The sequence below is a fragment of the Phaseolus vulgaris genome, chromosome 3, assembly GCF_051622355.1.
Source record: "Phaseolus vulgaris cultivar YP4 chromosome 3, ASM5162235v1, whole genome shotgun sequence".
NCBI lineage: Eukaryota > Viridiplantae > Streptophyta > Magnoliopsida > Fabales > Fabaceae > Phaseolus > Phaseolus vulgaris.
Genome location: NC_143500.1, coordinates 43,614,806 through 43,686,894, shown reverse-complemented (window position 1 = coordinate 43,686,894; position 72,089 = coordinate 43,614,806). Strand labels below are relative to the sequence as shown.

General features: G+C 33.1%; 7 protein-coding genes across 16 annotated transcripts in view; 4 read left to right on the top strand and 3 right to left on the bottom strand.

The window, feature by feature from the left end:
- The window catches only part of LOC137807848 (ubiquitin-conjugating enzyme E2 4), a 6,940-nt gene extending 6,269 nt beyond the window's left edge, over nt 1-671 (bottom strand). For 3 of the 6 annotated variants that reach the window (XM_068608672.2, XM_068608676.2, XM_090299550.1), the window contains exon 1: nt 535-671. The gene's annotated coding sequence lies outside the window, so the exon portion shown is untranslated. The remainder of the gene's footprint in view (nt 1-534) is intronic. The other 3 variants (XM_068608673.2, XM_068608675.2, XM_090299549.1) reach the window with 2 other exon arrangements.
- Nucleotides 672-2,589: 1,918 nt separating this feature from the next.
- Nucleotides 2,590-5,715, top strand: LOC137805647 (uncharacterized). Its single transcript, XM_068605588.2, has one exon. It carries the CDS (start codon nt 2,590-2,592, stop codon nt 5,713-5,715), a length of 3,126 nt encoding a protein of 1,041 aa, XP_068461689.2.
- A 7,570-nt stretch (nt 5,716-13,285) lies between these two features.
- On the bottom strand, nt 13,286-14,969 carry LOC137807849 (RING-H2 finger protein ATL48). The gene is made up of 2 exons (XM_068608677.2): nt 14,773-14,969; nt 13,286-13,685 (listed from the first exon to the last, which is right to left on the bottom strand). Exons 1-2 carry the CDS (start codon nt 14,831-14,833, stop codon nt 13,513-13,515), a joined length of 234 nt encoding a protein of 77 aa, XP_068464778.1. The 5' UTR covers nt 14,834-14,969; the 3' UTR covers nt 13,286-13,512.
- Nucleotides 14,970-19,194: 4,225 nt separating this feature from the next.
- On the top strand, nt 19,195-22,175 carry LOC137807846 (WAT1-related protein At4g15540). Of its 2 annotated transcripts, XR_011080606.2 has the most exons (8): nt 19,206-19,501; nt 19,654-19,716; nt 19,832-19,948; nt 20,475-20,715; nt 20,825-20,983; nt 21,100-21,251; nt 21,430-21,563; nt 21,836-21,974. XR_011080606.2 is itself a non-coding variant. In XM_068608670.1 (7 exons), exons 1-7 carry the CDS (start codon nt 19,302-19,304, stop codon nt 21,996-21,998), a joined length of 1,095 nt encoding a protein of 364 aa, XP_068464771.1. In that variant the 5' UTR covers nt 19,195-19,301; the 3' UTR covers nt 21,999-22,175. The 2 variants fall into 2 exon arrangements, 1 of the variants encoding a protein (XP_068464771.1); XM_068608670.1 differs by lacking the exon at nt 21,430-21,563 and having other exon boundaries at nt 19,195-19,501; nt 21,836-22,175.
- A 16,626-nt stretch (nt 22,176-38,801) lies between these two features.
- On the bottom strand, nt 38,802-43,527 carry LOC137807845 (protease Do-like 9). 2 transcript variants are annotated; one of them, XM_068608669.2, is made up of 9 exons: nt 42,701-43,527; nt 42,124-42,323; nt 41,825-42,005; nt 41,509-41,700; nt 40,587-40,819; nt 39,799-39,900; nt 39,664-39,714; nt 39,457-39,561; nt 38,802-39,373 (listed from the first exon to the last, which is right to left on the bottom strand). In XM_068608669.2, the coding sequence occupies exons 1-9, from the start codon at nt 43,302-43,304 to the stop codon at nt 39,275-39,277; spliced, it is 1,767 nt and encodes a 588-aa protein (XP_068464770.1). In that variant the 5' UTR covers nt 43,305-43,527; the 3' UTR covers nt 38,802-39,274. The 2 variants fall into 2 exon arrangements, with proteins under 2 accessions (XP_068464770.1, XP_090155673.1); XM_090299547.1 differs by having other exon boundaries at nt 41,825-42,019; nt 42,701-43,487.
- Nucleotides 43,528-48,526: 4,999 nt separating this feature from the next.
- On the top strand, nt 48,527-52,435 carry LOC137807843 (rac-like GTP-binding protein ARAC8). The gene is made up of 8 exons (XM_068608668.2): nt 48,527-48,822; nt 49,094-49,181; nt 49,387-49,496; nt 49,979-50,042; nt 50,917-50,981; nt 51,060-51,125; nt 51,746-51,840; nt 52,242-52,435. Exons 1-8 carry the CDS (start codon nt 48,718-48,720, stop codon nt 52,279-52,281), a joined length of 633 nt encoding a protein of 210 aa, XP_068464769.1. The 5' UTR covers nt 48,527-48,717; the 3' UTR covers nt 52,282-52,435.
- Nucleotides 52,436-64,796: 12,361 nt separating this feature from the next.
- Nucleotides 64,797-71,197, top strand: LOC137807840 (nucleobase-ascorbate transporter 6). 3 transcript variants are annotated; one of them, XM_068608663.1, is made up of 16 exons: nt 64,825-65,258; nt 65,371-65,406; nt 65,498-65,639; nt 66,494-66,591; nt 66,757-66,933; nt 67,315-67,415; nt 67,719-67,794; nt 67,862-67,921; nt 68,055-68,239; nt 68,788-68,884; nt 69,634-69,720; nt 70,039-70,097; nt 70,188-70,279; nt 70,376-70,453; nt 70,558-70,718; nt 70,801-71,197. In XM_068608663.1, the coding sequence occupies exons 3-16, from the start codon at nt 65,528-65,530 to the stop codon at nt 71,017-71,019; spliced, it is 1,602 nt and encodes a 533-aa protein (XP_068464764.1). In that variant the 5' UTR covers nt 64,825-65,258; nt 65,371-65,406; nt 65,498-65,527; the 3' UTR covers nt 71,020-71,197. The 3 variants fall into 3 exon arrangements, with proteins under 3 accessions (XP_068464762.1, XP_068464764.1, XP_068464763.1); XM_068608661.1 differs by having other exon boundaries at nt 64,797-65,406; XM_068608662.1 differs by lacking the exon at nt 65,371-65,406 and having other exon boundaries at nt 64,828-65,258.
- The last annotated feature ends 892 nt before the right edge of the window (nt 71,198-72,089 follow it).

Below are 72,089 nucleotides of genomic sequence, written 5' to 3'. Positions count from 1 at the left end.
CTTCCGAGTATTGAAGCACAAAGCTAACAGGTCCAAAGGAGAACACCAAGCAACAGTGACTAATGAAAGGGTCTTACGAATGCACAGAAAAAAGCTATACAAAGTGCGTGATACACAACGTGGCACAAGTGCACGCTTCATTGGCACGAAGTGCAAATACATGAAAGTCAAAATCTTTTGCAAACGACTGCGTCCATTTGAAACAAAGGAAAATACCCAAAATTCCTTGTCTTACTTGGATAAACTTCCTAGCCAGCAATTCGGAAACGGAAGGCAAAATGAGAAAAGGCATATTTGCGTTAATTGAATAAAACCGATACCGACAAGCAAGGTTACAAAAGAGCTATTATAGATTCCGGTAGAAAGATCTATGGCTGACCCATTTAACCAAAGATAGAGGGAAAACAATGCGTGCACTGCTATTGCTAAGCATGCTTGAATTAGTGCAAAATCAAAAGGAAGAGAGGATAAGAGAGAAAAAGTGCATTGGCATAAAAGAAGTGAAACTATAATTTGGGGGAAATGATGGCTTGCCTGAAACCCTTGTAGCGTTTTGGTGATGGCGTTGTGATCAGAGAGTAATTGAAAAGAAGAGAATTGAGAAAGGAAATGAGGAGGAACACATATATAGGGAGTGGGTGGGTGTAAGGGAGATAGAATGTCGACGTGGGACATAACACGTGTTCTAGAAAGGTTCGGCAACGTGGCAATTATGTTTCACCATTTTTCTAGTAAGTACAATTCCTATTAATTACCGAGCTAATTCCAATTTATTACTCTAGGAGGTACAATTTCCACTTCACGTGCATATATTATTTCTTCAATCAGTTAATGCTAAAATAACATGCTATGCTCAATTTTTCTAACTATATTCACTTCATTTGATTTATATATAACCCTCATATTGTTCGAAAGCACAATTTTTCATAAAACTAAAATTTATTTATGAGTTTTATTCATGACTTTAATTGATAATAACTATGTATTAAGTGTGCCAAGTATGACCATTATTTTTCTATTATAATATATATATATATATGACAAGTAAAAGATATTTATTTTAATAAAAATTTATATAAATGCTTCGTGAATTTATAATTATATTTCAACCATTTTACATATAAAAAAAACGATTTTTTTTCATGATACTGAATTTTTAAAACTTTTATATAGATCTAAACTAAAAGAATAATGTAATGTTTTCATAAAACATATTATAAGATTGGATGGATAAAATGAACTAAATTTAACTCTATGAAAAAATATATTGAATGCAAATGTAGTTTCAAGAAACTAAACTAAATGACAATAATTTGTGTAAACTAAATTGAGTTGTTTTTAAGGTGATTGAACTACTTCAAATGATTTTATAAATAGTAATCTTTTATATAGAAATATCTTATAAAATTAAGTATTTATAATTAGTTAGTTAATAAAACACGCACTTTAAAAATTATTAAAAAAAAATTATTAAATGCCACAGTTTTAGTAAAAAAAAAAAAGTATTTCACATATTTATTTTGAAAACAATATCAGCTTAAATTAAATTTAAACAACAAAAATTGACTGAATAAAATAATATCTAAAAGAAACTATAAAAAAATATCACATATTTAAACTATATGTTATCTAAGACGAATTTAATAAATAAGGTTGTTATCATAAAAATAGATAGGTTACTTAATTGTTACAATCTTCAAGTTTTTTACTCTGATTGAATATTAATTCTCATACTTTAACTTTGACAAATTTAATTATAAATATGTTTGTGTAACAGTATAGTTTAGTTTTAGAAGTTTAATTTTCTAAGAACTTAGTTTTTAAAAATAAAACTTGGAAACATTTCAGTTTATTTTTCTTACAAAATAATTTATATCTTTCAGCTTAAGCTTAATGCAAATCGTTACAAGTTCAATTGAATATTTTTTTTAACAGGAAAAACGTTATATAGCCTATAAAATCTTAATGCATGTTGTACCGGTCGGTACCGGACGACCGCGTTGTCCGAATTAAATTATCTAATTAAGCAAGGAACATGGTTACACGTGGGACAAGTATACCGGTCAGTACCGGACGACCGCGTTGTCCGAATTAAATTATCTAATTAAGCAAGGAACATGGTTACACGTGGGACAAACGGTTACAATTCCCACTGAGTAACAAACACACGTGAGCACTCCTTGGATTTTCGGGAACACCCCCTAGATCCCAGGAAACCATCTAACACGACTCAAGGACCACAAAACACGTCGCGACCACTAATGACCCAGAGGGCCCAAGCCCAAAGGGACATACAAAAGAAGAGAAAGAAAGGGAGAGAGGTATGTTTTTTCAGATTATCAAGGATTCTCACTGAGAGAGATTACTGACTTGAGCGTCGGAGCACAATCGCAGGTACCCCCACCGGCTGACCGAGGCACGCGAGGAAGAAGGAAACTCGAAGGACAAGACAACCAAGACTGAAGCAGACACCTTGTATCGACGTGGACCAACATTACTCAGTCCCCAATATCCATACAGGTACAATTGGCGCCCACCGTGGGGCCGAGTAATCATTATTCCCAGACCCAAAGATCCCAACGCTTGAAGATGGGCTCAACGGCAAACAACAACAACAATGATATCTCTGAAGAGCATAGGACCATACTACAAACCCTCCAGATTCAGATGCAGGAGTTACTCCAAAAAGGGGTCATCGATCAACTTCGCCAGGATGAAGAAAGGAAAAGACGAGAAGAAGAGCGTCAACAACACGCAGAAGAGATAGCACAATTGAAAGAACAGAACAAGAGATTGTTGGATAGACTTGAGCAATCTGAACGCGAAGGGCATTCACGTGCACCTTCTCCATCACCGTTCCAATCAGGAACGAGAACAATAGCCCAGGCTATACCTCACACGTCACTCGTTCAACACACCCATCAGAGTGTAAAGCCAGTAACCCCAAACAAGGTAACAAACCCGAAAGGCCATCCGTTCACTGATGACATCATAGCCACTCCTCTCCCTGACAAGTGGAGGGGCCTAACGATAAACCTTTATGACGGTTCCACAGACCCAGACGAACATCTGAATATATTTAGAACTCAAATGACCCTCTACACAACCGACCGAACGGTATGGTGTAAAGTCTTCCCCACCTCTCTCAGGGAAGGCCCCCTTGGATGGTTTTCGGACCTTCCACCCAATTCCATTACAAGCTTCGACGCTTTGGAATTGAAGTTCACCACGCAATACGCCACAAGTAGACCTCATCGGACATCCTCCATGTCTCTTCTAAATGTCAAACAAGAAAGGGGAGAATCATTGAGAACATTCATGAACAGATTTAGCAAAGTGTGTATGAACATTCGTAATCTTAATCCAGAAATAGCCATGCATCATTTGGTCTCGGCCATACTACCGGGAAGGTTCACTGAAAGCCTTATCAAACGACCTCCGTGCAATATGGATGAATTAAGAACAAGAGCAACAAAGTTCATGCAGATAGAAGAACATATTGACTATCATCGAAAAACTTATGCTGAGAACACGGACAAGAGCAAAGGGATTCGTCCCCCCACAGTACCAACCGACCGAGAACGACATCGCCCCAATAGGGGTCCCCGTTTCCACAACTACACTCCCTTGATTGTACCAAGGGGTAAGGTTCTCGACGAAGCACTGCAGATTGAATTGATTCTGGCATTGAGGCAATCACAAACCCCTCCCAATGCCGACACCAGTAAACGTTGCCAATACCATCGTAACTATGGCCACACGACCGAAGGATGCCAAGCACTGAAAGATAAAATTGAAGAGCTCATCCAGGCCGGTCATCTCCGCAAGTTCGTGAAAACCACCATCACTGCACCCAGGTCACCCCAGCGTGATCATGATCCCCGAGAACGTTCGGGACGAAGAGACGACCGGACCCGTGACAACCACTATCGTTCAAACAGAAGAAAAAGAAGCGAAAGTCCGATCAGACGAACGAGGCCTAAAAGCGAAAGCCCTGAACGTAGAAGTCGAACTAAACAAAAAGTTCGCACAGTCATCAATACAATCGCTGGACCGGTGTCGCTCGGTCAGCCCCCTCAAGAAATTAATTACATTGCAGGTGGCTTTGCGGGTGGAGGATGCTCTAATTCAGCAAGGAAAAAACATTTGAGAGCAATTCAATCCGTTCATTCGACTTCCACACAACGCCGACCGCATATACCACCAATCACTTTCACTGACGAAGACTTCACAGCAATCGATCCATCTCAAGATGACCCCATGGTAATAACTGTGGAGATAGATAAATTTGCAATTGCAAAAGTTTTGGTAGATCAGGGTAGCTCGGTCGACATCCTGTATTGGGAAACGTTTAAGAATATGAAGATTCCAGAAGCAGAGATACAACCCTACAACGAGCAGATAGTTGGTTTCTCAGGGGAAAGAGTGGATACGAAAGGATTTATCGATCTATACACCACGTTCGGAGATGATTACCTCAGCAAGACCATCAACATACGATATCTACTCGTTAATGCCAATACATCGTACAATATTTTGCTCGGTCGACCATCTATCAACAGATTGAAAGCCATTGTCTCAACTCCTCATTTAGCTATGAAGTTCCCCTCGGTCAATGGAGATATAGCAACCGTGCATGTAGACCAGAAGACAGCACGAGAGTGTTATGTAGCTAGCCTGAAGGTGGAGCCAACCCGAAGGCTTTATACCACGTCAGCCGAACGGACCACAGAGCGAAGAGGTCGGTCAACAGAAAGACGCTCTAGAGGAAGAGAATCTAGAAGACACTTGGTCGCTTTAGTCGATCTAGATCCTCGACTGGATGATCCCCGAATGGAAGCAGGGGAAGATCTTCAACCCATATTCCTTCGGGACAAAGACCGGAAAACATACATGGGAACATCCCTCAAACCAGACGACCGAGAAACGATCGGTAAAACATTAACAAAGAACGCTGATCTTTTCGCCTGGACAGCTGCAAACATGCCAGGGGTAAAGTCAGATGTGATTACCCATCGATTGTCTGTTTATACAGAGGCCAGGCCGATCGCTCAAAAGAAAAGGAAACTAGGTGAAGAACGGCGCAAAGCCGCACGAGAAGAAACAGACAAGCTAATTCAAGCTGGTTTTATTCAAAAGGCCCACTATACGACATGGCTAGCCAATGTAGTGATGGTAAAAAAGACGAATGGAAAATGGAGAATGTGCGTAGACTACACAGACCTTAACAAGGCGTGCCCAAAGGACTCGTATCCCCTACCTACTATCGACCGGCTGGTCGACGGTGCAGCCGGTCATCAAATCCTAAGTTTCCTTGATGCTTATTCAGGTTACAATCAAATACAAATGTACCACCGTGATCGAGAAAAAACCGCGTTTAGAACAGATTCTGATAATTTCTTATATGAAGTCATGCCGTTCGGCCTCAAGAATGCAGGAGCCACATACCAGCGACTCATGGATCACGTATTCCACGACATGATCGGTCGGAACGTAGAAGTATACGTTGACGACATCGTCGTCAAATCAGACTCTTGCGAACAACATGTTACTGACTTAAAAGAGGTTTTTCAAGCCTTGCGTCAATACCGCATGCGTTTAAACCCGGAGAAGTGCGCGTTCGGCGTAGAAGGGGGGAAGTTCTTAGGCTTCATGCTCACACATCGGGGTATAGAGGCTAATCCAGAAAAATACAAGGCAATCACCGAAATGTGAAGTCCCAACGGACTCAAAGAGATCCAGAGACTAGTCGGCCGTCTCACTTCGTTGTCTCGATTCGTACCTAAGCTTGCCGAACGAACGAGACCCATCATAAAAATTCTGAAGAAGACAAGTAAATTTGAATGGACAGATGAATGTGAACAAAATTTCCAACAGTTAAAAGCATTTCTGGCGTCTCCACCGGTCATCCAGAAATCGAACGCACGGGAACCCATTGTGGTCTACCTCGCCGTCTCCAATGAAGCGGTGAGTTCCGCTCTGGTACAAGAAATTGAAGCGGAAGAACGACCGGTATATTTTGTAAGTCGAGTCTTACATGACGCAGAAACCCGGTACCAAATGGTCGAAAAAGTTGCCTTCGCTTTGGTCATTACCGCACGACGAATGCGGATGTATTTCCAAAATCACAAGGTCATTGTTAGGACTAACTATCCCATTATGAAGATTCTCACCAAACCTGACCTCGCCGGACGAATGATAGGTTGGGCAGTCGAACTGTCAGAATTCCATATCGAATACCAACCCAGGGGAGCCATCAAGTCCCAAGCCCTCGCCGACTTCACAGCAGAACTCACTCCCTATCCGACCGAACAAACTCCCCGATGGACACTATATGTAGATGGGTCATCAAACAGTCGTTCGTCCGGAGCAGGAGTTGTACTTGAAGGACCAGGGGAGATTGTTGTCGAACAAGCCATGAAATTTGAATTTAAAACTTCCAATAATCAAGCCGAATACGAAGCTATAATCGCAGGTTTGCATCTGGCGATTGAATTGGAGATAACAAATATAACTTGTAAGAGCGACTCCCGTCTAGTCGTCGGACAACTTACAGGGGAGTATGAGGTAAGAGAAACATTACTCCAACAGTATTTTCATTTCGTAAAAAATCTTCTAAACAAGTTCAAAGAAATCTCCTTCCAACACGTACGGAGGGAAAATAATACTAGGGCGGACGCTCTATCGAGATTGGCTACCCTAAAAAGAAAGGCGTCCACCGGTCGGCCATACACGTGACCCTGGCTAAACCAAGTGTTGGTACCGAAGAATGCATGGCGACTGACACCCAACCTAACTGGATGACTCCCATAAAACAATATCTGACCGATGGTGTATGCGATCCACATTTGGAGAAAACGATGAAGTTACAAGCCGCCCGATACATACTGATTGGGCAAGATCTTTACAGGAGAGGGTATTCCCGTCCCCTCCTAAAATGCCTTGGTCCAGAACAAGTCACTTATGTAATGACCGAGTTACACGAAGGGATATGCGGAACCCATTCAGGAGCGCGGACTATGTCCGCCAAAATTCTAAGAGCTGGATACTACTGGCCGACCTTACAGGGAGACTGCACTGAATACATTCAAAAGTGCGTGAAATGTCAAGAGTTCGGCACCTTATTGCACCAAAAACCAGAACACTTGCACTACATCCTATCCCCTTGGCCGTTCGTGAAATGGGGAATGGATATTATCGGACCTTTCACACCCGGAAAAGGGCAATGCAAGTCCCTACTGGTGGGTATAGATTACTTTACCAAATGGATTGAGGCTGAACCACTAACAGCCATCACCGCCCGGAACGTACAAAGCTTTGTGTGGAAAAACATTGTCTGCAGGTTCGGCCTACCTCAGATCATTATCACAGACAATGGTCGACAGTTCACCGACCGTGGGCTAGCTGAATTCTATGAGAAACTTCACATCAAACATATAACGAGTTCGGTCGAACACCCTCAAACCAACGGTCAGGCGGAAGCCGCCAACAAAGTTATTCTCAGTGAGTTAAAGAAGAGACTTGGCCCGTCCAAGGGAAATTGGACTGAAGAATTATTAGAGGTTCTGTGGGCTTATCGTTGTACTCCCCAGTCAACAACTCAGGAAACACCTTATAGCCTGACGTACGGCACAGAAGCCATGATTCCGGTCGAAATCGGCGAGCCTTCACTACGCCGACAGACGTTAGACCTAGACTTAAACAAGGAAAGTCTCCTAGTCGGCCTCGACCTCATCAATGAATTAAGGGACAAATGCAAGATAAGGGAAGAAGCATGCAAGGTACGAGCAGCACGAAGGTACAACTCCAAAGTGAAGCCACGAAGCTATCAGAAAGGAGATCTAGTTTGGCGCATGCGCAGCGACGCCCGGAAGGACGGAGGAAAGTTTTCAAGCAATTGGGAAGGTCCGTTCCGCATCTCCGACACAGCAACAGGAGGAGCTTATTACTTAGAATATTTGTCAGGAAAATCTGTACCGAGAACGTGGAATGCCACGCATCTCAAATTCTATTACAGTTGATGAATAAACTTAGTGCACTCTTTCCTCGCTCGGTAGTTTTATCCCTAAGGAGGGTTTTCTACCGAGAAGGTTTTAACGAGGCACTTTAAATCACCAATCTTGGTCAGAAATTCAATTAATTCTCCATTCATTCGGTCGAAATACATAACTAAAGTTATCCGAATTATAACTTAAACGTTATTCACCAATCTTGGTCAGAAATTCAATTAATTCACCGTTCATTCGGTCGGAATACATAACTAAAGTTATCCGAATTATAACTTAAACGTTATTCACCAATCTTGGTCAGAAATTCAATTAATTCACCGTTAATTCGGTCGGAATACATAACTAAAGTTATCTGAATTATAACTTAAACGTTATTCACCAAACCTTGGTCAGAAATTCAATTAAATTAATTCACCGTTCATTCGGTCGGAATATATAACTAAAGTTATCTGAATTATAACTTAAACGCTATTCACCAAACCTTGGTCAGAAATTCAATTAAATTAATTAACCGATCATTCGGTCGGAAGATATAACGAAAGTTATCCGAATTATAACTTAAACGTTATTCACCAATCTTGGTCAGAAATTCAATTAAATTAATTAACCGATCATTCGGTCGGAAGATATAACGAAAGTTATCCGAATTATAACTTAAACGTTATTCACCAATCTTGGTCAGAAATTCAATTAAATTAATTAACCGTTCACTCGGTCAGAAATTCAATTAAATTACCTTAGTCAGAAATTCAATTAAATTATATATAAATGTCCAAGTTACGCGCGACATCAAATTCTTCATCAAAGCACCGTCGTCCGGTATTAAACTGCGTGGTAATAGCAACATGAAAATAAATTCGATAGTAAAAAGTAAAATAGTTCAAAACACGTCACAAAGCAGTAAAATTGTCTTTAGCCCACACCCCGGGCCCAGGTAATGAAAATATTAAACAATATCAAGGGTGTCATCCGGTTGCATCGACTCCTCCGACGGTACGGTATCATCTGCACGTGGCATCTCAGCTATAGGACAGATTGTTTGATCATTCTCTTCGGCCTCCTCGTCCCCCACAGGCATCAGACGGCCGCCCACAACATCCATGTTCGAGTCGTATCGCTCATCGTCGTCCGGCACCCCATGGAAAAAGGCGACCTGCCGAACTCCCTGCCTGAATGACTCTTCGTTGATGCTCAACATGAACCCTTGAAGCTGTTCAACTTGAGCACTCAACAATTCTTTCTCCGCGGCCAGTTTTTCCCGCTCCTTGATGGCATCTGCCCGTCCTGCTGCTACTTCTTCTAAAGTAATCTTTAAAGCCTCATGCTCTTTCCTGACCAACTGAGCACCTAATCGACAAACACTTTTTCGTTCGTAAGCACTGAGCGAGCCGCCTTCAGGGTAATCAACTTATAAAACAAAGCAGAAATCCATTTGTTTATTCAAATCCACTGCCTTCAGGGCATCCTTCAACGAGACGACCAAGTCATTGAGCTGCGATTTCAATTTTGGAATCGAGACTGTCTTCACTCTCCTTAGCTCGTCCCCAAGAGCCCTGGTTGCCACAGCCGCACGACACTGCAGCTCAACCGTCTCCTCGACCATATCTAAGGTGGGAATGGTAGCAAAAATTTCCTCGTCCTCCGGACGCAAGTCAAATTGCATTGTAGGTGCCACCCTGACGGATGACACCAATAAGCTAATGGGACTGCCCGACGAAGACGAAGCGTCCGTCCTAGGCACCTTAACAGGACGTCCCCTCTTCTTTCCTTGAGCGGGAACAGGGACGACCTCCACCGGAACGACCTCCTGCTCAGTCATCCGCGGGACAATCCCAGCGATGGTGGCTATTTTACTCTTCTTAGCCTGCCTCTTCAGACTATTCATATATTTCTTCAAACTCGGATCCATGCTCACAACAATTTCTGCACCACAAACACGAAGGTAAGATACAAATATGCTATCAGCCGAACGACCGCAAGAAGAAGGTGCTCACCATTTAGGTCCGCCCACTGCTTGGGCGACCCGTAAAGGGCTATCAGTTCCCGCGTAGGGAGCCTACACGGTAGTTGATTCACGACCATCAAAATCTCTTGGTCGATGGGGGACAAAGATTCCCAAAGCCGATGGTCAAGGGAGGTGGGATTCTCCGTCCAATGGAATGGAAATTTTGTGCTTCCATCGGCATTATAGAATAGATCCCGGCCGTCCGGCTCGACAAACACTTTAAGAAAGTAATCTTTAAAATTCTTATACGAGGTAGTAAAAGCAGCAAAGCGTACGTTCCCCGGACGACTGGATAACGACAACCAACCTACTGGGTACTCGGGTACGTGTTATAATAATATAAAAATGATTCGGCGGTCGGCAGGAGTCCAAATATCTGGCAAATAACTCGAAAGGCTTGTAAAATAGCCCACGAGTTAGGGTGCAATTGTGTCGGTGCGACATTGAGAATCCGAAGGATACTCATGGTAAAATCATCAAAAGGTAAACTTACGTGTAAATGGGAAAACAAGGTACTATACACAAAGAAAAAGTCGTGTGGAGCATTCTCCCGGCCATGACACACACGGTCGGTCATATCGCATATATCGACATATAACGCATCGGCCGGGCAATCCGGGGTTAGAAATTTTTTATGGGTTGATAGAAACTGATCTAATTTATCCGAAGACTTTATTTTACTGGGGATTCGAAGAACGGTAGGATCAACCCAATCATAACTTGGGCCGTCCGATGCCTGACTCGCACCGCGAGTCAAAGACGAGCCCGCGACACTCGAAGACTCCTCAGAAGAAGGCATGACTAACCTTGAAATGAAGAAGAAGACACTGGCGGCAAAATCGGCACCTAGCAAAACAGAGCAAGCAACCCAAAACTCAGAGCAAAAGGAACGAAAAACCCTCAACTCTACAAATGAAATACTATTTATAGGCAAAGAGATGGGAAGCAAAACCCCTGCGTTCGTCTAACACCATTAGATCAAATCTAATCCAACGATCATATACGCTCGGCATACGAAACGGCATGTAATCCCTACCATTCAATCGATCCAGATGTGACAGCATCCCCAAACGGCAACTCTGCCATGCGTCACATCTCTGCCACACATTAATGATGCCAGTTATCACGCATTGTTTCAATAACCCCCTGAGCCTTATACGACTCTTCGTCCTTACATGACCTCGAGCCTGGGGGGCAAGTGTACCGGTCGGTACCGGACGACCGCGTTGTCCGAATTAAATTATCTAATTAAGCAAGGAACATGGTTACACATGGGACAAGTATACCGGTCAGTACCGGACGACCGCGTTGTCCGAATTAAATTATCTAATTAAGCAAGGAACATGGTTACACGTGGGACAAACGGTTACAATTCCCACTGAGTAACAAACACACGTGAGCACTCCTTGGATTTTCGGGAACACCCCCTAGATCCCAGGAAACCATCTAACACGACCCAAGGACCACAAAACACGTCGCGACCACTAATGACCCAGAGGGCCCAAGCCCAAAGGGACATACAAAAGAAGAGAAAGAAAGGGAGAGAGGTATGTTTTTTCAGATTATCAAGGATTCTCACTGAGAGAGATTACTGACTTGAGCGTCGGAGCACAATCGCAGGTACCCCCACCGGCCGACCGAGGCACGCGAGGAAGAAGGAAACTCGAAGGACAAGACAACCAAGACTGAAGCAGACACCTTGTATCGACGTGGACCAACATTACTCAGTCCCCAATATCCATACAGGTACACATGTTATATTGAAGATAATTTCAATAATTATAAGAAAATAACATTTTCAATTTTATAATGTAATCAATGGTACTAAATAAGATAAAAGTTAATATTTTTTTTTATAAAAGTATCTTTTGCTTGAAAGTGTAGAATATTTATCTAAATTTGTTATGTTGTATTGTCTTTTATATATATATATATATATATATATATATATATATATATATATATATATACTTATTAAGAAAAATTATTAACATCATTTGATTGTATTAAATTTATTTAAAAACTATTATGATTTTAAAGAGAAAAATTTGTTAAAAAGTGTTACAATATTTATATACTTATGACTAGGTACTAGAAATATTTATATAGTGAGTGTTATTTGAAAAGTAATATAGGTAAGATATGTGTATTTGGGCTTAAGTAAGCTAGCAAGGTGAGCCACCTATACTACACTACACCAACCATACTTGGCAAATTCTTCCTACACCCAACATTTTTCAATCTGCACCCAACACAATTTAAAAATTTCCAAAAATAACCTTTATTCTGGAAATGAAAATTCAGAATAGAAAATAATATATTCTGGAAAAATATATTCGAGAAAGCTTTTTGTGTTCCAAATATAAAAATCCCAAAACAAAAATCAAAAGCCTATTTCAGATAAAAAAATTCGTAATATAAAAAATAATTGCCACCATACTTTCGGTTTATGACTGGTATACTTTCATTTTATGACTTGTATGTGATTTTTCGACTGCCTAGGTTCCACTTTTTTACCTATTTGTATAATCATATACAAACAATATTATTTAAATGAAATTTAATACTTTTTTTAGAATCTACTAATTGTTAAGAGTGGAATATATTAAAACTATTTAGAAGAATTAGTTAGTATGAAAAAAAATCACTAAAACAGTGGAGTAGTGAAACAATTAGTCCATCGGTGGACCATTAGATAAGTATTTATATGATGAACGATGCAGATCAAATATGAAAAAAAGCGGATATAGCCTATTTATTTCACTCTATATTATCAGTTTTATTTTAAAAGCAGTGAGTGTGACCTTCATCATCTTCCTGGCGGTGGTTTGTCCTGTGGTAACGTCGTCAACAGCAAGTTCAGCACTTCAAAGCAAGACTTTTACTAGTTTTTCTTCTTCTTTCATTTGCATATTAAAAGTGAAAAAAAAAAAGAATTAAAAGATGTTCAATTGAAAATAAGATGAAAAAAGTAAAAAGAAAGATAAATAAAAATAGATGAAACTCAAGTTTTTTTAAATGAACAGCTGCTTTTAAAAATGTATTTCCTGCTACTTTTATTCCATAAACATACTTACCAGTCCATCTTATTTCTCAGTAGCCAGTTCCATTTTATTTTTCACTAACCAAACAAAAGTTTAGTATGAAAAAAATGTAGTTTCAATACTCATTATACACCTAACATTCATGAGTGAAAAAAAAGAGGCTAAGCCAGATTTCCAACAAAGGGAAATACAAAAATGCATGAGCCAGTAATAATTGAAAACCAGGCTTCCATATAATTGAGTGCTTATTTTATTGTAATAATAACTATAAAAAAAAGTACATTAGGGTGAACTCAATCGTTGTGTTCAGATAAAACTTTAAAAAATGAGATGTTTGGCAAGGGGTTTTGGACCTCAAATGATCGAATAAGATATCACATAAACATATATAACTAAAACCCACAAGGAACCACACAATTACAAGCTTCAACTTTTGTTTAGGGCCACTAAAAATTTAACTTGATCGCCAAGGATTTTCTCCATAATAAAAGGCTGTTCCAACCATGAGGGCTACTGTAGCACCTTGAACAACCACACGAGCCCTCATTAACTTCTGACCTAACTGAGAATTACCTTGTCTAAAACTGATTAAGCCAGCCGTTAGAACACCAGCAGTAACAAGTGCACCTGAAAGTGACACAGCAAATTTAACTAACAAAAGTTGAATGACAGTCATAAAAAGAACAAGCTCCAACCAGCGAAACAGAAAAAAAACACAAACATCAGCCATCTCCAGTCACCAAAAATGTAAGATCGACGTCCCCCCAGGCCAATGCATACTCCATTCCAAATTACAACTTAAATTTAAAATTATCAAATTCCTTATTTCTTCCTTTGCAAATGCAAAGAGATAATTTCATTTGCACATTCGCAAGCAGAGTGAATGCGAATTTATTGTAAAGGGAAGCCCTACCAGAATGCTACCATTATGCACCCCATGTCCTTCACATTTTGTCAATCTTAAAAAACAAGACTCTTGTTCCCATTATAAAAGTGAATTCTAAGCTCTTAAGTTACAGGAATCATTTTCTAAATCCATAAGCATAAAATGGCCAGCAACAGCAACTTAGTAACTTGATTGATCACACACCCAAAATTAGTTGATTCAATTCAAGCATTGCACATAAAGTCCAGAAACCAAAGTAAATTTCTTGCATTAACATATAATCCTTCATAAAGTAATGGCAAGGTAATATAAATCCCGATAACATACATATAAGCATGTTCGGCACATCAATGGCAAGGTAATTCTTATCTTTTTCACATTATGTCTTACAATAAGGAAGGTGCAAATTATAATTATAAATCTATAAACTTGGTGTTTTTTTTGCCCCCTTTCACATAAGGCAATCCCAGTAGCATATCACTCACAATTTGTCTTTACCCTCTTGTGTTAGCGCAGTCCCAAGTCCACACAACAACCCTAGATCATACCACCTTTCCTTCGAAACATGAAAGATTCCCTCCTAAGGTCATATTACAACAATTTCTTACTCCCCAAGTCCATCCAATATCTGTCTAAAACAACAAATAGTTTGCTAATTATAAACCCTCTGAACCCTTTTATCCATCAATCTTCTTTCCAGTGAAAAAAAAACGGAAATAAATACTGACGAATGAAAGAAAACAAATAGTACATGAATATAACAAACGAAAGATGTGGAGAATTGAAATTGAAATTGAAAGCGTAAAATTGAAGAGGCGAGGATTTTACCAATGGGGACAAAAGGGTTCCGCACTCGCTTCTTCTCTTGTTGAAGAAAATCTTCAGTCATCTTGAGATGAAAGGAAATCGAAGTTGAAATTGAGCCCTAATCGGAGAAGCAAAGAAGAAATTAGATGACAAGAATGAATAAATATATGGAGACGAATCTTGCAGGTGGCCTTGGCGTGGGTGCTTGGACACAGCAATGCCACATACCATTTTATTTATTTAGGAATACACACCCTCTCAGTTTTATTGTTTTCTCACTACAGCAAAATCATTTTAAATTTTTGCTTTACAAAATTTGATTTTTTTAATATTCAAAATATATAATCTAGTCTGTTTGATTTTAATTAAATATTACAAGAATAATTTATCTTCTCTTTTTATGAATAGTGTGAGTATTACATTATACTTTTTTTAAATATAATTTTGTTCATTTAACATCATTCCATAAATAAACTACTAAAAAAAATTTAAAATACATTTTTAACTAAAACAGTATAAAAAAAATTACTTTAGCTAGCTATCCTTAATTTACTCAACATTTTAACCCTTTTATCATCACGATTTTTTCTAACGTAATGGAGATTTATTAGGTTAATGGTGCTGTTTTATTAGTGATCTAATTAGTTTTGCTCTCAATATGTTCTTTTGGATGAATTATTCTCACAACTTGTGAATGCAAAATATCTAAAATTATCTTTAATAGCATATATCTAATAGATACTTAGGGTAAACAATAGTCATTGGAAGCAAATATTTTGTTTTAACAACAATAAATATTGATAAATTTTTTTTTTTTTTTTTTTTACAAATTTATTTTATTTCTCAATTTAAACTATTATTGCATTAATTATTTTCTTTTTACAATATTCAGTGTAATTTTTATATAACATTATGTAATGAAATATTAGTTACTTCAATTTATGATGTTAAATATTTTTTAATTTCAATTATATAAAAAAAGTAACTCAACAAATATTAAAAATAATGTAATAATTAGTTGTTTTATAAAATTAAAATAAATTAAAATAAATATAGAATAATAAGAAAATGTATTAAAATATAAAATATAATAATTAAATTAAATTAAATAAGTTAAACTATCTCGTAAATTAGAAGCTTGTAACTTATACGCTATAAATTAATAAAATATACTATTTTAATATACTTATCAAATACTGTTGTGTTGTTAATACTATGTTATTAATCTCACCAAACACACTCTATAATTAATATGCCAAAAACTTATAAAATAAGTAAAGTTACTTTGATGATTTTACTGAATATATTCATATTTGATAAAATAACTTATAAATTAGTAAAATAAGTTAATATCTAACTTATTAATCTTATCAAATACGCTCTCAATCATGATTTATTTAAATTATTTTTACATGTATTAAAAATGTCAAAAGAAAAAATTGATTTTTAAAATACTACTCTCTTAATATATGTATTACTGTGTACCCATTAAAAAGCATGATTAATTTTTAAAAATACAAAAAAATCAATGTTTTACTAAAATTGATAACATTAATGATTCTTTAAGAAAAACAAATAAGAGATGCATTATGGGAAAATTTGACAAGTCAGCTCGTTAACCCAACTAATTTTAGAAAAGAGGTTGATATCTCACTTTGATTTAAAATAAAAAATAGTTTAAAATATTAACTCTTTTATTATATTATTTGAATCATATATACATATGTAATATTATAATAATTTAGATAATTAACAATTTAGAAACGAAGTTTCAATTATTAATTATAATAAATTAATTTAATATAAAATAATAATAATTTTAATCTATGCAATTAAAATATAAATTAAATATTTACATAATTAAATATATTTTTGAGATATATATATATATATATATATTAAATAATAAAATTACAAAAAAATTAACTGGTTGGCTCGCAAGTTTTTTTTATCATGTTTTTAGTGGACTAAGAGTGGGTAAAAAAGGATTAAATTAATTAATTTTGTCATTCTTTATAGAAAAAAAATACTATAATTGCTACGTCCATTTAGTATTAGTCATTCATCAAAACTAAAGGATATTTAACATTAACAGTTTAGTTAAAAAAATATTGAGAGAGAATTTACGATAAAAGAAAACATTAAAAAAATAGTGAAAAAGTGTGGTATATCTACTAAAGGAAAAAGCTGCATATTTTAAAATTTGTCACATAATTATTTTTAAAGGAAATTTAAAGTAGAGTGAAGCGTAATATATTTATATATGTTGAAAGAGAATAATCTATATCCGAGGAGAGAATATAATAATGTAATACTTATCCTTCACTGAGTCAATAGATAACTTTCAAATAGAATAAAATTGTATACGATCAAACTTGTAAAGTAAGAAAAAATGTATATTTTTAACTAGAGAAAAAATGTATATTTCCCTCTAAAGACAGGGGGAAAAAGTGTACCTTATTCGTTTATTTTATTTATTAATTAACCAATATCTTACCTTTTATAACTGGTTGTTGCCTATACCCTTGCAAGAAAAACATTTAAAACCTACCTGTCCAATTTGTGGTTTTACAATGTTGTACACGAATAATTGAGATAAGAAAAACAGGTAAAAGCAATAAAATCTGAGATATATTTTTAAAACTATTAAATATATTTCATTTTAATATTTGATATCAAGAAAACTATTAAAATAAACTGTATTTTATAATATAAAAACAAAAAAAACTTTATAAATTTGAGAATTAAAATAAATGACGATTTGAATATTCTGTATAAAAAATGGAAATCTAGTCCGAAAATTAATATTTATATGAACTCGTAAGAATTTATTTAGAATTTTTATTTCAAAAAATTACATCTTCACGTTTTTTTTATATTCTTATTAGGATTTCAAAGCTTCGTGCATTTACAATATTAAATTAGGTGATACTGACTATAAACACTATTTCTAGCGGCACTCGTCCAGCTAAGAATCGAGTGGTCACGATTTATTTCTGTTCTTCTTTTACTTGAGTTATTTAAAACCTAAGATATTAGTAAAATTATAATAGTTATCATTCAACAGGTATTTGATGAGCTTTTACGAGAAAGTGCACTCTGAGAAATAATAATGTGTACTAACGACATATATCAAATTTATAAAGAATAGTTAATATTTAAGTAAAATATTCGCTAAATATAAATATAGAATAATACAAGTAGGGATATATGAAAAAAAATTCAGGATGTTTCTCTTTTGATGCTAACTCCTCTAATGTTTCTCACATTTTTCTATTTACAATTCACTCAATCATGTTTTTCTCTCGTCATACTAGGGTTGTGCCTCAAGCTCCTATTTAACCTAATTTATTAGGATTAAGTAACTTCTTGCATGACACTGATGAACTCGTTTGGACGAATAAAACATAAAAAATGTTTAATGTATCTGACGTTATCTCGCTCAAGCGAAGCAAAACATCTATTTTGTCCAATGCTGCTAGAGTGACGCTCACTTGAGTGAGATGTTATGATTCTAATTTGAACTTTTTGTGCACTTTGCATTTTGGAGTTTTTGTGCACTTTGCATTTTGGGGCCTTCCATCTTTCTCCTGTTAGGTTATATTATTCTTCTTTAGTAGTCATTTTCATTCTTCCCTAAAAACTTGAAATTAACACCACCAAATTTGAGAATAAAATATTCTTATTCAAATAAAAATCATAAAATATGTAAAAATGTATAAATTCATAAATTAAAGATTATTTTATATTTATTTTAGCAATGAATTTTCATAAGTGTCTATATTGTAAGTATTAGAAGAAAAAATAAACATATATCTATGTATTTTTTTAATAAATGAAAACTTGAAAGGTAATAGTAAAGGTTAAATAATAAAACATGGTGATTCGTAATTTGGTGTTTCGAAAAATTTGGAGGTATTTAGGAGATATGAGAGAAATAATTATTTAGAATGATGATAAAAGATAAAAAATGTATCCATAAAAATATCACATTTTTATAATTAAAATATAATTTAATGAATTAATAAATTTAAAATTGTTAATTTGACATCAAACTTAATTATGAAAGAATGAATTAAATAATTTTAAATTGGAGTGTAATAGAATAGAGTTGAACGATGGTTGATAGTTTTTCTCATTTTGTTATATATATTTTTTTTCAATAAAAGATAAATTTAATATAATAGATATTGACATATTTTACTTTTAAATACAATAAAAAATTTAAGTCGTAATAAAAATTGTAATTTGATTAATTTGATTTATTAATAATTAAAACAATTAAGCTATATTATATTTTGTCCTTAGTAATTATCGTGTGTTTGTTAGTCAATTATATTAATATGAGTATTATAATAATATAAATTATTAATGAAGTTTTAAAGAAAATATAACAAGTTGGTGTAATAGTATTTTTGGCGTACTAAAAGTTAAATATATTTTGAACTACTACTGTAGTGATGATTGTGGCAATAATGGTGGTGTGGTACAGAACAGAGGAGACGAAGATGTGTTGAATAAAAAGGCAACATCTATGGAGAGAGACAGAAATGGAAGAAATGGGAGTTGGAAGAAGGTTGCTGAAATGGAGTCCATTTGCAGCCATGATCATGGTTGAGTGCCTTGATGTGGGACTCTCCACTTTAGGTAAAGCAGCCATGAACAGAGGAATGAACCATTTTGTCTTTGTTCTCTACTCCAACGCCATTGCTACCCTCATACTCCTCCCTCTCGCTTTCTTCATCAACAGGTCTTAAATCTAACTCAAACTTATTAAGTCCAATTATAACTGGATTATGAGAAGAAGATGTGTGATCAGAGAACACTTCTACCTCCTCCATTAGAAATTAGACTTTTCAAATCACTTACATTACCTTAACCTTCAACTTTTCAACTTTGCAGAACCACAAGACCGCCCCTTTCTTTAGCTCTACTCTGCAAGTTCTTCCTCGTGGGCGCTCTTTGGTATGTATGTTTGTGTCTATGTAATTGCATATTTACCTATTTTTTCCTATTCTTTTGCAAGAAAACGTTATCGTTAAACAAAAATGTAAGAATGTTGTTTATTGGAGATGTGCAGCATAACTGTTATGCAGAATTGTGTTTTCACCGCCATTGACTACAGCTCTCCCACTCTTGGATCCGCCATGAGCAATTTGTCTCCAGCCGCCACTTTTGTGCTTGCGGTCATCTTTGGGTACCCTCTCTTCTTTTACTTTTATTTATATAATAATAACAAGCTTTAATCAGATCTTATGCTTGCTCTATCTTTATAGTTTAATTCCTCCACAAACACTTTTTAATCCATTGTAACTGTAGTCCCGGAATTCCAAAATATTGTAATGACTAAACAGATTAAAAATTGTACAAAGAGATATTAAAGCGAGAAGGTTTTAGGTGTAGAGATTAAAACAGTATAGATAAGGTATTTTCCAGAACAGAATACATTGCAAGACATTGTTTATAGGAAAATGATTTTTCAACATCCCCTTCCCCTTTGCTCCAAATTACACCTTGCTGACTCTGAAGCTGACATGCCAGAGACATTTTTGTAATGTAATTTGGATCTAAACCCTAAATCTTGGTGTCAAAATATCGGTACTCTAATTGTATACTCGAGTTTAATAAAATATGTTGTTACTTTTTAGTTGTCGCACTCAACATTAGAACTGAAACTAAGATATTGAAACCACGATATTGGATTTTTTACTGCCTTATTCTAGGATGGAGAAGTTGAATATTGGAAGCTCAATCAGCCAGATCAAGGTCACGGGCACACTGCTATCCATCTCTGGAGCATTACTGGTGACCCTTTACAAGGGCTTTCCCATCACCAGCTTTCGAATTCAACACTCTCCATCACAACCATTGTCATCTTTGTTGGCTCAAACAAGTAACTGGACCATTGGGGGTCTCTTCTTTGCGGCTGCTTCTCTCTCTCTCGCACTCTCGAATATTACTCAGGTGAGATCAAGGCCTAGTTTGGTTAGATACTTACATCACTTAGCTAAATTGGAGCAAAGGTCTTCAATTTTTTTAGTAATGGATCTGATTTGGTTGAGCTTGTTTGCAGGCATCAATTCTTAAAGGATATTCATCACAGTCAACCGTAGTAGCCTTCTATTGCATGTTTGGAACTATCCAAACTGCAATACTATCTCTCATTGTTGTCAGGGATCCAAATGACTGGAAAATAAGCCCCGGCATTGAGCTCGTGTCTATATTCTATTCAGTAAGCACGTACAAACAACCCGAAAAACTAAAAAAACAAGCACACAAAAACAAGTTGCAAACGATTGAGGGTTTATTGCTAAGCTCATTCCTCCTATGTGGAAAACAATATTGCAGGCTATTATCGGAAATGTGGTGACATTTTCAGTACTGACTTGGTGCATAAAAAGGAAAGGACCTGTATTTGTTAGCTTGTTCAAGCCTGTGGGGATTGCCATAGCTGACTTTTCGAGCGTTATCTTCCTTGGTGAAACGCTTCATGTTGGCAGGTAACTCCCATTTCCAAAATTTTCTTATTCCATCTCGACGGAGCTTTGTTAATAAATGTCAAGCTATCAACAGTAAAATGAACTAAGGACTAAGGCATAAACCATAAAATAGGCTTGGACATGTTGCGGCTGCCAATTATATCAGCACTATTTTGTTGTCTGCTGTTTCAAATTTCAGGATAACCATGACTTTCCAGAGTTTTATGTTGTCGGGGTTTCTCTCCTCATTACAGGATTCCCACGTCTAAATATATGGAGATTTCACTCAACTGGGAGTTTTTAAGTCTAAAACAATGTTTACTGCAACTAAAGGTGATTTAGCTTTTAGGGGCAATGTCAAAACTATGGATAGATCAAAAACCACTCAGCAGTACATTTTGGGAGTATGTCAATTGGAAAAAGGAGGGAGAAACACGTGATATGTAATAGAATATACACATACAATTATTGCATGTGGTCTACTAAATCGTCCACTAATTTGAATCACTTTTCTAACTCAATTTTCTAATTGAATGCTTAAACTTTGCTTTGCTGACAGTACTATTTCTATATTGACTTTGCATTGTGTATTTCCATTCTTTTAGTGTCCTAGGCGCAGTGATAATCGCAATCGGATTTTACACAGTATTGTGGGCACAATCCAAAGAGGAAAACGCAAAAGGCCTCCAAGTTGATGGACAATCATTCCCATCTTCCCAAGAGAGTCCTCTACTGGAGACAATCCGTGAAAGCAATGTTTTAGCATAACCATTTACTCGTGTATACTAGTGTACCTTCATCAATATATTCAACAGACACTGGTGGGGTGAAAGAATCTTTGTTTTTCAGCAGAGTTCTTCACCAAAATGTAGTTCTTTTTTTGCATTGCCTTCCCTGATGTATATTACATAAGTGAAAGTAATGGAAACTCTTTACATTTTATCAGTTCCTTCACAAATTATAACAGGACAGAGTTTCAAAGATAATTAATTGTAAATCTTGCATACCAAAAGAATGAACCTCTCAGGAAGTCGCTCACCTGTTTTGATTGTGGTTTTTGAACCCTTGTTTCAATACAGTGATATTGTATCATGAAAGGGGAGAGTAGACACAATTCAACTCTTCCATGTTTTGTCTGCTTTTTATAGATATATATTTCTATTTAACTTAAATAAGTTTAACTTAATATATAATTGATTTTTTATTTTCATTAATTAGATACCTAATAAATTAAATATTTTAGAATTTTGGTATTATGTGAATTCTATTGTCACGTGTTACTTAAATTGAAAGATATAAGTTGTTAAAATAAAATAAAAACAAGTTGAGGAACTAACGAATTAAAAAATATAAAAAATAATTTTCATGAAACTAAAATTTACAATTATTAAATACTAATTTTTAAAAAAATGTGAAAAATATAAAACTTTTTAAAGCTTTCTTGTTTTTAAAATAATTCAAAATAATACTTGGTTTAAAAATAATTTCATTAACAATTTTAACATAACAATGGTTTAAAATCGTTACAACATTATATTAAATTAATTTTTCACTAATAGATTTTCAAGACCGTGTGGATTGCCGTTGCTTGTGTTTCCTTCCTTGGTGAAACAATTTATATTGTTAGGTAACTCTCATTTTCTCAATATCCTCTGTTGCTGCTATGTTACTCACAGGAATGAGGAAATTTGGTTATTATCAAGGGAGTTTAAGGTTAACTGATAAAATAAGTTTTTAAGATTTTATCTCCACTCTTATATATTTTAAATAATATAGAAGACATCTTCTTTTTATTAATAATTAATTAAATAAATAAATTGGAGTATTTAAGGAATGTTTCTATTTATATACAACAAAATTAAACTAACATTTTAAGACGATAGAGAACATTTGTTAAAGTTTGTCGCATACCACCTACCAAAACATCTATACCAGATCCAAAGATCTGCATAAAAGTCCCAACACCATCCAAAAACCTTATATTATAAACTTATACTATATTCAAAGACCTGCAAAATCCTTGCACCACTCGAAGGACCTTGCGGAAAACATCATGACATGATAAACATACAAAGATAACTAAAAATAATAATTTAAGCTAAACAAAATCCTTTCATATGGGAGGCATCTTATCTATAACACAAAGATGAATGATCCACTAACACTACAACAAATCTACTAAATCTTTTTAAACTCTGATATCATATTACGAAGTGAGTTTATACATACACTACAAGAAAATGATGAAATAGAAACCAATTTTTAGAGACCAAAATAATTAGTTATAATAGTAACTAAATTAGAGACCATTTTAGAAACTAAAACAAAAATTGGTTTCTATATTAGTTTCTATTATTTTCTATTATTGTTAAATAGTTTCTAAATTGGTCTCTAATTAGTAACCAAGGTTTTAGAGACTAAATTTAGAAACTAAATAATTGGTAGATAAAACATTGGTTGCTAATTAGATACCAATTTAGAAACTATTTAACAATAATAGAAAATATTAAAAACTAATTTAGAAACCAATTTTTGTTTTAGTTTCTAAAATGGTCTCTAATTTAGTTAGTATTGCAACTAATTATTTTGGTTTCTAAAAATTAGTTTTTATTTGATGATTTTCTTGTAGTGATATATGATCTTCACAATATAAAAAATAGAGGTTTGTACTACCGGATAGTTAGGAAGTCAAAAGTGAACCAACAACATTATCGTCTCTCGACATAACTAACCTAAACCACAAAAGACCATAAAACGTTATTAGTCACTAACACACTAGATTATCTAAACTATACTTATAACATAACTATATAATATGATTTGTTTTATTATACAGTGAAGATTATATTTTAAAATTAAGTCTCTATGTTAAACTCCATGTGTTATGGTTTTTTTTTTTTTTTTTTGTCCTTTTTTCATGTCTATTTAGGAGAGAAAAAAACTTTATTAGTTGTGGTATGGTATGGTCATACTTCATCTTATAAACCCATATCATCTTTCATTTCCCAACATTTTTAACTTTTTAAATAGTATAATTAAGTAAACCAGTTTAGATATGCATTTTAAGTTCATATAGCATATTAAATAATAAGTTTCTATTGTTACTTTCAATTTTCTAATATGAATAGACTAATATGAAAATATTTAATTTCAATAATTGTATAATTCCACTAAAACATATATTTTTGTTTTGTAGAATAATAAATATTTAGTTTATAGTGAAAAATATAAATATATTTAATTAAAAAACGGGTTGTATATAAAAAATATACATTTCCAACCAGTGCATGTCTAAATTAATGATTGAATTTACTTGCTCTCCATAAAGGTGAAACTTTTTACGTGTAAGATACATGTCAATTATTAAACAATCGAAAAATTTGCTTCAACAGTCTAATCTCAATTTTTTGTTTGCCTCTTTAATTGTGTCTAAAATACTATATGATCGAGATGTCCTAAGCACGACTCAAAACATCTTAAACATGCAATTGAATAATGGAACAATCACTAATATCGTGTCTGTTACGGTAAGTATGGTCTTTACAGAGAAATAACGGTCAAACTAATTCAAGATTAATCATGATATTTGTGCTAATTTAGGCTCACCAACGTAAGGGTCCAACACATATCTGTAAATAGGTTGATTAATATCAAGGTAAGATATTTATTTAATAGCATTTGTTAGCTATAAACACCCCTCCCTCACATGTGCCAACTACCGAGGCCTATTTGACATAGAGACCGAGAACACGCAGAAAAATAAGATCATAAGGATGAGATTTTCCTGCTTCATACAAGAACAATTGGTGTCCACCATGAGGCCAAAAAAACTTAAGGGACGTTATGGTAACTATAAGGAACATGACCAAAGATCAGAGGACAACCGAATCAAGAGTAGTTGAAATCGACCAAATGACCCTTCTTCTAACTCTGCAGGGAGAGACAATCGAGATCAAGCAAAAAAATGCAGAGAAAATTCGCATCCTTAGACAAGAGTGTAGGGATATCGTGTGCGGAAGCGTAATACTATCAACCAAAGATTATGAGAAATTAAAGTAAAAAAGAAAATGAGAATGATACCAGAAATTTTTAGGTGGAAAACCCCTTTCAATAGAGGTAAAAAACTACCGGCGAGAGAGCCAAAACTTCCACTATAATGGTACTAGGAGTACAATGAATTCCTCTCAGACTAATAGATAAATAGCCCCAAAACAATTCTCTCTATATGGGTTAAACACTTACACCCAAGAACAGAAATAGAGAGTATACGAAAAGAGAGAGGAAACAAGTGTGTGTTGCTTGTTTGTCGTATGTTGTGTGTTACATTGCTTGAAGGAAGCCACTATATATAGTGGTTCTAGGAGACAACAATAATAAATACAATTAATGGTAATTAACCTCCCTTTGATGACAATTAATTGTAGTAAGAAACCTCCATTTAATTACAATTTAATTGTGGTGAGTAACCTCCCTTTGATTGCAATTAAGTGTGGCAAGTAACCTCCCAATTATGCCAAGAAAACGGTCAAAGGTGAGTCATAACCCACAAATCTCCACCTTGACTTGCCTTTGACTGAAACACTCTCTCGCCATGAAGCCTTGATTAAGTATGGATAATACCAGCTAAGTTCAGGCAATGATCGAACTTAGCCGGTGGAAGTGGCTTGGTCAACATGTCTGTAGGATTTTCGGCCGTATGAATTTTTTCAACAATTATATCTCCCATATCAACAATGTCTCGGATAAAATGGTGCTTAATTTCAATGTGCTTGGTCCTTGAGTGATACTTGTTGTTCCTGGTTAAGTGGACATCACTCTGACTATCACAAAACATAACAAGAACATCTTGTTGAAAACCAAGTTCACTTACCAAGCCTCGAAGCCATATAGCCTCTTTCATACCTTCTGTAGCATCGATATATTCTGCTTCAGTGGTGGACAAAGCCGCAATGGCTTGAAGTGAAGAATACCAGCTGATAGCATACCCACATAGGGTAAAAATGTAAGTTGAAAGTGACTTTCTCCGATCGAAATCACCACCATAGTCAGCATCAACATAGCCAACTGCTCCTTCGGGATCGACTCTATGTTGATCAAATACCAAACCAATATCTGGAGAACCTTTCAAATAACGAAGTATCCATTTAACGGCTTCCCAGTGTGCCTTGCCTGGATTATGCATGAACCTGCTAACAATGCTAACAGCATAAGCTAAATCAGGTCTAGTACATATCATAACATACATGAGACTTCCAATTGCATTTGAATACGGGACATGTGACATGAGCCTTTTGTCCTCGTCTGATTTTGGACACTGATCTGATGACAACTTGAAGTGGGCGACAATTGGAGTATTAACATCTTTGCAATCTCACATTCCAAATTTGTCAAGCATCTTAAGAACATACTTCTTTTGTGATAGAAAAAGCTTTCCAGCTTGACGATCTCTGTTGATCTCCATTCCTAAAATTTTCTTGGCAGGACCTAAGTCCTTCATATCAAATTCACTGCTAAGCTGGGCCTTTAACTTGTTAACTAAAGATTTATCTCTTGCAGCAATCAACATGTCATCAACATATAACAACAAGTATATAAATGACCCATCAGATGTCTTTTGAAAATAGACACAATTATCATAGCTACTTTTGGAGTAGCCATGTCCAACCATGAAAGAATCAAACCTCTTATACCATTGTCTTGGTGATTGCTTCAAGCCGTAGAGAGATTTCCTCAAACGACATACATGGTCCTCCTTTCCAGGAACAGCGAACCCTTCAGGCTGCTGGATGTAAATCTCTTCCTCAAGATTACAATGAAGAAAAGCAGTTTTCACATCTAACTGTTCCAGCTCCAAATCATACAAGTCAACTAAAGCAAGTAATATACGTATTGAAGTATGACGAACAACAGGAGAAAATACTTCATTAAAGTCAATACCTTTCTCTTGATCAAAACCTCTTACAACAAATCTTGTTTTATTCCTTGTACTCTCAACACCAGGGATCCCTTCTTTTCTCTTAAAGATCCACTTGCAATTAATGATTCGTTTTCCTTCTAGTAACTTTACCAATTCCCATGTTTCGTTTTTTAAAAGACTCTCAACTTCTTCTTGCATAGCACCAATCCACTTTGTTGAGTCTTCATTAGAGATAGCTTCAGAGTAATTCTTGGGTTCACCTTCTTCACCCATCTCTTGTGCACTAGTTAAAGCATAAGCAATGTTGGCAGATTCTGCAATTAATCTTTGAGTTGGTTTTCTTGGTCTCTGTTGTGGAAGTTCTTGATCCATAGACCACGGTTGTGGTAACCCTCGTTGTTGAGGTGGACATTGCTCATGTGGACTCAAATGTTCATTTGTACCATTAATAACAGTGACTTGATCATCTTGAGTACTAGAGGAATTGGGAACGTCTTCCTCATGAGCGGGTGTTTTAATCTCAAACTCCACCTTCTCTCGAGCATTTTCCTGGTCACCTATATCAATTGAGGAAATAACAGTATCTTTTACAGAAGAGAGCATATCATTTTCACTAAAGGTCACATTTCGACTGTGAATTGCTTTGTGAGATTCCGGGTCATATAAACGATAACCTTTAATCCCTAAGCCATAACCCAAGAAAATGCACTTCTTAGCACGAGGTTCTAATTTTCCCTCGTTTACATGAGAATAAGTAGGACAAACAAATATTTTAAGATTAGAATAATCAATAGGGTTACCTGACCAAACTTCTTCTGGAATGTTGCAATCAATTGATCTGTTAGGAGAGCGGTTTATCAGATAACATGTCGTTGAAGCCGCTTCAGCCCAAAAAGATTTGCTCAAACCATAATGGGAGAACATGCAATGAACTCTCTCCAGGATAGTTCTATTCATTCTTTCTGCAACCCCGTTCTGTTGTGGAGTCCCTGGGATGGTGAGGTGTCTGGAAATGCCTTCTTTCTTGTAGAAGTCATTGAATTCATTCGAACAGAACTCAAGGCCATTGTCTGTCCTTAGCCTCTTTATCTTTTTGCCAGTCTGATTCTCAATCAAAATTTCCACTCTTTAAAAGTGGAAAATGCTTCATTCTTATGTTTGAGAAAATACACCCATAGTTTTCGTGAGAAATCATCAATAATTGTCATCATATAACGACATTTACCTTTGGAGGGAACTTTTGACGAACCCCAAATATCCGAATAAATATAATCCAAAGTACCTTTGGTTCTGTGTATGGCTTTAGAAAAACTAACCTTTTTCTGCTTACCAAAAATGCAATGTTCACAGAAATCAACCTTTCCAGTATAGTGGTTACGAAGGTGACCCTTCTTCTTGAGGATTATAATTCCCTTCTCATTCATGTGACCTAATCTCATATGCCACAACTTGGTGTTATCTTTGTTGGGTGAGGCAACAGCTGCAGAACCTGTAACTGTTGAACCCTGCAGCACATACAAACTATCACATCGAATTGCCTTTAGTAACACAAGAGCTCCTTTAGAAACTTTTAAAAACTCCACCTTTAGCTGAGTATCTACACCCATGAGATTCAAGGGTGCCTAAGGAAATGAGATTCCGTTTCAACTCAGGGACATATCTGACACCTGTTAAAGTTCTAACAATTCCATCATGTGTCTTGATTTTGATTGTTCCTTTACCAACAACTTTGCATTGAGCATCGTTTCCCATCAAAACAAGACCATTATAAACTGGTTCATATGTGGTAAACCAATCTCTATTGTGAGACATGTGAAAAGTACAACCAGAATCAAGAATCCATTCATTTTTAGACCTTTGTTCAGTGTTGGAAGCTACAAAACAATCCCCATCAGATTTAGTTTCAACAATACTAGCTTCGGCAAATTTTTCTGGTTGTTTACCATTTCCCTTATCTTCTCTATCTTGCTTATTTTTCAATTTATAACATTCAGAGATCTCGTGTCCCTTTTTCTTGCAATAACGACAATATTTGAAGTTCTTGCCTCTAGATTTTGACCTAGATTTATACTTATTGTTCCTACCTTTCTCTTGGTTTCTCCCTCTAACTACTAATCCTTCACCAGAACTTTCAGAATGAATTTGAGTATCAAATTTTTCTTTGGCTAGTAAATTAGTCTTGACATCATCAAAGCTTAAGGTAAGATAATTACCGTATAACATAATTTCTTTGAATTGTCGATGCGAGGGTGGTAGAGAAACAATAAGTAGAACGACTTTATCCTCATCATCAATTTTAACATCCAAATTTTCCAAATCAATTATGATGGAATTAAATTCATCAAGGTGAGATTGGATGAGAGTAGCTTCAGACATTCAAAGTGTAAAGAGTCGCTCCTTTAATCGGAGTTTGTTTGCAAGACTTTTGGTCATGTATAGAGACTCCAATTTACTCCATATGCCTGTTGTAGTTTTCTCGTTGATGACCTCACGCAACGCCTCACGGGACAAACATAACTGGATTGCAAACAATGCCTTTTCATCCATCTCATCCCACTACTCCTCCGTCATAGTGGTCAGTCTCATCATTTTACCTGTCAAAACTTTCTTTAAACCATTATGGGTGAGAACAGCTAGCATCTGGACTCGCCAGATAGCAAAACTGATTTTACCATCAAATTTCTCAATATCCAATTTTGACATTATTGAACAACAGATCCTGGTTGAATTATCGAAAAAGCTCTGATGCCAATTTGTAGGGATATCATGTGCGAAAGCGTAATAATATCAACCAAAGATTATGAGAAATTAAAGTAAAAAAGAAAATGAGAATGATACCAGAAATTTTTAGGTGGAAAACCCCTTTTAATAGAGGTAAAAAACCACGGGCGAGAGAGTCAAAACTTCCACTATAATGGTACTGAGAGTACAATGAATTCCTCTCAGACTAATAGATAAATAGCCCCAAAACAATCCTCTCTATATGGGTTAAACACTTACACCCAAGAACAGAAATAGAGAGTATATGAAAAGAGAGAGGAAGCAAATGTGTGTTGCTTGTTTGTTGTATGTTGTGTGTTACATTGCTTGAAGGAATCCACTATATATAGTGGTTCTAGGAGACAACAATAATAAATACAATTAATGGTAATTAACCTCCCTTTGATGACAATTAATTGTAGTAAGAAATCTCCATTTAATTACAATTTAATTGTGGTGAGTAACCTTCCTTTGATTGCAATTTAGTGTGGCAAGTAACCTCCAATTTGTAGGGATATCGTGTGCGGAAGCGTGATAATTTCAACCAAAGATTATGAAAAATTAAAGTAACAAGGAAAAATGAGAATGATACCAGAAATTTTTAGGTGGAAAACCCCTTTGAATAGAGGTAAAAAACCACCGGGGAGAGAGGCAAAACTTCCACTATAATGATACTGGGAGTACAATGAATTCCTTTCAGGCTAATAGATAAATAGCCCAAAAACAAATTCTCTCTATATGGGTTAAACACTTACACCCAAAAGAAGAAATAGAGAGTATAGGAGAAGAGAGAGGAAGCAAGTGTGTGTTGTTGTTTGTTGTGTGTTACATGCTTGAAGGAAGCCACTATATATAGTGATTCTAGGAGACAACAATAATAAATACAATTAATGATAATTAACCTCCCTTTGATGACAATTAATTGTAGTAAGAAACCTCCATTTAATTACAATTTAATTGTGGTGAGTAACCTCCCTTTGATTGCAATTAAGTGTGACAAGTAACCTCCCAATTATGCCAAGAAAACGGTCAAAGGTGAGTCATAACCCACAAAGAGAATGAAGAAATGAGGAAGAAGTTAGTATAAAACACTTCAGCACCTCAAAGCTCCAAATTTAGACAAGCTTCCCATACCAAGAATATACCACCACCAGTCCATTTCCCGTCGATGATGACCCGACCATTGGAGGTCGAGAGCTAGAAAGTCAAATCCCTGTCGAAGACCTCAACACACACATGGAACAGTGGAAGGAACCCACTGACATCCTTTCATCAATGAAATAATGGAAGTCTAGGTACCACCAATCTGAAAGGGTCTAAACATAGACCAATATGATGGGACGACTAACTTAGATAAACATATTGATGTCTACACTATCAAGATGATTTTATATACCATGAACAATGTCATCACATGCCGAATTTTTCCTACCTCCTTGAATGAAACTCACCTGATTCATCTGACTCCCCACCCACCTCACTGAATTGATTCTTTTGACACACTTGTAACCAAGTTTGGAACCCCGTTTGAGCAAATCCCATCACCTTACTTCCATGGCCTTGGTGAACATCCACAAGGAGAATGGGAATCGTTATGCATGTTCTTGGAAAGGTTTGAAAAAAAAAATCCATGAACATTTGAAACATAAGCTCCAAGGTAGCTCTACATTACATAGTTATGACATTGAGGTTGGGGTCATTTGTAGATAGCTTGTGCAAGAAGTTTGTTGCTAACCTGAACAAATTACGAAAAAAGGGGCCAAAGTCATGGTCGAGTTGTAGCCTGAAAAGAAAGAGGTCAACAAGTTCTTTAGGACCTTGAATGCCCCTAAAGCAAAATAGCTAAAAATGTTCAAGTTCAATAGAAACACCCCTTTAAGCGTAAATCGAGGCCATATTTTGGAGGAGGCACTAAATGCAGAGCTCATTGATAACTGTCATATTTAAGCAATATTGCATATTAATATACAGACGCTTTTGAATATTAATTGATAAAATAACTATAATATAACCCCTAATTTATCAATTTAAACCTTTTTACATATTTTGTGATTATAATTTGAATAAAAACGATTTATTCCTGAATTTGTGTTAGTTTCAGGATTTTAGGAAAGAATGGAGATGAAAGGGCAAAAGAAGAATATACAAAGATAAAAAGGGAAAGTTGGAACGTTCCATCACTCGGCCAAGCTTGAAGCTTCTAGAGGATCTCGCCCAAGCCAAAAGCTCCCAGAGGATCTCACCCAAGTGAATCCAATCTCGCTCAAGCGAGATCACTCCAGTGACGTTGGGCCTGTTTTCGTCCATCTCGCCCAGACGAGCCCTATCACACCCAGGTGAGAAGTCACTTAGCCAAACCCAACTAGGTTAAATATGAGGCGTAAGGAACAACCCTAGACATCAATTGTTTGAATATAAGGTGTTAGAAAACCCTAGAGGAGGCGGTCATCGAGGATAAATATCTTAGATCTTCTTTTCTTGTTTTCCATGCTTGCAATGACCAACATGAGGGGCTAATTCTACCTTTTGGGATTGAGGGAATTTGTTCAAACTCTTATGTATTGAGGTGATATTTAAATATAATATTTGGTTCTTGATTGATGATTGGTATTGTCATTTTATTTGTAATGCTTGTTTACCATGATCAAGATCCTTAGATTTCACTGAAAAGTATAAGTTTTTAACCCAAATAACAATACTTAACACTAGGAATAAATTTGAAATGTTATTTGTTATTGACATTTAATCGTAATGCTAAGGAGTTTTTATAAATATGCGAGGAATCAATATAAATGACACTTTTATATGGGCATCAACATCAATCAAAGGATAGAGTATTACTATGCTTTTCAAAATACAAAAGAGTAAGAAGGATGAACCTTAATCCCAATTTTCTCAATTGGACCAACAAACTCTTTAAGTTTCTTTTTTTATAATTCTTGCAATCATTATAACAAACTTCCAACAAACTTATTATTTTGTTTTCTATTTAGTAAATCTTATATTTGATAATTCAATTGTTCCTTGTGGGTTTAATATCCTTCTTTAGGGACAAATTATTACTTCTGATCTGGTACATTTTCCATTAAAAAGTCAACATTCATCCCAACACCCATGAAGGTGTCAACTCCGCCAGATACCTAAAAAGAATGTAGGTATCATCAGAATTTTGGGCACACAATTGAGGAATTTTGGGCACACGATTCAGGCCAGTCACTTGAGAAAATTCATCAAATACATTGAGTATCAATAATGGAATTGGTCATCGGGAAAGGGGTCGAGATGAAAATTGGGAAGAAGATAGGTCGAGACCACCTTAACAACTCAGGTCAGAAAGTGATCAAGATGTTAGGACCAACGATGAAATATGATATAGCCAAATGAAGACACTGTGTTTGTCAAACTCCAAGGAAAAGACCAAGGCACCCACATAGGAACCTCGCTATTCGTGGCCAAGGCCAAAATAATCTGGCACTCCTTCATAGAGAATATAGACCTATTCGCATTGATTGTCGTTGACATGTTGGACGTGGATCCATGAGTGATATCGCATAAACTATTTGTCTGTTGGGATGCTCAACTTATCTCCCATAAGAAAAGAAAAGTAGAAGATAAGGAGAGTAGGGCCGCAAAGGAAGAAGCCGAGAAATTGTTAGGGGTTGGGTTTATCAAGGAAGCAAATTACACCACATGGCTAGAAAATATGGTCATGGTGAAAAAAAACAAAACGGGATGTGCACCGGTTACATTGATCTCAATAAAAATGTTCCCAAAAGATACATACCCCCTCTTGAACATTGACTAATTGGTAGACAAAGCAATTGGACACAAGATCCTTAGGTTTTTTATGCTTAATCCGTATACAACCAAGTTTGAATGTATTCAAGTGATAAAAAAAATCGCATTCATGAAAGAAGACAACAATTTCTACAAAGTCATATCGTTCGATCTAAAAAATGTAGGAGCCACATACTAGAGGCTCATGGATGCGGTGTTATGAAGGCTCATTGGTTGAAAAATCGAAGCCTGTGTCAATGATATTGTGGTAAAATTTGAGTACTGTGAGAAACACATCGAGGACTTGGATAAGTTTTTGTCACACTCAGAAAGTATACTCATGGTCGTCGACTATTTCATGAAGTAGATTGAGATTGCACCACTAGTCAACATCTCGGTGAAAAGTGTGAAAAACTTCATATGTAAAAATATTATATGTCGGTTTGGTGTCCCACACACCATTATTACAAACAATGGTCTGTAGTTCATCGATTAAGGACTCATTGACTTCTACCAACGACTGGGCATCATGTTCGTAACGAGTTCAGTCAAACATTCCCAAACCAATGGACAAGTCGAGGTTCCTAGATATTCTATGGGCATACATATGAACCCCCCTAGTCGACCACCCTTGAAACCTCATATAGTCTCACCTATGGAATGAACAACATGATTTCGGTGAAAATTGAAGAGTCGTGACTCATAAGGCAAATATTCAACTTTAACTTAAACAACGAAAGTCCAATGGCTAACCTAGATCTACTAAGCGAGTTGCGGGATAAAGCTCGAATAAGAGACGAGGCTTGTAAAATCTGAGAATCTTAAAATTAAAATTTCAAGGTAAAGTCAATATCCTTCTATCGAAGAGACCTCGCTTAGAGAATGTGCAGCAACGCGAGAAAAAATCAAGACAAATTCTTGACCAATTGAGAGGGACATTTTTGAATCCAAGATGAAGGCAAGAACGAGACCTATAAACTTAAACACCTCTCAGGAAAACCAATATCGAGAACATGAAATTTCACGCAATTGGAATTTTATTTTAGTTAATATTTCTTTTACAGTGAAATTTGAACTTTCATGTCTACTCTTTCCTCACTTGACCTTTTTTTCCCTAAAAAGGGCTTTCAACCGATAAGGTTTTCATGAGACACCCAATAAAATCTTCCTTTTTCAAGACTTAATAAATGTTTATTCAAGCATCAATAAAGATGTTCACGGTCAACAAGAATCGACACGCCCAAAGCTTAAAATCAATCATGATAGATAGGTCAAGCATCAACTGAGATACTCACATTAAACATGAACCGGCACGCCAAAGCATAACATTAACCAAGATGCATAGGTTAAGCATCAATCGAGATTCTCACGCGTGAACCAACACACCCAAGGCTTAACATTCACAAAGATGCATAGGTCAAGCATCGACCAAGATGCTCATTCGTGAACCAACAGAAATACAAGTTTACATCAACCAAGATGTTAAAGCAAAGCATCAACTGAGATGCTCACACCGTGTAGCAACAAGCACACAATGAAGCATTAACTTAGATGCTTTGTGCAAAAGGATAAAGGCAAGTCTTACCCGGGAATTGCACAACCTTAGCCGACACGCAAAAGGCTTAACAATTACGCATCATAAGGAATAATAATTGAGATGCCTTTAACACAGGAAAGACTCCACATAAGCTATGCATCAAATAATGTCACAAAGATTATAAAATTTGAATTAAAACGCTATGTCTGAGTTGTCTATGACAAATGATAATCAACGTAACATTTTTTTTCAAAACACAACCATATAAAGATTCATTCGGTAGAGACGGGTGAAATCAAAAAACGGGAAGTGAACAACAAAAATAAACCAAGAACATACAAATCCAAAGAAATAGCAAAAAAGTTTCAAGTATTCATCGTATTAAAAAGTTGAGCCATTTGTCTCACCATACAAAAGTGTCCATATTACATCACTAAAGAAAACCAAAACCCCCTTCAACCATCTTTTTGGATTCTTCATTCAATAGACTATGTGAAACAGTATCCATTGAGACCTGCCCATTTGGGACTGAGTTACTGAGCATGACCACCAATGTGTCCCAACTTTCAGGCGACAAACTGAGTTGCATAAGTGCTTATAACTCATCATCAATCTACATATTTATCTTTTCCAATTGATTGACAAGACCTTTGAATGAATTCAATTGCTCCAACATACTTTGACCACCCTTGTAGTTAAGTTTCACTTGTCTTCTAATAAAAAATACATTATTTTTTAGAGTTTTCTTTTGAATCATAGATTCAAGTTTTAACCACAAGTCATAAGCTTTTGTGTATGTTGATACATGCTCAAACAAACTTCTATCAATATACTTTCGAATCATTGCAACAACTTATTGATTCGAAAGATCTCAATCTTTGTTAGTCTTACCTACTGGCATGTTTTTGCAAGAAATGGACTTTTGCATATCTTACGATATAAGTGGTCTTCCATCATGGGCTAGCAATAATACTAGTTGTTTGTTGTCAACAGGAACACGTGTCCATTAGTAATGGCTCCTTATATTTTATATCAGAACCAAACTTTGATACCACTGTTGGAAAACATCATAACTAATTCTCCTACTTTTATGTAGATACAAAATGGACACTTCCAGAAGCAACAAGTTGACAAAAGAAAATACAGCAAAATAGAATAATAAAACCGAGAATGTTTAATGTGGGAAAACATCCTCAACTTAGGAGATAGAAACTCACAAGACCTAGTCCAAAAAATGTCTTTCTACCCTCTCACTAGGATTTCTAGTCTCACACTATAACGGATATCAATTCTCTCATTTACTCTTTATGTTGCTCTTCTCACCTCTCTTTCATTTCTCTTCCTCGCAAGTTTCTTTTATATAGAGAAGAAAAGAAAGACTTCTTCATAAAGAAATATTGGATAATTATTGTTTCACATTTTCAAGACCTTGAAAAAAACTATTTTCAACTTTCTAGGTTGAACTTCATAGTCTTCAAGAGATGTATAATTCCAAAACTTTGGAATGACCATCATTTAATATATTCCGTGGATCAATTATCAAGATTCATTGATCATTGTCTCTCATTAATTAATAAGGGATTCCTACAAGTCGACACATTATCTTTAACCCCTGGGACAAAATATCATCAACTGAGACGTCCTTATGCACATCCTTCGAGATGTCAAACTTCCTCTCCTCGATAGGAATGTTGTACAAAAAAGATCCATGTCGGATGGTCTGATCAAAGCCTTTATCATGAAATCTTGAAATTTAAGCAGTTCATCATGGCATCCTCTTTTATTGGCCATGACTACGTCATGAGCAATAGTCATCGGTAGTTGGTCAAAAAAATTTGAAAGCCTCTCGTTTCTTAATAGTGATGGATGACCTCGACCATGACTGGTAGGGTACAAGGTTTTGAGTCCAATAAAAAAAACTTTGATTTATTATTATTATCAAAGAAAAATGATAAGCCTTTTAACTCCACAAAAGTCTTAAAAAATCTACATCTAAAATTCTTATATGACGAAGTGTATGACGCAAACAAGCAAAACCTCGGATGGCTTATGAGGGAAAGTCAACCAACTGGGTCCATCGACCGAGAAGTATAGTAGTGAAGAAAGACTTGGTGGGAGGGTTCAACCTCAAGTTCAGATGGAGAAGCATAATAAACGAAACGTTTGCTGCAACACCCACGAGTTCAGATGGAGCTGTGTGGGAGTGATGTTGAGGACACAAAGCATACTAATCATGAACTCATCAAATGGAAAACATATATGGAGGTAGGTGAAGAAGCAAGAGTAAACGAAGAGGTCAGAGAATCAACACTGTCTCGGCCATGACAGAAATTGTCAATAGCACAACATCTTTCGGCCAAGACGATACCCATCTCGACATTTGGACTCAACATCGATATACTAGACCTTTGATGACCATTGAGAATTGTTTGACACTCACCTATCCACCTAGTGGTAGCTGACCGAAGCGACAATTTGGTTTATGCATACTCCATGCCAACTGCTTGACCCTGTCAGGAGCATCAAGCCGACAAGATCTCGTTTGAAATGCACTACTACTTCCTTTAACAACCGAGGACTCTCCAAAATTTGCCAAAAAGCACCCACTCGATGAACTTGTGGAAAAATACATCACTAATTTGGAGGGTAGGGAAATTCTCAACGCATAACTACTATTCAATATGTGGAAGAAAGCAAGGGGTGGTCCCAGCAACTGAACCCCCTACTTATAGAAAACAAAACGTGACAAACCCAAAACGTCGCAGCTACTACCAATCATTGGATTGATTCTTATCTAACTATTATAACTAGTCAAGCACGGGTTTCGAGGATAATTTGCACCCCTATTCCGACCAAAACTTAGGAACATGCTTGCCAATCTACACACAATGCTTGCCAATCTTAGGAGGCAAGTGTATTATATAGTCGAGATGTCCTAGGTGTAACTAGTCAAATAGTGCAATAATCACCACAACTATATCCACCATGGTAAACTAAAGCACAAGTCATTTAAGTATTGTCTTTGCTAAGAATTAATACCTAATGTCAGACTAATTCAAGATTAACCATGATATATTTGTGCTAATGTATGTCTACCAGCACAAGCACCCAACACATCTCAATAAATATATTGATCAATGTCAAATTTCACATTCATTATATATAATCACTGAATATTGAAGATTGACTTGAAAGTTAGACAACATTTTGCAAATACCATCACCCCCTCTTGTGCAGATCATCAAGGCTTATTCAAGATAGAAGCCAAGAACACACCGGAAAACAAAATCGTAGTGACAAGACCTTCCCATACCAGTCAATAACCGATGCATTTCCATTATTTTAGTATCATTGGCACAATCAAAATTGCCATCGGATTTTACATAGTATTGTGGGGGCAATGAAAAGAGGGAACTTAAAAGGCCTGGAAGTTGATAGACAATCATCCCAGTCTTCTCGAGAGAGTCATCAACAAGAGACGGTCCCATGAAAGCAATTTTTTAACACAACCATTCAAGTCGAGATACGTTAATGTGGGAATAATCTTTCAATATATTTTCCAACCCGCTGAGGATGTACGTTAACAGGAAAAACCATGTCAATATATTATAAGAGGCGGAAGCTATAAACATTTGTTACTATAAATATTTGTTTCTCAGGTTGTGGATCAACTTTTAAATGAAGAAAAACCAAACATGCACTATATTGTTTTGAAACTTCGCCGCCAATATCTAGTTTCTATTCTGCTTTGCCTGCTCTGGTATATGTCACATTGGTGAAAGTAATGACTCTTTACATCTCTAAGTTCCTTCAAAATTTGAGAAAAGCCAACGTATCAGAAGATAATGAATTTTAATGTAAATCCTGCTTACTCTACCTCTCATCCCCTTTCAAAATGTGGAACCACCAGGATCCCGACAGGTATTAGCAATTGAACCAACATTATTCCCAGTACCATTTTGGTCAATCCTACGAATCTGCATCATTGTTACCAGATTACTGTATATAATTACTTGAGATCATGATGCATGATCTGTCACGTTGTGATCCAGATCATAACTTAAGATCATCAGACATCGCTGATGGAATACAGTGTGTTGCAAGAATATCAAGAGTAGTTGCTTTTGCAGTCTTTGAGCGAAGCACCACTATCTGCATAAAAGAGGATGAGCTAGTTATAAAGCTACTGCCATTTTCACACAAGCACATAAAACGGGGAAGGATGGCTAGGGAACCTGATCATAATCTAGATCAAATTTTAGATATTCATCATTGCAGCTCTCTACCATAGTGGCCAAGCTCTTCAGGTTTTTCACTGGTTTACCATTGAAAGCAAGGACCTTCACAGATATACAGAACAAAAAGCGGTAAACACTTGAGTGGTTAAGCCAATATAGCTGTTAGCAAGGAAATCAAAAAAATGGAACAGAACCATTAACAACCTGGATGTTAACAATATCTTCATATCCAATGTTGATATCAGCCACAAGCACCTTTAAAGTGTCAAAGAGATAATCTCACTTTCATAAGATCCTTATGAGAAACGACAGAAAGAAAAGACTGACAAGAAAACATACCTGAGAGACCACAACAAGTTGTTCATCTGGGGATTGTGGCAATGAATGCAGCAATTTATCCAAAAGCTTGACTGGAGCTTCATATTCATAATCCTTTCCATACTGTTCATAGATGATAAAATGAGTTGTAAAGGAATGGCCCCATCCACAAGAAAGTTAGCAAATGCAGGTTGAATAAATGAATTTACTAGTCAGTGCCAAAAGTGAAGTAAATAATAAAAGGTACAAGGTACAATATACACTCTCGTATCATGAAACTTTAGGGTGAAACCTATATATTTATAATTTCAAAATCCTACATGTCATTGCTACTGAAACAAAGACAACTTTCTATTGCAATAAACAAAATCACCAGCTCCAACTTTTACAGCACCACATTCCTTGCACAGAAACTATTACACGTCATACAGGCCTTTTAAATGCAGATGGCATGATAATCTTTTATATTTCTACAAAAAATCCAAATTATTCTGTGCAACATTTTTATAGATATTGAATAATTTTAATTTCTAAGCAACTCAATGTTCTCATCAATCATGATACCGAGTTCCATGCAGCAATAATGAATATTTTCCATTTGGGCATGGAATCCATGGATATGCCACAAGTTCAAATTGAAGATCAGATTAAGTTTGTTCAGTTCACAGAAGTATACTAAACCTTCACTTGGAAGAAGAAACATTGCAAAAGCATCCATATCAATTGAACAATAGTAAAACAAACAGCATCACGCAGGACAACTAATAGCTTAACTATTAAAGCATGCGGATACTGGATTAACCACTGACCTCCGAACGAAGATATGGAACTGAAACAGTTGTAAAAACAAATCCAGCAATTATATAATAAGAGGGAGGCTTGCCCTTGCTATGTGATGGAATAAGCCTTCTGTGACTATCGAGTTTAATGTCAAATTTTAAAATGTCTGGATTTCGCAGTACTTTTATTGCTGCATTATCCCCAGTATATTTCTGAGAGATGAGATAACTGAAACCAATGCGCTCTCCATGACGAAATGGAACTGAAAAGAACACCCAAAACCAAGAGATTAAAACATTATGAACTGTTAAACTCAAATCTTTGATATATTATATATTGGCCACAGGAAAGATGGCTTATTTTATTAAGTCAAAATTATTGCTACCAAAACAATAAACAAACACAGAAAAAACAGTCCACCAATATATAGACAGTGACTTTATGACTAAAGATCTAGAATTGATCCAGTAATGTGTACTGTGACTAATGAGAGATAGCAAAGTTTTGTTTCTACTAGTCTTATCTAGACTGGAATCAGCAGCGCAAAACCTTAACCAGAAAATAAATGCTAATCCAAATGGAAAAAGTGGAGAGATCTGGAGAGAAATACAGTGAATTCAATTCAAAATGGACTTTTGACATTCCTTAAAAGTGGGTCCTAGGTGTTATGCTCCTTTAGCAACGCACTTTCGTCATAAAAGCAACAGTTTATGTAAAAGACAAAACTTTGATAGACATGCCAAGGAGCTGAGTGTGACATGTTTAGTTCAACTAATGTTGTCATTGTTCTAAACGAGGTCACATGTTTAATACAACTACCTTCCTCCATAACAGTTGCCATCAAATAAGAAGTGATAGTTCTACTCAAAAGATATTTTTAGTTTTTAACTAAACAAATATAAGCTATATAGTGCACATAATGCATAAAGAAACTGAAAAATGACCACTCACCTGTTCCATCATTGGCGATATCAATCCCATCAAAACTAAGGATAACATCTGATGGCTCCAAAACCTTAGATTCTGGAGCAGTAGGATCAATTCTTCTAATGCGCACACCTTTTTGGTCAGGTCTCATGCCTGTTGCCATTCGCAAATCAGGATTTTCCATCTTCTGCCACTCAACCCCTAGAATAGGGAACCCTTACAACAGATTGAGAAAGAACGATCTCAGTATATAAAGCTTCAATTCTTGAAAAAATTAGCACACTCAGGTAGCATCTTGTAAAAGTGAAATCTAAATCTTAGTTTGTAGCAACCATATTACCAGTGTAGCCTCCGTTCTTCTCATAATCCCGGATGAAATGCATGATAACTGGTGTTGGAATGACATAACCTATATTCTCCGCATCTTCGTGCTTAAGGGACTGAAACGCAATTCCCACACAGTTTCCTTTATCATTAAATGCAGGTCCACCTGAATTGCCAGAATTTATAGCAGCATCTATCTGCAAAAAAGAATCTTAACGAGGGGAAATCAGGATACATTAAGGTAAATTTGGGTTTTGGGTTATACAACTTAATTAAATGCTTAATCAGATGGAAGACTAATAATATCAACCTAACCTGTAAACCTAAAAGTTCTGTAGAACCATGAACATAAGATAGAATCTCTATGCGTGATACAACACCACTGGTCACAGAGATAGTGTCTCCACCAATTGGGTAGCCCACAACAGTAACCGCATCTTGAAGTGCGGGCAACTCCCCAAACTCTACAGGTGACATCCCTTGCCAGAACTCATCATCATCCACTGTAAGCATGGCTGCAAGTGTAAAATCAAATGCATTAATTTGAACTGTTATAAAGTATAACCAAAAGTCCCTGGGGCAACAAATAGTTGCTTTTGCGTTGATTTTAACATGATTTTACAGTGAACATAGATTCCCAATGTGTTAGCAAACACCCATTATGAGTATAAACAACCAGAAGCACATAATGAGAAAGGTTGACACAACTTATTCTTCATATTTCATAAAATAGCTTTGAATATCAACAAATCCTTTTCAAATATTAAATCTTTATTTTCTGTCCAATGTAAATACGAATTCCAATTAGACATCCATAAAAAATGCTGCAAAGGCAAATAATAGATAAAGGAAACAAGTTAACAGGCACAGTGAGAGGTTAGAAGTTAGTTACCAATATCACATTCGGTTCCAATGGCAAGCACAGTGGCCAAGTACTTGGTATCAGAGCCACGTTTCTTGAGCTTGACCTGTGTGTAGTGTTCCACCGAATGCGCATTCGTCAGAACCCTTCTCCCGCCAATCACAAACCCGCTACTACTCGAGCTGTACTGTCTCTTCCGCTGCCATGGCAGCGAGAAATTCGGTTCCGTGTGGACACAAAACACCTTCACCACGGAGTCCATCGACGGCATCACACGCGCCTCCCACTCCGTGTCCGCCTCCATCGCCACCAAGGCGGACACCCCGGCGTCGCCGGGAACCGAGTAGTCTCCAACGCCGTTGTCGAGGGGGCGGGCGAGGCGACGAGAGAGAGGCTTGTCTGAGTGGGTGGGGAGCTTCTTGGGGCGGCCACGGCGGCGAACGTGGGTAGAGGCGGTGTTATCGATGAGCTCGACGTTGCCGACGGCAAAGACGTCCTCCATTGAGGCAGTGGTGGCAGCGGAGTTAGGAGCGGCAGCGGCGGTATCGGTGACGGGGGAAGGGGTGGGGATGTCTAGGGTTTCGGGGGCGGAGGTTTTGGGTTTGCGTCCTCTCTTTCGTTTGACAGGTCCCATCTTGTTTTGGGGAAGTGTTTGTCAATGTTATTTGAGATGGGAGAAAGATTATGTGAATTTGTGCGCAGAGAGAGAGGACGAAAGAAGGAAGAAGAAAGAGAGCGAAACAAAGCAAGAACAGAGAAAATGAAGGCGGAGGAGGGAATCCAAATCAAACTGAACTACTTTTATGCGCCTCTTGTCACATTTCGATTTTTCCGTAGTAATTCACTAATACCAATTTACTATTTAGTTTTCTTACAATTAACTTTTAAATGTATCAAATTTCTCATGATATCTATAAAAAAAATTACAGTGAAATTCGAATATTTTTTCTTTAATTTTCAAATATTTTATTTGATTACATACTATAATTATAAGTTATGAGTATACGGTAGATTCTTGGTTGCTTTGTCTTCAAGGAGTTTAATTTTGTGCAAAAATATTAAGACATTGTGTATCTCATAATTTAAACAAAAAAAATAGACTTGAAAAGTACTAACGTGTTAGGGTTTATTGTTTACAAAGTTTTAAAAAAAAAACGTATTTAAACTCCATCCATTTTTTGACAAAAAAAAATAACTTGCCTGCATCAAAATATTCTATCCATTTTTTCCAAAACCAGAAAATAACTTAACTTTGAGGTATAAATGGGAGATTATCTTTCTTTTCCATTTATGATTTCTCACTGTTTTTATTCTTCTTCTTCCCTCTACCTTATTTCACCTTTTACAATTTTTTTAAACAAAATAAAGTTTATAGTCTCTGTTCTTTTATTCATTTGTGATTTCACCTTATTATTTCTCTCACCTTCATCAATTGTTTAACGTTTAACTCTTCTGCTACTCTTCTTCCTTCTCCAATCATTGTATTCCACTTCATTCATTGAGACTCTCTCTTTTCTCACAATCTCCACGTTATGTTGCACCACTTGTTTCTATCTTTTGTAAATGTTTTCCCTTTCTTAATTTTCTTTTTAAATAATTGTCAACTAATGAGTAAACAAAACTAGTCAACAATACAATATTAAAGATATAATGTCTAGTGTCCTCTAAGCTTCTATTATGATCCTAAATATAATCATAATCGTTCTTATTATATATATACATAAATATTTATAAATCTTAATATAATTCATATGTCATACTCATACACATATCTCATATAAACTACATACACTCAAATTACATTTATCAAATAATACAATAATTTTTAATTCCATTTTAATTTTAGTGACTAATTTATTACTCTCAACATTTTTCATAATACTTAAATTATAAATATTTCAACAAATATTAGCATATGACCCACTATATATAAATATTATTTGTAAATTCTTATGTCATGATCATTTCTTACATTTGTTATAAAAAAAATTGACACAATAATTTTGTTTAGTTTCTTACAACTTAATGTGTGTAATTAGATCACTAATGTAACACTTAATATTACGTAATAATTGTAATAATTGTTGTAATAAAATTTTCAGTTTAGTTTAATACTTCAAATCAAATTCTTGGATATTTTGTAACGAACTTACACAAGGAGTAGTGGGACATGATAACACACACAAATATACAAAGTGAACAATCAATGGATACTACCCATACCACTCCGATCAATTGTCATTTCTTCTAATTGGCTTTTCATTAGTACATTAATAAGAAATAAGTTCCTAACCTTCACATTTGGAACATCTAATAAAAGTAGTTGTATTTCTTAAATTTACTGTTTTTTTATATTTTTGCACCTTATCTTTATGATATTCATTATCTCTTTCACTTTCATATTAGGAGGGAGTACTTGAGTGTCTTCTTATCATTTTATCTTTCCTTTCTTTGTTAATTCTCTTTCTTACTAGAAATTAAAAAATACATATAAAAAGAAATAAACACAAAGACAAAAATACAACTATCTTTGGATTAGAGTAAAAATTATAATTACTTTCGTAAGTGTATCATTTATTCTACTTAAGTTTTTCACTAAAATAAATTCAAAAGAGTTTACGAATTCAAATAAACACTCAAAGGTATAAAGTAATATGATAACTTTTTCCAAATATAATAAATAATGCATAATTAAGTGAAATAAAAAAAAATCACCAAATACTTATAGAAACTTTAAAAGGTCAAACTACTATATAAAACTTTACAAAAATGTTAAATATCATATAAATATTAAGCAACAATAATTATCACAAGATTCCTGCTAAAACACACTCCACAAATTTTACCAAAATAGACAAGTTATTAAAGGCAAAACTTCCACAAATTAAATAATCAAATTCCACGTCTTCAAGAAAAAAACAATTAGAAATTTGTGTTAAAGATTTTAAGATTAAAGAAATTTATAGAACTTTGTTTTCAACACTTTTAACTAGTTTCACTTTTTATATATGTCATTTGGCTTTTGTATTGTCTCGACAACTTTGATTTTAATTGTTCCTTTATAAATATTTTTCATTCTTAGTGCTTGAACTCAAATCCCAATTTAAAAATATAAGAGAAAGTAGGAATTATAACACTTAAATGTAATTATTTGTACATCTCAAGTCAATCTAATAGCATGCTTCCTAAAAAGTTTTCAACACTTGCAACAAATAAAGCTAAAGAGCAAGAGACTTAAACTTAAAGCAACAAAAGTTATATTCGAAACTAGATCAATTAAATAATTTATACTCAAAATAAGATAAAGTTCAACCAAATTCAAAAGGAATTGGTAAAAAAACTTAGATCAATACATTAACATGTTAACAAAACTAAAAACATGTAAGCATTCATCGTTAAGAAAATTAAAACACATAGAATCATATCACTTTTAAAAATGGGCTTGGAAAACAAGGGAAACAATCAATTAAGGACAAAACATTAAGGAAAGCAGCTAACTCGTGCAAATTACAAAACTAGAAACAAAGGGAAAGGAGGGACAATTAGGTTTCAAGATTATTTTGGCCTTTTTTACCTTTTCGAAAATGGTGCAGGTATCAATTATGGGGTGCAGGAAGCAAAAGGCTCTGGTGCACTAAAAACTGGATCCGTGATGGATTAGTGTTTTTTTTTCATTTATATATGTTTGTAGAAATAACAAATAGTAATAGTAACATGCTATGACTTACTTAATAGCTTCAAAATTTATATAAGTGTATTTATTTATTGATTTGATCATATGGAATTAAGGTTATATTCATGTAAGAAATATTCTCTCTCTCTATATATATATATATATATATATATATAAGTCATTATTAACATCTGTTACAACAAAGTTTATAAGATTTGATTCTAGTGTTCACATAATTAGAAACTATACATGCTAATAGAATTTTTGTGATAGAATATTCATTTCGCACTTTAAAAAGCACACTATCCCCTTCGCACTCTCGTTACTCTTTGTTTTTTTGATAAAAACACATTGGCTTTTTAATTTAATAGCGAATAATTTGAATGAAGTAAAATAAAGCATGTCATTAATTCACTGTTTAGACATTGTTACGATAGATAACAAACAAACAAAGACCATTCGTATCTTACTTTTAAATTAGAGGTGAAAAGAGAGTAGTTGATCAATGAAATGGAAATAGAATCCATTCCATTTAAATGATAAGAAACCAATGCAGTAGGGAATGGTCATTATTATTAGTATTCAAACATAAGCATCACAAATTGCTTCAATAAAATGAAGCATCAAACAGTATTTGGAGTTTAAAAAAAAGGTAAAAAAGAAAACAATGTAGTGTGCATAGTGTGTTCCTTGATCCTTTTGTGGGGATCCCCTTTTATTATTCATGTTGCTTAATGTTTACTTAATCACCCCCACCAACCTGATAATGTCAGTAATAATGTGTAGCCCCTCATCCTTTTCTCACCATAAAGCCACCACAATTGCACAACCCTTTCCCTTACCCATCTTACTAACTCAATCTTTATGCAGCATATTTTATATAAATAAAATAGAACTTTTCTGTAACTTTAAACTTCCCGTTTATTGTTTCTGTAAATTCTCTTATTCATACAACATGGACGAAAATAACATTCTACTATTACAAAAAGGAATATACTAGGGAGCAGGTTTTTTTAAAGAGACCAAATGCATATCTTTATCTATGTATAACAATCATAGTGATCATTGCCAAGCATTCCAACCAGTTTCATTTTCATTTTATTTTGTTAATTTAACTGAAAATTCACATACAATGTTCAAGTTGTTTGAGTTCTTATTTTACAGTTGTTGTATTCTATTTGTTTTACTAAAGATTTGGTAACTTTTATTACAAAGTGGACTTTAAGCCTAACTCAACCCCATAAAACTCATAGGCTTGAGGTCTGCACCCATTTATATATTATGAAATGTCCTTATCTCTAGTCGACGTGGGATCTCCAACAACTCTGAAAAGAAAGAAACATTTTTGTAGTGTCTTTTTTAAGTTATTATTTTAAGCTTAAAAATAGTGAAAATGGTTTTTTACTAGATTTGTCGTTAATTACAATGAAACACTACACATGTATTCCCATATGTTATAACTGAGAGAGTTACCAACAACTTTCCTCAAGCAAGAACAAGCCAATAAAACCATAAAGTAAAAAAAAAATATCGAAGTATGTGCATTTCTTTATTGGTTTATTGAGTTACTAAAAGATAGTAAGAAACAAAAACACTTTACTATAAATACTTGGGCTTGAGATACTCCTTGTGAGAAGTTAAGAGCAAGCAAACTTAGGAAAATGTGACTTTTTCGAGTTCACTGAGCTTTTATGAACCAAAACTCTGCGAAAAAAAGCTTAGACTCCATTACTGCCGCTACCCCTTTTGAGCAATACATTAGTATGTAACAGTAGATGTTACGTGAGATTTGAGACACGTGTTTTGTTTGTAACAAAACAGCCTCTTTCCTGGTTCACTAAAAATTTGAGAGTATAAAATAAAAAAAAGTTAATAGTACTTACTGATATTAGTCCCCACGATGATGATGGGTACAGCACAGACATGGTAATGGTGACCACCATGGTTGTTAGCTATAACTTATAAATGCATCTAACTACCTTCACCAGCCTCAGGCCTCATCATCCTAATAAAAAGAATTGAAATGAATCTGTCCACGTGATGAAAGAGTGGGTAGCAAACTCATTATTCAAATTTAACATGCTACATTTGACACATTTATCTTTATGTTACGTTATGTCATCTTCATGTTTTAACTGTGAAATTTAATATCCCCAAAGCCGAAAAATAAGGCAACCAATAAAAGATGCTACAAGGTGTTTCAGGAAAGAAAGGGACAGCAGAATCATGTGAACTGCCGCCACATACCCACACATTCACTCACTCTCTTTCTCTCTCTTACACTGTCAGTTAAATTCAACCAAAAAAACACACCTTTTGTGATAACTTGTTGCTCTTGTTTTGTGGTTGGGGTGTTGGGACCAATTCTAGTTCAATGGCTGCAACAGTTTCAAGGTTCATCAAGTGTGTCACAGTTGGAGATGGAGCTGTAGGTAAAACTAGCATGCTCATTTGCTATACAAGCAACAAATTCCCCACGGTATCAACTCTTTTCTGGATATCTTTTAGCTTCACTTATGTGTTATTGCTGATATCATATTATATTTCATGAAATCAATGTCTCTCATTTCGTGCATTCTGGTTGGGGGAGAAGGGAATTCTCTTTGAAAGAACAAAACTTTTTCATGTGGGTTGTTTCTTAATATCTTGTTTCAGTTGGGTTTCTCTGCCTTGTGTTTTGGAGTCTAATTTTTGCCTTTTGCCCCCCTATGGTATGCATCTCTGCTTGGGGGATGTTTGGCTATTATCAGGACTATATTCCAACAGTATTTGATAATTTCAGTGCAAATGTGGTGGTTGAAGGCACAACTGTGAATTTAGGCCTCTGGGACACTGCAGGTATGTTTGTCAGATTTTGTAGTATATACATTTATATATAGAGTGGCTAAGAGTGTCAGAGAAAAGAGTAGTTACCCTTAATTATTCAATGTTACATTAATGAACAAGAGTGCTCTTCTGATCTCACAGTGTATAATTTAATTTCTTATTAGCCTGCATGAATTTTGTGATTTGTGATGTTCAATTGCTTGCACTGTCTTCTTAGGGCAAGAGGATTACAACAGGCTGAGGCCTTTGAGCTACAGGGGAGCAGATGTCTTTGTCCTGGCTTTCTCTCTAGTTAGTCATGCAAGCTACGAAAATGTGTTGAAGAAGGTATTGCTCATTGCTTCTTCAAACTTTATTAAATTGTAGTTGAATGATATTAATAAAATATTCATAAATCATTTCTTAAACAATACTACTTAATTCTTAAGTTCAAGTTTTAATAAAAATATAATAATACATATTAACAATAACAGATTTATATTTACAATAAAAAGAAATGATAAACTAATATAATATAAAATTATAAAAATGGTTAGTTAATACAAATGAGTATATGATATGTAATCTTTGTTGAAGATGAGGTTTTATTTATTGTTAAAATAATTTATATTAAATTTTTAAAAAAAATCAGTTTAGTTTTCTACATTGATTTTTGACTAGTTTTTTGACACAATGTGTCTAGATTTTAAGAATCATTACATTGATGACCGATTCCGAATCAGAATGGTGGAACAAGCCGTTCTGGTCTGATACTTGAGATGTCTTGCTGGTTTCTCTTGTATTTTCTAATTTGCATATACACATTTCAGTGGGTTCCTGAACTGCAGCATTTTGCTCCTGGCATCCCAGTGGTTCTTGTTGGCACCAAATTGGGTAAGTCTCAAGAACTGATCTTGCAATCTCTCTCAATCAAATATTATTTCGTCATCTGCTTTTAGTCTTTTTTGTGATGGCCGTTTTGTTCATAAGGCCTCCTTAGCTTAATGGTGTAAAGATTTTATCTGTTCAACCAGAATCCATCTATATTGCCACCATATTTGATTCAAGAACTATAGTTATAGGCCTATGTTGTATAGATAGATATAGATTAGATTCTTTAGAGGGTCCTTTTGTTGTGCTGAAACATATGAGCTTATTTCTATAGAATTGTTGGGGTTTAAGTATGAGATGAAGTATCACAGTATAAAAGTAAACTTTTTGAGTAATGTATAGGTGAAGAAGACTTACAATTTAATGTTTTAAAAGTTTTGGGCTGAAAATGTGTTATGTTCACCATGTAACGTTGTCCTGCTGTTAACTACCAGAAGGTTTGTTAAGAGGGAAATTTACAGTGGCAAATTGCCAACATAATCACAATCTAATATGTTAACAGCCGATTATCTCAATTTGTTACTTCAGAGAGATTATTTAAATTTTGGTTATGGACAAATTTCAGTCCCCTCCTTTCCTCCAGAACACTTTTGGCTAGTCATATGGTCATTTCCCTTTAACACTTTGCTATTTCTGATTTAAGAAGATAGTCCTGAAATGAACCTTTTCTGACTTTGGTTGCCATATTTGTGGATAATATTACTCATTGATCCTAGCATCAATAGCAGCCTAGTGGACACAAAAGTAATGGCAAAATATTGAATCTACCAATTGTATAGATTTTACACCTTTCTTTCATGGATATGGTAATTAGTTGGCTGTGCAGTTTATTGACATCTGCATATAATAAAATACTTTATGTATGGTAATCTTGTAGATCTCCGAGAAGACAAGTACTATTTGGCGGAGCATCCTGGCATGGTGGCTGTGACTTCTGAGCAAGTAAAATTTCTTACTTTATTAGCCATCATCTAAAGAATTCAATAGACAGTGTTTGTTGAAACTGCTGGGTTTTATCAGGGTGAGGAATTACGTAAACTAGTAGGAGCTACATATTATATTGAGTGCAGCTCAAAAACTCAGCAGGTATGTTTAAATTTAGGTACAATACTTGATGTCTGAAGCAATATAAAGGCAATTTTTTCGCATTCTGTTCTAAAGAAAATTATCTCAACTCTCTACTTTAGAAGCATCAGCACATTGTTCACCAGTGCATTACTGAGTAAAACATACTTCAGACATACTACTCATTGTAGTGGGAAATGCAAACCTAAGGCAGCGTTTCTTTTACAATTGATAGGGAGGGTTAAGGAAAACCTTAGATGACTTTAATCATAGTATTAATGTGTTGAAAATTTTATTCTTGTTAAAGATCAATAATGCCAGTGATCCATTTGGCTGAGTACTCCTGGTGGCTGGTGAGACAGGCTTAGTTGTTGTATGTGGAAAAAGTTAAATCAATTATCTGGTGATTTGTATACTTAAGGGAAATTTAATTCTCTAAAGAGAATATGCGAAAGAAGTAAATTGACCCCAATGATAGCCTTGGAACTGAAATATCTACAATGAAGCTGAGCTTTAGGTTCATGATCTCTATCTCATTTTTGGTTCAGAAGATAATGTTTGCCATTTTTGCAGATAAATAGTCACTGTTATTTCTGAAATTCTTCTGCAAATGACCCTATTGTGAATCCAATTAATTGCAGAACGTGAAGTCAGTTTTTGATGCTGCTATCAAGGTGGTCATCAAGCCTCCACAAAAACAAGAGAAGAAGAAAAAACCACGTCGAGGGTGTCTCCTGTTAGTAGATTTTTTTCATATCATAATAACTCCTGCACATCAAACTTTCTTACTTCTGAAAAGGGATTCATCATTAACTGTTTACCACTGCTTACGATCATTAGTTATTTTGTCACTAATTTATGTTAAAATAAATTATATCAATGTTTGTCTTTCCACCAAACAAAAAAAAACGCATTGATTGTGAGAGAAGAATTATTTTGGTTAAAATTGTTTTGACCTTTTAATATGTATAAAACTATCTTAAATGACAGTGGAGATAGCATATGATGAAGACATAAGACATCATTAGTAATGACAAGCTTTTTATTGCAGATTTATTGATTGAACATTATTATTATTACTATTGTTGTTGTTGAGGATTATCATGTTTTGTTGAATCCATCTCAATGAAATTGCAGAAATGTCATGTGTGGAAGGAATTTAGTCCGTTTTAAGTGAGACATTTCATCCGAAGAGTTTTCTTGGGAGGGAGAAGGTCTGTTATGTCTGGAGGAAATACTAAGCTTTTGGTGCAAATTTATTGTATAGATGAATCAGAAGGAAATTTCAAATTTATTTGTTACTTTTAGTGAACCGCTCCATTTTTTGACAATGTTTTATTATTCTATATTTAACTTCAAAGTGGATAAATTAAAAAATCCAAAACTAATTTCAAGTCCATCATGTCAAGTTTAGTTTATTGAAGCCCAAAACACAAAATATTTAGGCAAGTTCTTCTCAATTTCAACCTGCATCCTATATTTTTTTAATTTTCTAAAATTATCCTCTATTCTAGATTTAAAAATCCAGAATTCCGAAAATATAATTCAAAAAGTCAAAATTTTGTTCCAAAAAAGAAATTGCGAACGAAAAAATTCTATAACACAAATATGAAAAATGCATTCTGGAAAATAATTTCTAAAATTCAAAAATGTGTTCTGAAAATCCAAATCTAAAATGTATTCCAGAAAAGAAAATCCATAACACAAAATCTGAAAATACATTCTAATAAAAAAATTTCAAAATTAAAACATGTGTTCTAAAAATCTAAATCCGAAAATCCAGAAATGTATTTTAAACAAAGGATTTTGGAAGTATTTTTTTTTTATATTTAAGATCATTTTCGTTATTTTTCAGAATATTTTCGTTATTTTAATGACAAATTGTTTACAGGTTAAAATTAATATGGTGTATGAAGAATTTACCAATGTTTATTCTGATCGGATTCATTTAAGGGCAATTGCTTTCTGCACCCAACACTTTTAAACCTGAACCCTACACAATTTCAAAATTTCGAAAATACCCTTTATTTTGAAAATAAAAATCCAAAATTGAAAATAATACATTTGGGAAAAGTAAATCCAGAAGAGATTATTGTGTTCTGGATATAAAAATCTGGAAAAAAAAAATCAAAATCTTATTTCAGATAAAAAAAAATCCAGAATTAAAAATAATACATTCTGAAAAAAATTATCAAAATGTAATTTTATATGTATCTTTTTTAAGGATATTGTTGTCTTTTCTCTGTAATTGGGTGCAGTGATATGGTGAAAGAAGTCATTGCCTCATTTAAGTTTGCCAGACCCAAAAATTAAACACGAATTGAATTGAAACGAAGGTTTGAAATAGTAAGATGGCTTATATGGACAAAGATGAAAGTTGAAATTAATTTATAGCAAAGTTAATTTCTAGAAAAAAAATTATATTTTTTAAAATTATATTTTTAACTTGTGTATAAATTATGTTTAACTTAAAAAAAGTTAATTATATGTTGTTTTTTATCCTGAAGATATGCAGTAGTTAAAAAAAACGTAGTTTAGTTTTAAGATGAGACGGAGACAAACAAAATTATGATGATTGGCTGCAGTAATGAATAATGAGAAATTGAGGACAAATGCAATGCAAGTAATGTCCAATTTTTATGTCCAAATTGCATACATCTCCAAGGAATAGAAAAGACTTGTGATATATGAAAGTAACTTTACTATTATTGTATGTTTATTTTATTTCTAAAATCTTTTGTATTATAAAATGATAAATGGAATGAATATATTTTATAATAAATAATTATAATTATTAATATGAGATAACTTTATTTTCTTTTAAATACTTTTAAATATTTATTTATTCGTGCCGATACTTTTAGTTCTCTGCTGTTTCTATTTTGTTACTTTTTTTCATTAGAAAGAATTAAAGTACATGTATTATCACTTAATTATTAATTTAAAAAAAATAAAAAATCCTTCACTCTATTTATTCTTAGAGTATATACATATTTTATTTGTATATAATTTTAATAGAAGACTAAATAAATTATATTGAATGATAGAAGACTAAATAAATAAGTTATTTTAACGAAAATATTTAACTATAAAAACTGTCTAAATAATTCACAGGTGGAATCGGCATAAATTTAAAAAAAAAAATGTCATTAAGAAATGTAACAAGTGGCGTAATAACTATGTATAGTGTAGGTTTTTAAATATAATATATTATAACACTTGACAAGTGTATGTATAGTGTAGATTGTTTATATATAGTTAAAATTTCTAATAATCATGTTTTACTTTTAGTGAAAGTAATAATGTAACACATAAAATTCAATAGATGGCAAATATTGAATCATTTTCTTTCTAATATTTTCCTTTCCAGTTTGCTTATTTTATTTTCTTTATTTCATTCTCATTCTTTACTTTATTCTTTTAAAATTATCATAACTATTTTTTTATTTTTCTTTCTCAGTTTATTCATTACTTTTTTTCTTTTACAATTATCATAACTATTTTTAATTTTCTTTCTCAATTTATTCATTACTTTATTCTTTTACAATTATCATAACTCTTTTTTTTTTCTTCCTCAGTTTTTATTTTATTTCACGGACAAACATCTGTTGATAATTAAATAATATTGTTATTATATATTAATATAATATTAATATTTTGTTGCAAGAAATAATTAAATTCAGGTTCACTGAGATTAAGTAGATGAGGGAACCTGTAACCACTAGACAGAGCAATCTAGTCTTTCTCAGTTAACCTTTGTCTTATATATATATATATTTTATTAAATTTTAACAATCTTGACTACAGTTTTCTTTAAAAGTACTTCAGCAAAGTTTGCTTACGTTATTTTATTTATTTAGTTATTTCTAAAAAATGTTTAAAATTTAGAAAATCAATATCTTTCAACTAGCTTTATAAAAAAAAGTAATAATCGAACTTTATATAATTATAATGAAAATCTTTAAAATTGTTAAAAGGAATTCACACAAAAAAAAAAATTTATTTAGAAATCTCCATAGATGAAAAAATCGTAGAAAACAGAAGGAAATAGAGTTTGAGAAAAAAAAAAACCCACCAGACTCTAAATTTAAAGATAGGTCTTACGTACATACCTCAAAACGGTTTTTTTTTTTTTAAATAAGCAATTTTTTATAATTTTATAAAATTTATTAAATAGTACTATTTATTTATGGATTGGTCTGACAGTATAAAAGAAAAATGGATGTTGAAAATTGGGGTAATGTTGGTGTTAGTTGAAGATGGAGTGGTGAGATTTTCTTCTTATATTAAATACTGCAATTATGTAACAGAGACAAGGACATTTTCTTCTTATGATTTTTTTTCTGAATGTCCGTATAGTGTGTATAGCAACAATAAATGGTTGAGTGAAAAGGACAACGTTTTTCATTTATTTAGTATATAGTAGGTCTGAGTTTTTATTGTCTTATTACGATGAGACAACATAAGTTTATTATATGTAAATGCCCTTTCTCCTTTAAACCCTATTAATACTTTGATTGTGATTTCGCATTAATTCCTACTCCTTTATAATATTAATACCTACTTTTGTGGTTCTCCAATACATATAATAATATACTAATATGGCAAGAGACACAACCACATGGGGCTAAGAGACCTTGGACCTACTACACCCCCTACCTTTTCTAATTTAAATTATATATTTTTAAATGTAATAATATTTTTTATAAAATATTGTCTTTTATTATTATTAGTATTATTTACTAATTATTTATATAAGATTTATAGTTTAAAGTTTGAGACTTGATAACAAATATTTTTTGTGTCACTCTTACCCTATTCTTTATATGTTTCTTTAGTGTTAAGATAGTGATTATGATGTTCTTAACAGATTTTTTTTCATTTAAATATATAGATTCAAACATGTAGCTATATAAACCTTGAAGAAGGAAATTGTACCGGTATTGGGGAGAACTCCGAGACCCATTGGCTGCTCGAGACCCAGTATATCTGATCGAGATCAGGGAAACTTGATGGAGATCTGAGAGACTTGGTCGAGACGACCGAGATCAGGGAAGCCTGGCCGAGATCTGAGAGACTTGGCTGAGATGACCGAGACCAGGGAAGCCTGGCCGAGATCTGAGAAACTTGGTCGAGACCACGGAAGCTTGGCCGAGACGAGGGGAATCGCCACGGTCGGCCTGGGTGGTCGATCCATACTACCGTTAACACTCAAACCAAGGTCAGTGAAGTTAATCTGTCATTAATGATTAGGTAATGCAACCCTAAGCGGGATCCACTCCGCTAATTAGACCCAATAAGGTAAGCCCATTAAAATAATATAAATAGCACACGTCCGAAGAAGAAATGTATGTCATTTATTACTATACACCTACTTGAGTATCTGTCACCCGTTTTACTGACTTGGACGTCGGAGTGTCTTCCGCAGGTACCCCCATTTGGTGTTCACCCGAGACCAAAAGCCGAAGGAGAAACACAAAGACGAAAAGAACCCTAGTTCATCATCCAGCAACCTGTCCGACCGAAAAAAGGAGACGAAAACTTCAATAGTTCTCTAGGTCTCATCTCCTAGTAGGAACATAAATAATTATCGTTTTTCATTATATATCTTCTAAAGTTTACTTTTAGTTCATATCAATAAATTTAAAATAAAAATAATCATAGGGTTGATTAACATATAAAATACAAAAAAAACAACACTCAGTCACTTTAATTTAATAATTTTTATAAAGATGATTAATATAACATTTTCTTACAAATTTAGAATACACACACAATTTTCTCTATTGTCAAGAATAAATTGGTCGATTCAAATAAAAGTTCATAAACTGGACTAGTATCTGATTTATTAGAATCAGAGGAGGACCTTCAATTGAATTGGTCAAAAAATCAATAAGTCGGTCAAAATAAATAAAAAATGTTTTAAAACACTTCAATGAATTTCAAATAAATATTTATTTTGTTTTATTTTGTTTTTCTCTTTGAAAATAAAAATAGAAAGTATTAATAATTTTTTAAACAAACTTGCTATTTTTAAATAATATTATTGTGTGTGGTTGAAACTTAAATATAAATAGTATAACATATTTAATTTTTTAGCGTATTTTGAGTGTTACAAATTTATAAAATATGTTAATTTTAAATATTTAGTACTATTAAGTTATGATATTATATTTTTCTAATGTTATTTTTACATTATTTTATTAATATGGTTTAACTGTTGGTTGGTGAACCCTTTGTTTCACCCGTTTCAGTTGATAGTTTTTTATTTACGAAATTTTGAATATTTTATGCAAGGATCAAAATAGTAACTATAATATTTAGAAACTTGAATTTTATTAGAAATGAAAGGCTTAATTTATTTTACAGTAATTAATATCCAAAATACTATGTTGATGATTGATATTAATTTTGAGTATTTTTTATAAATTTGACGAGTATTTATCTGTTTGAAAAATTGAAGACAAAGAAAGGTGATGTTTGATGATGATGTTATTATATGTACAAATTCAAGATTCAAATAGTAAAGGACAACTAGAGAAGCTTCTACTGTAATATTTTTTTTTCTCCTTTGTTTCTCTCCAATACAATATGGGAAAGTAGCACACTGATTGTTCCTCCAACACGTGGAATGAATCTCCCTTTTCGTTTGAAATAAATATATATATACAAACGCACACAAAAAAACTACATAATTACTCGTCAGTTTTAGGTTATTTCAAATCTTGATTGAAATATTCTATTATAATTTCAAATTATTAAGTAATTTTCATTATTTTTTTATATAAATCCGGTCTTGAATTCTTTTTTTTTTTTTTTTTTTTGAGTTTATAGTTTAATTGAATTTTATGGAGACGGTGTGGAAGCAATTTTGAAGGTATAAGTCAAATAAAAAATGTGAAGTTGATACGTGGAAGTATATGTTTAAAAGAGGGGGGACAAACTTTAAAAAAAGTCATAGTCCAAATACATTAATTTGAGATAAATTTTTTAGTTAATTTAAGTTGTATTTACAATAGATTTATACACTTATTTACTATGTTAAAGATAGTTAAGGAGTATATTTTAACTTTAAAAACTCTCCACTCCACAAATAATTTTTTTTGATTAAAGTAAATTTTTTCAAACTCGACAAATGTTCCTCTTCACTAGTAAAAAAATTCTTTATTGAAAAGATAACATATAAATATTCATGTCTTTCTTACCTATACTTAGAGACTCCTCATATTTTCTATGTCATACTATTTATACCATCTTTCTTTTATTTACACTCTACTCTATTAGGCTCACATAAAAATTAATGAAGTTTAAATAAAATCCACACATAAATTTTTGAATACTAAAAAAGGTAAAAATGTAAAAACTCTTTCAAAATGTGATGGATGGCTATATGGTCTTGATTAGTTTTGACTTGATAAAATCGAGATATGGAAGAAAAAAAATCGTTTTTCTAATGAATAACCAGAATCTGATCCGTTTGGATAATTCAGACCTTGGAGCTTTTGGGATAAGGATGCAAGCATCACCACCAATGTAAAAGTTTTGTAGTGTTACTTTGGTTCCTTCTATTTCTACACTTGAAGTTGGGAAGAGAAAGAAATTAGAGAATGAAGAAGTAGATAAAAATATGGCAGCCACAATGAAAAGGTACCTTCGTGCATATCTTTCCACATTGCCACTTATTTCCTTTATACACTAACTCTTGCGACGGTATCTTAGTCCACAAAAAGGACAACTAACGAGAAAGGAAAAAGAAAAAGAGTAAAAACCCTTTATTGTGAATGACTTTTTCGTGTTTTGTACATTTTTAGGCTAAGAGGTAATTCAAATATTTTTCTAGGTTCTCTATTACAAGGCTTTATTACATTATTATACATGAAAATGGAATGTCTATACGTTATTACAAACACACAAAATATCCAATTTTTATTCTTAAGTAATTTAAGTATTTATCTTTATATTTGTATAATAAATTCTATATTTTGATCAACCCATACTACAGAAAATAATTTGATTTTTGGAGGAAATTATGAACTTAATTCCGTCCTTGAGATATTTTGACCTCCGAAATTAACAAAACAACGAAATAGTCTTTAAAATTATAAATTGTGAATCAAGTTAATTCTTCCAATAGTTGGTGTCATTTAATACTGTAAAAAGAACAGACACATGAATTATCATCATCATTGTTTCACATTATTATTATTAAGCAATTTATACTTAGTTGTACTTTAATGGAAGATCTTTTTTTTCAAATAATTCACAAACTTATAATTTTTTTTTATCTAGACTACTTATTTATTATACTTAATGAAAAATATTATTTAAATAAGTAAAATAATATTATTATTTTTTTATGTTAAGTTGCTTAAAGTTACTTATATAAATATTTAAGAGATACTATAAAAAATATTATTATTACTTAAAATTATTCTAATGACAAAATTATTTCAATTAATTCAAGGCAATCTCTAAATATTTTTTATATGAGATATTGTAATAATTAGTGAATATGCAAGAATTTTGTAACTCTAACAAAGTCAGTCGAAAAATATCTTTTGCTTTTTGAAGCATTATTTTTTGTTAGACTTCGTTTCAAGCGATATTAATCTTGATTCTTCTTCTTAGTTGGATGTCTCAATATTTAAGAGATATAGTACACTTCGACACTCAAGTAAAGTTCTATTTTACAAACGAGTCATGATACATTTACAACTCACTTTTCTTTTACACCCACATAATAACTATCAATATTATTATTTTAATAATTTTCACATAATTCAATTACAAATTTATCCTTTATTATATTTTATTTTTGTTAAAATATCACATCAATGATGGTTTATAACTCCCTAATCGTAAATGTATATTTTACAACTCCCTGGTTGTCAATGTATATTTTCTCTTGTATAAAGTTCATTCAAAAGTCTTTTACTTGTGGATATTGCCTCTTGTTTATATTATTTTAAGGTCAACATTTACTTGTGGGACTCGCGCAAGTCCAAGTCTTCAAGGATCATGGTTTATTTATGTGATTTGGTAGCTTCTTAATCAATGTTATATTCTTAGCACATCCTAATTTATCGCAGTCATGTTTATGCTAATATTTGTGGAAATTTAGCAAGTTAAATACACTAAGTATAAATCAATGTCTCTAGTAGTAATTAGTTTCGTATTCTAACTACGCCGCGATGGTGAGGTATTTGGTATGAAAGTTCTCAACATTACATTCTAGATCCTTATACGTCGAGATAAAATAGTATTTGGTATTTTCAAGATCTATGAATTCCTATTTTTTTTTTTTATAAAAATGTTTTCATGTTAGACATCACTATGTAACTTGACATCTCAGTTAGACTGACACCTAAAGTAACAACAATCATATGCCATCACATGAAAAAAATATTATTTAAAAAAAAAATACAAAATATATGGAAGAATTATACCAAAACTCATATGTTAACAAAAACAATACATAGGTAGACTATACATATTCTTTACATATGTAGTTAGTTTATCTTTCATTACATCTTTCTTACTCCTTTGTGCACTAACTTTGCATTGTTTTTTTAGGTGATTGAGGATAAGCCATTACAACATTAACCACGTGTAAAATAAATATATTTAAATATAAATTAAAATATTTTTAATAACTAAAATATTTTTAATAACTAAAATATATAATTTCGAATAAAACAGTTTAAAGTGAAATAAATTAATATTAGGTTTAATTCATAAACTAATAAGAATGAAATTGTGTTAATTATTGGGGTTGTTCATATTCTACTTTAGAAAAAAACTAAATCGGACTAGAATAATTTAGTTAACGTTAAAAGTGAATTTGACTAAATTATTTCTAATTTTAGTTAACTATTTCTATATTAAAAACCAAATTGAACTATGTTGTTAGTGAATACTATAGTTACTAAATTATATATTGTGTATTAAACTAAAACAAAATTGAAAATTAATATTTCAATCAACATATACTTTTGAAATAACAAGTCTATTGTAGTTACTGAACAATATATATATATATATATATATATATATATATATATTAATTAATTAATTAAAATTAAATATAAACTAATAATTAAATACACATATGTTATTCTTAACAAAATTAATGGTAAGAAAAATAATAAGGAAGGGAAAACTATTAAGATAAATAAATTATATTAGTAGTGTAAGAACTAAAATTTATTTATAAATGAATTTTAAATGATTAAATAATATAAATTTTATAAATAAACAATACATGCTTATTATTTAATATTTATTTCATTTAAAAAATTATCTTTAAAATTCATTTATGTGATCTATTTATAAGTTTAGAGAAAAGTTGACTATTATTATGGTGTCAAATTGATTTTCTCAATAAAGTTAAAGATAAAAAGTTGAGTTTTGGTAGTTGATTCAATTTTTATTAAGGATGTTCTTTTGGTGTTTGGTAAATGAAAGATGTTTTTAGTGTAATGATTAATAGTAGGTGAAATACCTAAAGTTTCATTGAAATTTTGGAAGTGTGAATAGAAGTTTGAGTTAGTAGACATACTACATGTAAACAAAGAAGGTTAATATTTGCATGTAATCAATATTTTTATTTTTTAAATGTGTGGAGAAAGTGATGCTTGAATTGTTGTGTGTGTTTGAGAGAGTTAATATATGTATAACTTTGAGTATAATATTAGGATAAATATGACATATTTAGCTCGAGCGAGAGAGGCAAAAATACTTCTCTATTCTATGGAAGACTCGATGCTCAAACGACATGTTGATTACTCAAGTGTAAAGTGTAATGGTGTTTCATAGATCCTGAAATCTTAGAGATCATGCAACTATGTTAGGACATTTAAGTAGTGGTTGTCGGTCAAATTAGTGAAGTATGAGTTGCATGTTCTTATAACTCATTGAAAGTTATCTAACAAGTACATCACTTAAGTGTTGTGAGAATACTCAATTAACAAACACTTAAGCATTAGGGTAAGTGTCTAAGCGAAGAGAAGATACAATCAAGTTTGATATAAAGTGTCTTTCTCATGTGGTATGCGACCGATTAAGCGATGAAGTCTTAGGTCTTAAGGATTAATGCATTAAACATGTTAACTCAATAAATAAAGAAAATATCCTAACTTCATGAATGATCTAATCATATAGATCAAAACATCACGTGATATAAATTGAATGCAATTTACATTTAATTGGTAGTATTTCAAATGTGTTAAACGTTTATATATAGCAAAACATGTTTAATATATTAAATCTTTTAAATAATATTGTATAAGTCAAATATTCATTTTTAACATAATATTAATATATGAGTATCTTTTAGACAATATTGTCAAGTTACATTATATAGTATTGTTAAGAATTACAATATTAACATAATTTGTGTTATATGTTATTAGAATGTGAATATATATGTATTATATAGTATTGTTAAGAATTATAATATATTAACATAATTTGTGTTATATGTTATTAGAATGTGAATATATATGTAAATGATGTGTATATATAATATTATCATTCTACCTTATATATATTCATATTAAAATCAATATGAATAATATAAGGAATCACCTATCGATCTTATAGGCAAATGAGTAACATTTTTTTCCGTCTATGTGGAAGATTGTGTAACTCTTCCTTTCTTTGTATTTATTGACTTTTGTTGTTTCATCAGTTTTTGAGTGAATAGATATTTTTTTTTATCTACAGAAAACAAGAAAACAATCAAAATATTATAAATAAAAAAATTCAACATTTTTTGGATAAAAATAAAAATAAAAATTATAAAACTTTGTAAATAATTTTATTAATATAATAAATTTAAAGGAAATTATAAATAATATATTTATAAAATGATTAAACTATTTTTACCATCACATTAAGTTTAATTATTAAATTATAGTTTATTATTATTTTATAACTTTACTTTTATTATTATTTATATTTATATTTTATTTTATAAATGTTTTATTATTATTTATTCTAATTTAATTGTTATTATTAATATTTTATGATTTTATTATTATTTTCTAATTTTATTATAGTTAATATTTTTGTTATTATTATTATTTTAAATTTTATAATCTATAACTATTAATATTATATTATCTTATATAATGTATCTGATTATATTACATTATATACCACAAATAAATGATTATGTTATACAAAATAATAAATTATATTACGTTATATAATATAATATATTATTTTGTATAATACAATTTAAAAAAATAAATATGTAATTTTATATATTTTACATGTTTTTTTTTTAATTTTTTAATGTAAACTAAGATGTATATATCATACAAAATTTATTGTTACTTTTAAAATCATATAACCATAATTGTTTATTTCGTGTTTACAATACATAAATAGAAATAAATAAAATTTTGAAGTTCGTTTGAATTTGAAGAAAATAATAGAAAAAGAAGAGAACATTTCTAAAAGACTTGTGAATGATTAATGTAATAAATTAAATTATATTTTAATTAATTTTTTAAAAATATTTTTATCAGTAATAATATTATTTTATGATTTTATTGTATTAGTCGTATTATTTATTATTGTTATTATATGCTTTTTGTTTTACTGGGATTATTATTAATAATAAATTTTTATTTAATATTATTATTATTATCTAATATTATTATTGATTTTTATTTTATTATTAATATTATTATTTATTATTATCATATCAATATTTTATATTATTATTCTTATTTATTAATATATTTATTATTATTATTATTATTAATCTTATTATTTAGAATTGTACATTTATTTTTATTATTAATTATGATTTTTATTTAAAATATTGTTATTACTTTATAATATTATATAATTATAGTTCATTATACATAAACACATAATGAATTTTGTGTAGTGTATATTAGTGTTACTGTAACGTGGAGAAGTAAGAGTGAGTAATTAATATTTTCTCTGCCAACTGGCTTTCATATTTATTCTTCACATCTTCTACATTATTACTTTAACTTTCTTCACAAATCACTCTATATAAATGGGAGGAGTGGTCACCTTTCCTTCTATGGAAACAATATACTCTCTGATAAAAAAAACAAATTAGAATAGTTTTGTATACAATAATATTATTAAAATAGTGAATGATTCAGTTTTATTATTTTAATTAAATTGAGGATATAATTAGAAAAATGAAATATTATCTTCAAATTTTAAAAATGTCAGATAATTTTGTTTATTAAAATTTGTTAATTAAAAAGGAATAAAGAAGTATACTTTAAGTTTTAAGAAAATCTTAATTAGAAGTCAGTATAACCAAACAATCATATCCTATTTTCTTACTGGACAAGTGTGGAAGGAAGCTGCAAAGTACTTACATAATTTCCTACAATGCAGTTTTTACAATGATTACAAATAATAAACAAGAGAGACAAAAGACATAATGGAGAAGTAGTGCATACTTTTAATACATTAAGTTTAATATTTAGTGACAATCTTTTTACCAAAGTTGATAGAAAAATGAAGTTTACGTAGTGTTGGTTGTAGTGATTATAGTTGCTAAGTTAATTAATACAATGATACTTATCACATTAGGTTCATTCTCTTACTATTATTTTTTTATGTATAATTTATTGTATAACTAAGCAACATTATTCTCAAACGATTACCATGATGACACGAGTGTTGGTTTTCCTTATACTTGGCAGTCATATCATATGCGAGTGTCGCAACAAGAAAACAACAGGGAAAAATATATATGAATGAAAAACAAAAACATGTCGGAAAGTAAAATTGGAGGTATACGAAAATGAGAAAAGAAGAAAAACTTAGGAATACGATTCTACTTTCTACTAGAACTGTGTAACTCGTGGTGGTGCAGTGTATACGGCTAGAGAGACAAAGAAAGTGAAGGAGGAGAGAGGGTGTTGAGTTCATTCCGTGTTGTGTTGAGTTTATCGTTTCCCTCTCAGACTTTGGACTCTGTTTCACTCCACACTCTACACTGCCCTATAACACCTCCACCGTCAGCGTTTTCATTAATCTTTTCACTCTCTCAAACCATTTTTTTAGTCTATTTAGTTCTTGGTTGGTGTGGGTCATTTTAGTTTTTTTGACTTTAAAGTCCCCTTCTTTTGCACCCTCAAAAACCGTCAAAAGGTGCTTTTATTTTTCTCTTCTTTTCTTGAACTGCACAATTATTGTTGTAACTATTGCTTACTCAAAGGGACTCTCTCCTAGTCTCACTCTATCGTTTTTTTGCTATTATTAGCCACACTCCATTTTTTCCCTTTACCTTCACTGTTAGGTAGCTCACTCTTTTTCTTCTTGTTTATTATGACTGTGTTTTTTTAACTTTTTTTTTTCTGATTTGGGTTTTGATTTATTGATCCTTGCAGTTTGTTGTTGAGGGTCTCTGAAAGAAAGTTATGGCAGGAGGTGGAGGTGCTCCGGCGCCTAAGATAGATGACCCACAGCCACATCCACCGAAGGATCAGCTACCGAATGTTTCGTACTGCATTACGAGTCCTCCTCCATGGCGTGAGTTTTTGTTTTTGTTTTTCTGTAATCATAGATTCGGTTTCTGTGTGCTCTTGCTTTGAACCTGATTCCTCCTCTGTTATCTTTATCAACATGGTTTATTTATAAATATATATATATATATATATTTAAAAGCATGCTTTGTGATTCTGACATTACTTGTTTGCGCATGCTTGCTTTTTAGCATTAAAGTGGCTTTCAGTAAATTCTTTCCTTTTAGGCGCTTCGATGAGAAGAAAAAAAATATTATTCTGGAAAATAGAACTTTTTCTTAAACCGATTGTAAGTTTATGTTCAACAAAGCTTATGAATGACTTCAAGGGGGAACCAGAAAAATATTGGCGTTTAATTCACGGTTTTGGTATAGGGACTTGGGTTCTGGTTTATGAAAGTGCAGCCAAAGGTGTTTTTACCTCTGACTAATTTGATTGGAACCAATTCAATGCCCTATTGGCTGGTCTCAAACTTGGATTTGATTGAAGTTCTTTTAAATTGAACCTCTTGTTTTTGCCCATTTGAGGCACTATTTTTATTCTACATTCGTATTGAGGCTATTCCCAGTTATTTCCAGATCCGGGTCCAAAATCTAATTCTTGCTTCTGCTGCAATAATTTTAAAAGTATTTAATCATAAATAATCCCTTTTTGTATAAAATAATATTTTTATTAATTTATTGAATTTTAGAACGTTCATGCAGTCAACATTCAACAACATCATTGAACAATGTGGATTTTATGGACAAATTAAATGATGTATTCTGAAATGACACGTAGTTGATTTTCTTAAAATATAAATGACTACTTCCTGGGCTTATGTTATTGATATGCCTAAATGTTGGTGCCATTCTGATGCAGCTGAGGCTATACTTCTTGGGTTTCAACATTATTTTGTGATGCTCGGTACAACTGTGCTTATTCCCACTGCTCTTGTTCCCCAGATGGGAGGTGGCAATGTAAGCTTTAACAAATTAAATATACTTAAAATAAACAATTGTAATTGTAAATGGAATAGTTTAAAAGGGTTGTCCTTGACGGACCATTTGATTGAAGTTGCACTATTCTCCTAGCAGAAATTATATTTATAAAAAAATAGAGAATTGATAGTCCATTTCTTGCAGGAGGAGAAGGCAAAAGTTATTCAAACTCTACTCTTTGTAGCTGGAATTAACACATTGCTGCAATCTCTGTTTGGAACTCGATTGCCTGCAGTAATTGGAGGGTCTTATACTTATGTTGCAACAACCATCTCTATTATTCTTGCTGGTCGTTTCAGTGATGAGCCAGATCCTGTAGAGGTCTTGTATCTGAAGTTTTTTTTATAAGTTCTGTGTGATTTATATACTTGCCAAACAAAGACTTCCACATGATTTGTAATCTGTATAGTTTTTAGCAAAAACTTATTCCAATGAGGGGTGGGTTAATCAATGCATTAGAAACTGTGTAAAGAGTAAAGTTGGGTTTAGTTCCTGGTGTGCTTGTGGTACCTTCAAATTTCAAGGAAACAATTTATATAGAAGAAAAAAAAGTGTTATTTTAATTCACGGAGCTGAATATGACATAGGATCCTGATGCTTATTTGATGGAGTTGTTTGATCACTATTTTGTTTTTTGGGTGTACATGAGCACTTTAATCACTTTCTTCCTCTGCCTTTTGACTTCATTTCTCTTCTTTTCAGAAATTCAAGAAGATAATGCGGGCAACCCAAGGTGCTCTTATTGTTGCTTCAACTCTTCAAATAGTACTAGGCTTTAGTGGCCTTTGGCGTAATGTTGCAAGGTTGGTTTCAAGTCCTTAGTAAGCGTCTGTGTTACATTAGTCTTCCTATATGGTAAAAAGTGTCTAAACAGAAATGTAATCTGGATTTAGGGTCGTCTTTGACATGAATACTTATTTGACAGTTGTTACTCTGAATTGAAATTTTGTTTGAAGTACAAATATATTGACATGCTTAACTTATATGTGTGACGGAATATGTATCAACAATGCAGTCCCATGAACTAAAGACATCGAAATAACTTAATATTCCTGTAATTGAGTGTAATATTCCAAGTGATGTAAGTTTCCAATTTTTTTTTTCAGGTTCTTAAGTCCACTTTCAGCAGTTCCTTTGGTATCTCTTGTTGGTTTTGGGCTTTACGAGCTAGGCTTTCCTGGGGTAAGTACACATTTCAGTTGCTTGGGTTCAAAGGTAATATAAATGTTGATGTCTTGCTGGTGTGTAGGTTGCTAAATGTATAGAGATTGGACTGCCAGAGCTCATATTGCTAGTATTTGTTTCACAGGTACAGTTCTTTATAGTGTCAAAAACTCTTAGCATCATGATCTCAGTTCATTTTGAGCTCTTGCTTTCCTTACTTTTATGGCATGATAGCTTCTATGAATCTTTGTTAATAACAGTTATTGGTTTTCATGCAGTTTGTACCCCATGTTCTACATGCAGGAAAACATGTCTTCGAACGGTTCACTGTTTTATTTACAGTTGCAATTGTGTGGCTATATGCCTATCTGCTTACTGTTGGAGGGGCATACAATCATGCTGCCCCTAAAACTCAAACAACCTGTCGTACTGATCGTGCTGGTTTAATAGAAGCAGCCCCATGGTTAGTAGTGAAGTTTCATTGATTTTTTCGCTGGCAACTGGTTATTTAATTACCAAAAGGTCTGTAAATTGGGGTGTGGTTTTTCACTAACATTTTATGGCTACGTGATTGGTTCCCAAAATAATAATGCACCATCCACAGATGGGGTTTATTATGTGGATTTATTCTTGTGATTTCCATTTAATATAGTATATCTTATGAGTGGAGCCTTTTGGACTTCTGGTTAACTAGGGACATTCCTCTTAGTTGCAAAATCTGTGAATGATCACATCTGGAGTTTCAAATAAGAAGAACCTCAGGATGCTTTGACTTTGATTTAGAGTTATGATCACCTTCTTTATCTTCTTATTTTTTGCTAAATTTGTATTGACTTTTCTTCCCAAACCCATCTGTTGATATCAGTTCCAGGAGAAGCTACTTCTATGTTGGGTTGTTGAGTGTGTTGAATTAGGAATTGTGTATCATTGTTTTTGAATAATTGTCACCTTTGTCCTTTTTGAGGAATCTACTCATGGGGAAGTATTCAACATGTTTTTTTGGGTTTGCAGGATAAGTGTTCCATATCCATTTCAATGGGGAGCCCCTACATTTGATGCAGGTGAAGCCTTTGCCATGATGATGGCATCCTTTGTTGCTCTTGTAGAGGTAATTTCTTTTTGTAGATATTTAAGTTGGAATGAGAAAAACTTTTGATTTATTAACTACTATCGTTCTTCTTGTGTTATAGATATTTATCCTATTAGCTTTTATCAAATCTAGTGGCTCAGCTTCATGGTTGATTATTTTTCTTTTCTTCTTTCTTAGAAGAAGCATATGGTACTAAAGTCGGGATTTTAACACTGAGAAATTTAATTAATAGTTTGGCATATTGCATATGCAGAAAATAGCTGATTTTGTTTTCTTGAGGGCAGTTAAAATTTGGGAACCATATTGATGCCAATAATCACTGAATGTATATAATAGCTTTATAAGAAAACCTTAGTAACTACATGAAAATTAATTGCGACATAAATTCGCAATATTGGGTTGGAGACTGGTTGGTATGTTAATGTATGCCTGGAAGAATTATAAAAGGTAATGGAAATAAAAGGAGGGAGGTATCTCGATTCTTTTTCTTAGTTTGTCAGTTATGTTCGACCAGTGCAATAATTTTGATCTTTTTATGCAAACGAATGAGGGAAATAGTAATGATTAATACATACTAAAATTTGGCCTTGCACATGGCAGTGTTGTGTTACTACATGCACGATGAGTATGTCATTGAGACTATCTGGCTTCTATTCTATAACAATGCACTAACTCTCAGTTAGTGTTTTACAATTTCCAGTTTACATTGAATGGTACTGATTTGCTAGAATTAATTTATATATTCTTAATTCATTTGTTGCAAGCAGTCCAGTGGTGCTTTTATTGCTGTCTATCGGTATGCAAGCGCAACACCATTACCACCATCTATTCTTAGCCGTGGCATCGGTTGGCAGGTACGAAGATAGCTAGTATGCCTGCATTTTGTTTTCACATTTGTAAAACGGAACTTAAATCAAGTTCCTTAGATCCCTGAGATATAATTTTCTAATCAAACTGAGATATAATTTTCTAATCAAACAGCAACACGAGGATGTATTTTTCAACATTGTTTAGCCTCCATTGAAAATATGTTTCTTATGGCGATTTTTTTTATCACATTTCATTATTTGATTTAAGAATTTGATGACTAAGATAAGGGACTTGATCTAATCCTCATAATTAATGTAGTTTTGATAATACTGATGATTATGCATCATATTTCTTATCTTCAGGGAGTTGCCATTTTGTTATCAGGATTGTTTGGAACGGGCAATGGATCCTCTGTATCTGTGTAAGACTAAAATCATTCTGTTTGTATACCCTACTTCAATTTAGGGTAAACAACTTTCTTGTTGATGAGGTTTGTTTGGTTTCCATATAGAGAAAACGCTGGTCTTTTGGCTTTAACACGAGTAGGCAGCCGAAGAGTGGTGCAGATATCAGCTGGATTTATGATTTTCTTTTCAATTCTTGGTGAGTTGAAGATGAAGCTCAGTGCAGTGCTTCTAATTTGAATATGTAGTTTTCCTTGACAGACTAAACTCTTGCTAATTTTTCTTTACCGGGTAGGTAAATTTGGAGCTGTTTTTGCATCCATTCCACCTCCTATTGTTGCTGCACTGTACTGCTTGTTCTTCGCTTATGTTGGTATGCCTCATTCAAGATGTACTCATATGACATTCAGACTTTGGTTTACTTGTATACTTACATTAAACAGCGTGTAATGTTCCACTCTCATTCATTATTTGTAGGAGCGGGAGGTCTAAGTTTTCTTCAATTCTGCAACCTCAATAGTTTTAGAACAAAGTTTGTACTAGGCTTCTCCATCTTCATTGGTCTATCTGTCTCACAGTACTTCAATGAGTACACAGCAATTAATGGTTATGGTCCAGTTCACACCAAAGCAAGATGGGTATGGAACTAATCTATGGATGTGATGTGTAAAAACCTTGGATTTGTTCTTAGCTTTTGCTGACAATTTATGTACCTTGCAGTTCAATGATATAATCAATGTGCCGTTCCAATCAAAAGCATTTGTTGCTGGTTGCATGGCGTATTTCCTAGATAACACAATACATAAGAAGGATGGTGCTATTCGGAAAGACAGAGGAAAACATTGGTGGGACAAGTACCGCTCCTTCAAGACTGACACTAGAAGTGAGGAGTTTTATTCACTGCCTTTCAACCTAAACAAATACTTCCCATCTGTGTAACTCTGTAGCTGAACTAGAGTCTCTGAAAGGTCGTGATTTGACTTGGATCTTATTACAGGTTATAGTAATATGAAGTCCTCTTTTGCTATACAATATTCTAAAACATTTGTTCTATTGCTTTTCATTCTGTAAATGCTGAACTGGGAAAGTGGAAAATGCACATTTTATTTATCTTTCATTATGTATTGTTCACTTTTAATCTTTATTTTCTGGCAGAAACAGGCTTGTCTCATTCTCATAGCAGTAGCAGAATCAATAAAAATTGGAACATAATAATAATAATACTGAATCACCACATGAATCACCACCTCTATCACTGCTTTGCCTTTGCCAGCATCATGTCCGTGTTTTCTTGTTGCCTTTCTAAAGCTTCGTCAACTTTGGTTACCTCCGCCAACATTTTGCTCCTCATTCATAGCCAATCTCTTAGAGAAAACGTTGGAGATACAGCCTAGTCTAAGTAAGCCCTTGAAAATTTATCCCAAAAATATTCAATTTCAAACCATAATTTCATAATTCTTGACAAAGTACAAGAAAATTATAATATATAAAGATGACAAACTTTAACTTTAACTTATAAAATCGATTTATATCGATTCCTAAATTGATTTTACAGGAATAAATTATGCCTAAATTCACTCTTCTAAGAAGGAATAAGAGTTATTTAAAATTTATCTTAGTAAAAAAAATTCGTTACTGAGTCTTCCTAATTCTCATATTCGATTGTTCGACTTCCTTTATATGCATATCAACAGATAAAGAAATTTCATTTTGAACTCATCTAACAAATACAAGTTCACTTGGCAACAGAATGCAAATGAACAGAAGACACAAAATAATGTCTTGAAGGTAAAGACTTCGAGGCTATTCATGATGATTCACATTTTAATACCAATAGGATTTTTCGTAGTGCGAATAATAATAATATTTATATTCTTATTCTTATTATTATTATTATGAAGAGAATAAAGACAAATTATTTTTTCTTTATCTATTCATATCCAACTATAAACTATAATTATTTATTTTTAAAAGATGTTTTTATATATTTCCTTATCTTTGATATAATT

Bases quoted from the DNA above. Each gene is read 5' to 3' on its own strand.
- LOC137805647 (XM_068605588.2), top strand. From the start codon at position 2,590: ATGGGCTCAACGGCAAACAACAACAACAATGATATCTCTGAAGAGCAT.
- LOC137807849 (XM_068608677.2), bottom strand. From the start codon at position 14,833: ATGACTGAAGATTTTCTTCAACAAGAGAAGAAGCGAGTGCGGAACCCT. The intron at 13,686-14,772 runs GTAAAATCCTCG...TGTCACTTTCAG, and splicing joins GAACCCTTTTGTCCCCATTG to GTGCACTTGTTACTGCTGGT.
- LOC137807846 (XM_068608670.1), top strand. From the start codon at position 19,302: ATGGAAGAAATGGGAGTTGGAAGAAGGTTGCTGAAATGGAGTCCATTT. The intron at 19,949-20,474 runs GTACCCTCTCTT...GCCTTATTCTAG, and splicing joins GTGCTTGCGGTCATCTTTGG to GATGGAGAAGTTGAATATTG. The intron at 20,984-21,099 runs GTAAGCACGTAC...ACAATATTGCAG, and splicing joins TCGTGTCTATATTCTATTCA to GCTATTATCGGAAATGTGGT.
- LOC137807845 (XM_068608669.2), bottom strand. From the start codon at position 43,304: ATGGGACCTGTCAAACGAAAGAGAGGACGCAAACCCAAAACCTCCGCC. The intron at 41,701-41,824 runs GTAATATGGTTG...ATCTGTTGTAAG, and splicing joins GAAGAACGGAGGCTACACTG to GGTTCCCTATTCTAGGGGTT. The intron at 40,820-41,508 runs GTGAGTGGTCAT...TGTTCTTTTCAG, and splicing joins TATCGCCAATGATGGAACAG to TTCCATTTCGTCATGGAGAG.
- LOC137807843 (XM_068608668.2), top strand. From the start codon at position 48,718: ATGGCTGCAACAGTTTCAAGGTTCATCAAGTGTGTCACAGTTGGAGAT. The intron at 48,823-49,093 runs GTATCAACTCTT...GGCTATTATCAG, and splicing joins CAAGCAACAAATTCCCCACG to GACTATATTCCAACAGTATT. The intron at 50,043-50,916 runs GTAAGTCTCAAG...GTAATCTTGTAG, and splicing joins TCTTGTTGGCACCAAATTGG to ATCTCCGAGAAGACAAGTAC.
- LOC137807840 (XM_068608661.1), top strand. From the start codon at position 65,528: ATGGCAGGAGGTGGAGGTGCTCCGGCGCCTAAGATAGATGACCCACAG. The intron at 66,592-66,756 runs GTAAGCTTTAAC...CATTTCTTGCAG, and splicing joins CCCAGATGGGAGGTGGCAAT to GAGGAGAAGGCAAAAGTTAT. The intron at 68,885-69,633 runs GTAATTTCTTTT...TGTTGCAAGCAG, and splicing joins CCTTTGTTGCTCTTGTAGAG to TCCAGTGGTGCTTTTATTGC.